The sequence below is a fragment of the Ceratotherium simum genome, chromosome 4 (genome assembly GCF_057802395.1).
Source record: "Ceratotherium simum simum isolate JZ-2026a chromosome 4, ASM5780239v1, whole genome shotgun sequence".
Lineage (NCBI taxonomy): Eukaryota > Metazoa > Chordata > Mammalia > Perissodactyla > Rhinocerotidae > Ceratotherium > Ceratotherium simum.
In genome coordinates this window covers 70,930,097-71,002,185 of record NC_141903.1, presented here as the reverse complement: position 1 = coordinate 71,002,185, position 72,089 = coordinate 70,930,097, and the positions used below count along the sequence as shown (strand labels likewise).

Genomic DNA, 72,089 nt, shown 5'->3' with positions numbered 1-72,089 from the left:
CCAGACAGGATAGGACCTGGAAGAGAGAGAGGAAGGAGAGTAAAAGAAATGGTTTGCCCCCTACTCTGAGGTGTGAAATGGGAAGAGAGTGTGAAATTCCCTGTAGGAACATGGAGGATGGGTCCTACCTGAGTCGGAAGGAAGGGAGGAGAGAGAAATGCAAGTTTAAACTTGAACTAGACCAGGGCATCATAATTATTGAAAGTTACTAATTCAACAGAGTATGATGGAAGGAAATGATTGGGGAAAGTATTACAATGTGTTGTGTTTGTACCTCCTTGAGTTCAAGCAGTTTAAAGAACAATATGCATTCCTAATTGGAATTTATAAAACAAAAGTCTTTAAAACATATCTAAAAACATTTTTCAATTAATTCCTACCATACGAAAGACATGTTTGACCAGATCTCTAAACCCAAAGTATATTTGGGTTTAGAAGAGAAAGCTGCTTCTATTTAATAATATTCTTGTAGAACACTTTTCAGATTATGTAATATGAATTCACGTATTAACAATATATCCAGCACCAACTATGCACCAGCAGCTGTTCTAGGTGCTGGAGACAGAGAAAGACAAAGTCTCCTTGCCTTTCTGGAGTTTATATTTTATTGAGATAGGTAGATTATATTTTATTGATATAGGCAGACTATAAACAACAAACAAATACATTTATAACATCCGTATAAAATCAGCTTTTTACAAATGTTGGTGAAGAAAAATAAATCATAACGAGGTGCTAGGGGGTATAAGTGGAGACAGGGTAAGGGTCTATTTTTAGATGGAGTGATCAGAGAATCTTCTCTGAAGAATTAACATCGTAGTAGTAATGTAAATAATGTGGACGAGTTTGACAGGACTATAAAAAGAATGCTGACTATCACAGCCACTGATCTGTGTAAAATACTCTATGAGTGGGTCTAGCTGTGTTGGTTTGTAAGTCTGATTAGTTTTAAAGTGAAACTGATCTTGAAAGAATACAAAAATCCCTCTATATTTAGAAAAAATCAATGTCTTTTATGATTCATCTGGTGCATGGACCAATACAGGTAAAATATAATACGCTATGTCAGACTAGTCAATGCTTCTTGTTCTTATTTGGTCCTGTCTTGGAAATCTGGGAGGGCAAATAGGTGGGGGAATAAAGTCGAGGTGTAAGAGTAAGATTAGTTAGAGAAAATCTTGAAAATTCATTCAACTAATATTTCTTGAACACCTACTATGCATAAGAGCATGATTTAACATTTTTAACAAAACATTTGCAATTCCTCCTGGCACTTTTTTTGTGTGTGTGTGAGGAAGATTAGCCCTGAGCTAACATCTGTTGCCAATCCTCCTCTTTTTGCTAAGGAAGATTGGCCCGGGGCTAACACCTGTGCCCATCTTCTTCTACTTTTTTATATGTGGGATGCCTGCCACAGCATGGCTTGATAAGCGGTGCGTAGGTCTGCACCAGGGATCCGAACCTGAGAACCCCAGGCTGCTGGAGCAGAGCACGCAAACTTAACCACTACACCACCAGGCTGGCACCCTGGCACTTTTTTTTTTAAGCACTTGGCATAGTATCTTGCACAATGTAGACCCCCCCAATTAGAATTGAATGAATGAATGGGGCACAGAGAACAGTGGGTCTTTTTATATCTTGTAGGGAGCAAAATCAATAAATCTGGCCCCGTTTCCTAAAGAGTATTGTCATTTACATAATTTTTAAGTTTTTATTTAATTTCTTGATAATATATTACATACATAATATGCTTTAGCCTGTATATTACCTAATCTCTATTTTATTTAATGATTTAGATTTTATTTTAAAATCAAACAGACAGAGGGGCCCAGCAGGTGGTGCCAGGAGCCTGAGGCCCTCTCCTGGGGAAAGGGGCAGGGTGGGAGGTCGAATCTGGACAAAATAAATAAACAAATAAAATAATGTTATTAATGCTGAAAGTGTATGGGGTTAAATAATAGAATTAACATCCCTAGAATAGGCTAAAGATGTGACAACAGACTTTGATTATAAGTTATTGTGTTTAGGGGACATTATGGACTCATGACATATTTGAATCCACGTAAGTTGAAAGGAGAGATCTACAAAGTTGGAAAGACTCTTGTGAAAACCAATTTTATGCATATTTGTCCCTCATTTATGAGATAAGAGATGATCTTTGTTGTCATTTTAAAAATATTAATTAAAGTTAAGTTCAGGAAAAATAGTTGAATTAACCAACATCCCAACAAATTTTGAGAGAAACAAAAAAATTGAAAAATGTACCATATCTTCTGTGAAAGGGGAAGCAGAGATCTTGTCTGGTGGTGTTTGAACCTACTCTGAGAATCATAATAATCCAATCTTAACCATACAGCCTTGCCTGCATTTCAATTCTGATTTGGTAATTTTTCATTCTATTTGTGTTCGTTCTATTGTGTTTCGTTCTATTTGACATCTGATACAAACACTGCAGTCTTTACTTTCATTCTAAAAATAAGGTTCCTGGATTCTACTGTTAGGACTCCTCCTATCTTCTGCTACTTCACATCCTTTCCTTGTTCATCTTCCCCTCTCCCCCAGTGCCGCCATGATAATCCATTGGTCCTACTCCATCATAAAATGGTTTTTAGAAATTTCAGGGTGCTTCTCCTGCACTTGGAACCTTCTGTTCCAATCTCCGCTGTCAACATTTTCAAGTAAACTAAGAATGGTCAAATTTTAACTTCAGGATAGGAGGACTCAGAACTACAGTCCTTGAAGCCAAGATTTCTTTGCCCTTCATGTTCCCTTTTCATGGGTGAAGAGTTAGCGTTATTGAGTGAAGGTTCAACATAAAAGACAATACTACATCCTGTTGCTTAAAACTCCGCATCTTTATTCCCTTATCTTGCACTTCACCCTTCCTGTCCTGGCTACTTCTATATCTAATTCAACTAATGCCCAGAAACGAGGTCTAAGCAACTTCTACTACAAGAATAGAGTGGCCAAGGATCAGTGAGGGAGAACGGCATGTTCTTTGGAAACCACTCTACTCCAGGCACAGCAGCACGACAATTAATGATTAGTGAGCTGTCCTTTTATTCATGAAGATAATACCACTGGCCCAAGACTGGACATTCCCCTTGAATTATTTTTTGGAAGTGAGGAATGACTATACAGAATCTTCCACAGCCCACTGCTCATTCCCTTTTTATCAGCAAGTTGCAGGCAGGCTGCCAGGGATAAGTGATGTTTGTGACCATATACCAGCACATCAAGAATCTTTTTTTCACTGTGAAGGTGGTATTGAGGATGAGCAAATAAGCAAAGAAAGCTGAGACGAAGTGGTTAAAGGAAGCAGCTAAACAAGATTAAGTTAGATTTGCTGCCAGGAGGAGGCAAAATAGGAGACTATTGAAAGGAATACTAACAATTAAGGCTTAAGAATCACATGCAAGAATTGAAAATAAATGGCCCTAACCCAGGTATTAAGATTTGCGTTGTTCTAATGGGTCCCAAGACTCTGAATTTTACAAATTCAAATAAAGGTGGGTTCTCAGAAAACATTTTAAGTAACGGGGGTTAAAGGACGAGGAAAAAAATAAGGAAGGTATCAATGCTCAATTTTGCTGTTTTATTTTGTCCACAGGCACCGATATTTACTATTGATTATGAAGCATTAAGATAGTAAATTTTAAAATTTGGAATATGTATTTCTATGTAAGTATTAATTTGCTTTGGTTTGTAAATTCAGGCAAAGAAAAAAATATTCTAAAATTGTTTAATTTTTCTGTCTTTTCTTTGATATACCAGTTTTTGGTTATAATTATATACTTTAAATATTCAAAATATGGTATCTTTAAGCATGTCAGTGTTTGGGTGGGAAATTGAATTATTTAATAATATGATCGTTTCTATACAACATCCTTACCTGTACTACTTCCTGATCCATAATCTTCACAGAGCTGCCAGAGTGACTGTTTGGCAAAGACCTTCATGATGCTGCCAAACAAAATATCTTGTTCCTTGGTGGAGAATAATTCATAAGCTTTTTGCTGATTTTTGCTATGTATGTATGGAGAAGTAAATACCAGTGAATCTTGTAAGGAAGGAAAAAAATCTTTCTCCACTACCCGTTTTAGATTCTCCATCTGAGGTCCTATAAATTAGACTGGCAAAAGACAGATTAACAAGAGAAAAACAAACAAATTTTATTAATTTGTGCATCACACATACACATAAGAGCACCCAGTGATGGGTAACTCAAATGGCTGGTTAGAACTTGAGCTTATATACTATCTTAGGCCAAACAAAGGAAAAAGTGTTTGAGCTTTTGGGCAGGGAAGGCAAGTTATGGGCAGGTGACCAGGAAAAGTATGGTAACGAGAGTTGTTTAATAAGGTTTGTCATGCAGATTTAAGTCAGTGTCTTCTCCAGTGATAAGAGTTGTTATGAGTCCTCCTAGTACAGGAGAGGGAGACACTTTTACAAAGGGAAATTTCCATTATAAAACGGAGCTTTTCCTGCATCTGCTGGTTCCCAGTAGCCTTTAGCTCAAAATAATCCATATGCCAAATAGGCAGATTTGGGGGTGGTGTATTCTGGTACCCTTCAATCTCACAGGCTAAGTAATGGGGCTTCCAAGCTTTCTCGAACTTTGGGAGATTGTCAGTTCACGAGGTAGCAGAATGAATACTAGGTGAGCAAATCCTTCTGGCATAGAAGATATCTAAGGATCCCTCTCCTCCAAAATCTTGTGATTTTGTGTTCATCACCATCAACAGGGGATATAAACAAAGAAACTCTCACTCTTAGAGTATAACTTCTGAGAGTAATTCACCATTAGAGTGAGGCCAAATCCCTGAGACAGAACGACATGATGTATTTAAGTGAAGGGTATTGCTAGCTCTTCTTTTTGGTTTGCCAAGATGTAAATAAGCATACATTTTAAAAGTTATTTTCAGTTTTAGCAAAAAGACTTTTTTTGGACAATAAAATAGAGTCAAGTGACACCCAAACCAGCCATCCTGTTTGTCTCCAAATCTCCAAATTGCCTGGTGCTTGAAGAGCTGACAAACTTTAGGTTGGAGGCAAAGGATTGAGAGAGGAAGTCATTGTCCCCAGAGGAGATAGATATGATGTATATGAAATATATAGATATCCTGGGTAACCCTGGGTAACATTGTCTACTTTTCCATACTCCAAAGGATTGATCAAAATGAAAAAATGCCTAGACCCTATTTCCAAAACTATCTCTTGAAAAGTCAGTTCTTTGTAAGCAAGAAAATACAAATTGTATTACCACTTCATTGGAGCAGTGGCCTTCAGATTTCTTGCTGGTTTTCTTCTTTTTTATTTCATCCTTGGAGATAGCCACTATATTTTCTTTCTTCCTTGCTTTGATTTATTTTTCTTTCTCTCATTTTTTGAACTTGTTTTTTCATTCTCCATATCTTGACAGCACCTTATCATATGTTTTCCCTCACTTCATCCAAGATGGATTAAAGATTTCACAGTGTCTTTATGATCAAGTGTTATTGCATCAAATATTCCTTATTTTTATACATAGAATTTTCTCTTGGTGGATTTGATCAGACAAGGTGGTCTTTAAAACTTTATATTATATTTCACCATCAAGTCTTGAATTTTTCAGTTAATCTTGACAGACAGAAATCCCATTCCTATCTTAAAACTCAATGTGAAAGTATTATATTACTAATAATTTTGCACCTGAACATACTGTATTAGTATTGAATCACACAACTGAAGTATGAAATCCTATTAAAGGTTATTTTCCCTTCATTACACAAAAGGCAGCATTGACAGCATATTTTGTCAACATTGAATACTGTGGACAAAGAGTGCTAAATTACATGTTTAATCCATGACACCACCTTGAATAACGTGGTGTTCAGAATTTATCTAGATATTATGGGGAAATAGTAGAATGCTATGAACAAAGTATGTTGGTGAGTAACTAGTGGCTGAAGTTTCAGGTGACAGCTGTAGCTAGAAAAGCTTTTCTCCTGCTGTCCACAATATAGTGATTGAAACCCCCTCTTTCAACTACAGACCTCCCACCCTCATTTTAGCCGTCTGTGAAATTTCCCTTGCATCATTGAAATACACTCTAAATGGGGTTTTCTTTGAAGACCACCCAGAAGTTACAGCTGGTGTAAAACGCAACTGATTGGTCCAGTTTGCATTCATATATAGTCCACAGAGGAACTAGGCCTATGTGGCTTTGAATGGTTTGCTTAAAATTGCTTTATTTCCTGTGATTCAAAGTGACAAATAAGACCTGAGATCCCTCAGCTTTCTTTCTCCAAATTCTACCCAAAGTTAGGATGACCATATAATTGATCATGCAAGCTGGAACACTTTCCAGAATTAAAAAGGATACTACTAATAATTATATGCCAAGTAAACTGAGTCTGTCAGGGCAAGGAACAAGGGAAAATGGAGACACCCATGAAAGATCTACAACTCTAGAATCTCTTGCTCATGATGAATCGGTGTGAATCTATGGGCCATCACGAAGTCATTGACATTCCACTACTAACATACACTGATTAATGTTGCTCTGGTTTACGGATGCTGATAAATTGTTATTACTATGTGATTGCAACCTATGTTAAACCTTATCTCCCATGTCATAATTGAGTTAAACAAATATGTAATATAAAGATTTTTTTCATACATCTTAATTTTCTGCTGTTTTTTTTTTTTTGTAGCAGAGCATTTTTGCCTATATTTAAATTCTACAAGATTAAGAAAAAATTGTTTCTCACTTTTTTTCCTTTCTGCTAGTATATGAAGTATGGCTAGGAAATACCATGAATTAACCAAAGGATTTTTTTAATCCCTTTCCTCTCTGTGTCCTTTGTATTCTTTTACTTCATATCTTCAAACACCTCATCTGTTTTTCTTTTACAAACCAGGGAGAATTAAATTATTAGATGAGTCAGTTTAAAATGTCAACAGAAAATCCTTTTCCTTTCTCTTCACTGATCCTGAGCCTTTTCAAACCTCATCATCCAAAATATATTTGCATACTTAATTTCTATTGTCTGGAATGAAATACCTGGACTTGAACTTGATGCTAACATAATGTAACTTTAACACAGAAGTAAAGCCTAAAATTGTTAGCATTACAGGAAGCTGCTATTTTGTGACAATATGCTGCTTTGTGAAAACCCCAAATGTTGTGCTATTGAGATACATTAATCAATTAAATATTTATTGAGTAACCCACACGTCAGCTGAACTGGTGATGCAGGGTGTTGTGGCCTGACCAGGGTGAGTAGGGCATCACGTGGTAGGGTGGCTGGTCACAGACTGTCAGAGCACAGGTGGGATGAAGATAGGGAGGGACCGGAGCTGCAAAGGGAGATTGGTTATATGCAGGAGGGACTGATCTAATAACATAAATGATAATAAGAGATGGGTTTCTCAGTGTTAGAGAAAGAAGTTACAATAAGAAAAGTAAGAAATCTGGGATGAAGCCTACAGTTTGAATTGGAAGTATCAGTATAAAGTTATGATTTTAAATATGTATACATGGATTTAAAAATAGAGATGAAAATGTGTTTATGTGCATATATATTTATATTTATATTCAGACATGTATTCCCTAACTTTGCCCACTGAAAGGTATCAGGAACAAGCATCAGAGCCCCATGACAGATCTTGGTTTCTAAATACCATGGTCCATCAAAAGGAATAAGGACTCTTTGGAGAAATGACTGATTCCTGCTCACTACAGCTGGAAAGGATCCCTCTAACCTCTGAATCCTCATGGTGCTTTACGCTACTTCAGTGGAAATAATGATGGCCTGCTTTATGCCACAGGTATTCACATGCCCATTTTCCCCTAAGACATGAACCACGTCTTTTAGATCTTGCTGCGTGCTTTAGAACTCAGTGTTTCTTGGACATAATAAATTCTCAATAAATGATAGTAGAAGGAAGGAAGGAAGGAAAGAAGGAAGGAAGGAAGGAAGGAAGGAAGGAAGGAAGGAAGGAAGGAAGGAAGAAAAGAAAGTGAGTTTTTCAGATTTTTATTTTTTAAAAATATACATTTAGTAAAATGTGCTCAACAAAGTTCTTCTCACACATAGGACATCACATTAGAAATAAAATATTATTGCTCAAAATATGACATAACCATGGCATAGGACAAGAGTTTCCAAGTAAATCAGGCTGTGCTGCTAGATCTTGAAGACTTGCCTGGTTGATGTCCAGCCAGGTGCCATTGTTGGCATCATTGACCAGTAGACAGAGAGAGAACCCAGAGGGCACCTCATACATTATTCTACGCAAGAATTTCACTACCTGCTTCCCCACCTGCCCCACTACTTAGTACCTCCCTTCTTATTCCCCATTTCAAACCATGGGAATAAAAATTAGCACTTCTCAAAATCTTTGAGAACTCCTGATGTAGATTAGGTCTTAGATACACCCATCCCATGGGTAATGATTTTGATGAAAAAAAGTTAAGATGAGTAGCACCAGGACTAATCATAAATAGCACAATTCTCCCTTCTACTTGCTACTTTATGCTTTTACTGCTTAATCATGATTTTATTCAATACAATGTCCACCAAGCATTAAAACAAAACTATGGAATGTCAGGTATAATTTTTCTTTATGGATCATTAAGAATGAGTACAGATGTTATATGCATGTCCAGTCCTTTTAAAGAAATGTTTGTATTTTCTAATGAAGACTAATAAGATAATCTATTTTGCCCGAGTTGCTATAAAAGTGTATGTTGAAAATATTGGACAAGAAGTTTAATCCATCATTTATGGGTTAAGAACAAACAAAAGAAATTTTGGTAGACCTTGTGATATTAGAGTTATATTTCTGGCTTCATGCCATATTTATAAAATAGTATTTATTGAAGAGACATTGGATATTGCAAACTCCTTATTTTACAAATGGAGAAACTGAGACAGGGCAAGTTCGATCATCACAAAAATCATTTAGCACAAAGTTTAAATGAGCCCGTTCTTTCCACACATCATATATTTGGTTTCATGTTGGTTTTGCATGTGGTATTTTCATTTTTAGCACATGTGAATCTTCTTGTTTTAATGGTAGCTACACCTCACAGAAAAATAGCAAAAGGAAAACATCCTAACACAACAAAAATTTATTGATCTTAGGTCCATGGCAACATAAATAATCAGGACTGACTTGTCCCAATACATATAAGTTCCTTTATACATAAAAGGTCTTTAATAAATATGTATTAATTTGACTTTCCCGTTTAATTTGAAGCTATCACTACATCTTCATGGTTAATATTATATTCGTTCATGCTGGAAAAATAAAAATTATTTGAAGCTTTCAACTTTTAAATGTTTTATGAAACAATCAATGTACTCTTTGTGGTAAAATACAAAAAGCAATGACAACTTGACCTACCAGTAAACAATTTTAAATTTTATTTTAATTATGACTCACAAGTCTTTAATTATGAGTATAAGGAAGACCTACAAAAATAATTGCCACCACTTTCCTTTTGATATTAATGTATTGTATTGTCTTGTGTAATTTGAAATCAATGTTAATAACTTATACTTCAGAAATGTAAAACATCTTGGAAAAGACAGTCATCAACTATTAGCTAGCAAAAATGCTGCTTTGTTAGGCATTTTGAGATGTAATTGATACTGTCCTCTCTGCCTACACACCCTTATCTCTGTTTCCCCATGGAATGTTTAGTAAAATTGTGGAGACAGCCAATTTATGCAGAACTTCCTATATATCTACTCAACTACCAGAATTACTCGGCTTAATTAAGACCACAAACACAACATCTAAATCATAAACTTGTTCTGTGGACTTCTCTTCAACTGCCTAAAGTAGAACAATTTATCCTTTTATTTAATTAATAGAAAAAAATGATACAGATATTTGGATTAATTATTTATGTCATGGACATCTGCAGCTTATCTCTTGCATCAGATTCCTCTTACCACATTCTAAAAAGTGAATTTGAAGTTTTTTGCCTTGAAATTGTCTGTTTTTGTGTACTTCCTATTATATACTTAATTCTAAGCCCAGTACCTAGCACAGAATAAGCACAAAATAGAAGTGGTAAAAGAGTATTGAAAGTTTATCAGAGCATTCACAATCCTCTTGATATTAAAATATTTGTATCGATATTAGAGTATATACAAAGTAAACTCTCAGTGCTGGATTGATGGGTGAATGATGGATGGTTGGATGGATAACACATATCATTCATCTTTGAAAACATATGAGCCATGTAACTTCTATCTGTGAGTAATTAGATGCTATAGTTATAATGTAAATTTAACAATAATTTCTGCACCATCAGCAAATATTTTTAAGCTCCAGCCTTCTTATTTGCAATATTTTGCAATAGCAAAATTCCAGTGGAAAAAATAATGTATAGCATTTGCTTTTGACTCCTAAATATTGGCTTATGATTTTTAACATATATTTACATATTAAAATGGGAGCATTCCCCATGGCTCTTGGAAAAAGTTCTAATAAGGAAGATAGATGGTGAATGTTAATTCCCACTCTATTAGTAATATACCAGATGACCCTGGATGAATTGATTAATTTTTTTCTTGCTGTTGGCTGGGACCATTTTGGACCACTGGTATGACACTATGAGAAATAGACAAACTTGTTTTATTGATTTGTCGTAACTACATGTGTGTTAAGTTAGAGAGTTAAAAAAAATAATTCTGGCAAATGCTAGACCTCAGTTTTTCCTACTGTAGTCTTAATCTAAGCCCCTGTCTTTCATTTCCATCATGTTTATTTAAAGTCTTTTAAAATTACATTAATATTCCTGTTGCCTTAGTCAATAGAGTTTAAGTGAATATCATATAATCTTTCTTTTGATTTTGTATGTTCCAGGCTATCAGTGTTATCTCTGTCAACATCAATGATTTTAGAGAGAATGATAGATACAGAAGATATGGAAGACAAGTACTGGACATGTACTGATCAAGACAAACATTCTACATCAATTTTTAAAATTTAACTCCCTAATAGCAGCTTTGTTGATTTGATTCTTTCTCAGAAAAGATGGTTACGTTTTTAACCTCCCATTCATTAAGAATTTCCAGCTAGGTAAAGCCAGTGTTTTATTATATAAAACCTTAAGCATGATGAAACCTGTACTATTTTAGTTCTATTTTACTGAAATAATTGTGTAATAAGTTAAAAAAACAAGTATAATTAATTAGGCAATGTCTATAAAGATTCCTAAATTTAAATAGAATTTAACCATAGATATTTCTCAGGCTATACAGTAAAAAACTATTCTATGAAAAAAATGTTAATAATGAACTAGCCAATTTCTTCAGAGAGTATATCTAATAGAAAATATGTGGCAAAGTATATGTGGCATCTAGACCATTTGTAGCTAGAATTTTTAGTATTCAAGGCATTGCATAATTTTTACCCATGTAACGATATAACTGGTAAGTTTATATCATATATTGTAGAATGATAAAGGGAAAGTGTTGGTTAACGTATGGAATCAAAATTCAAATACATCTTCCAATATCACTTGGTCAAATACGTCTTCCAACATCACTCTCTGGATCTTGCTCTCTTCTCCCTTTAAATGTGCAGGGCTCAGCGATCTCAAATAGTTTTGAAGTCAACAATTTCTGCACACTAAGGAAGCAGTTGAGCCTTTGATGACAGGTATTCACTCTCACTACAGAGAGAGACTAAAAGAGAAGAAGGGTCACAGTTATTAGAGGCAACATATTTTTAAAATTCCAAAAACATGTTTAAAAAATTGAAATAAAACAGCCTGATTCCATTTTTAGTCTCATAGTTATCATTCTAAGATCCTACTGAAAAATTATTGAACCTAAAGCATTTTTAATGCATTTTTATTGTTAATTCATGTTGAACCACCCAGGAGAAAATCCTCAAAATGATCTCCTCTCCTACTTGCCCAGGAAATACCTGGGCTGAAGAAAAATCAACTTCATCAATAAACATATGTATGCATGTGCCAACATAAAGGTGGCAAACTATTAGATTCTCTCAGATCTGTACAAAAACAACAAAGTGAGCAGCACACTGAACCTCCGCACAGTCTGAGTTTCCCACACTGGGGTTCTTTTACTGACAAGCAGCTATGATTTGTGTTACCAAAAAATGTCAGCTCCCAATTTGGATGAAGCTGAGATGAATTATACATAGGTCATTAGAAACCGTGTGGTCTACAGTGAACGAGGGAGCACAACAAAATTCAACCACTGACGTGCTGAGTGCTTCAAATAAGTCAATCATTATCCATCTGCCTCGATTTAAGCATGCAAAAAATGGGGGAGTGCAGAGAACTAATTATTAATGTATGCCTGTAAATTATTTTGAACTTCTCTTAGTAAAAACATCAAACAGAGAAAATATTCTTGTTTGTCTATAATGACCACTATTTGGTTTTCTTTTGGGACAAAATATGTTTCTCTTCGTATATTTTTCCTGGCTCCCTGAGTCACTGTTGCTCAGCTGTTCTTGCCTGATTTATTTTCTAAGTGATCATTTCTAATGATTTTCTGGTCATCCCTTATAGAATATTTTGTATCATTCCCTATCTAGAGAACTACAAAAAGAAGCCAGGGAGTGGGGGTAGGAGGTGTCTGCATCATTATAACATTCACGTCAAGCAGTGGGGAAGTTCCAGTTAATGAGGGCACAGTTACTTGGCTTTTCAGGAATATTGATAGGAAAGAATTGGGCTAGTTCCCTGATCCTAACTGGGAGCTATATCGCTACCATTGAAATTAAATTCTGACAAGTTTCTCAATACGTGAAGTCTTGTACTCTTACAGAGAAATCTAGGCACAGGCTAGGACCGGGACTAGGAATAGAAAACAATGACACAGAACAATGTAAAACCATGAGACAGACAGTGACAGATAGTTCGTCTAAGAATCTAAATAGCCAAGTATTACAGAGTTCTTAAGTTGTAAGTGGAGGAATCACTGAGCTAGAATGGCAGCTAGATGAAATCCAAAATCCTGAAAGTAGTAAAGCCAAAGGGAATTAAAGTCGCCTGGTCAAAAGGAAAGGTACTGTGAATAACGCCAGGAATTCTAGACTCTCATGGACCCAGCTATCTCACAAACATATTCTACTGCTAACAGAGAAATGCAGCTAGAGAATAAATGTGATCTGTTCTATAAAAATGCATCATCTTCCCTGGGAAAGCAACTCAAAAGACATACCTCAGGAGGCCAGCCTGGTGGCGTAGTGGTTAAGTTCATGCACTCCGCTTCAGCGGCCCGGGGTTTGCAGGTTTGGATCCTGGGCGTGGACCTACGCACCGCTTATCAAGCCATGCTGTGGTCATGTCCCATATAAAGTACAGGAAGATGGGCACAGATGTTAGCCCAGGGCCAATCTTCCTCAGCAAAAAGAGGAGGATTGGCCGCAGATGTTAGCTCAGGACTAATCTTCCTCACCAAAGAAAAGAAAAAAGACTTACTTCATCTTTATATTGTTTAAATCTATGATAACCAAAAGCTCCATCTTGCACGTATCATCAAGCAAAATAAACAAGTTTTTGTATGATACAAGTTTTATATAAAGAAATATCGCTAAGATTGGCAGTAATATGAGCCCACTACTCATGAAAGGTGAGTTTATACCTGCATTCCAAACTCATCTCCTTCAGAGAACTTTGAGGGAACACTGTACCGGAGGAGAGAAACCATTAGAATTGACATTACTGAAGAGATTCCAGAAGCAAAGACTTTTAAAAACTAAACCATAAGCAGGAAAACTTAGTCTGAGCCACAGAAGAAAAATAAGACAAATAAAATTTTCATAAACCCAAGTCTTCTTGTCTTGGACATCTTGCAAATGGAAAACATTATATTATATGAAATCTTAAGTTGTTTATTTAAGGTTGATATTTTACATCTTGAATTTACACCACCGTCATTTCATAGACATCAAAGTAAGTCTGTTTAAACGTTTTGTTACCTCATCCTCATACGGACATGAAAGCTGAATAGGAAAAACCAATCTGGCCACTAGAGGTAACAATTTATTTCTGTCCATGTTTCATCATGAAATGTCAGGATTGTGGAGAGAGCGGAGGTGGGGGAAGAGTAGATCTAAAAATAATAGTGAATAATACTTATCTGTTGAGGATCTCGTCACGAACGGGAAGCAGCTGACCATTAAAGCTCCCACCCATAACTGAAAATATTGAATTTGCCCAATTTTGAGTACTCTCATCCATAGCAAAAACCCACGGAATGCCAGCTGTCATTGTTTTGGCACAGGTAGTATTGTTTCTTCTCCTGCCAGGCCCACACATCTCCGTTGCCTCCCCCAGTTATTTTTACAAGCCAACCAGCCCTCCTGACAGCTCTCCCCGCTGTTTCTGAGGTGAAGCCCTTTTGAGATTTCCTACCTACCTTGTTTATACTTCAGTGAGAATAAGCTAAAATTTACTGGGCATAAGAAGAATTATGCTTTTACTATCATTATTAGTCTAAAGGAAATATAAACGAGATTCTAAGAGAGGGCCTCCACATACAACCGTGTGGCGTAGACTGTACACTACACAACACCATACAACGCTATGGGACAACATTCACATGGACTATGATGTGAATGGTGCCTCCAGAAGTTGTAAAATGTAGTGGCTCTGTTCTGTGTCCACAGGAGTATAGAAAGTTTAACAATCATATGACACTGATTTTCTCTTCTCAAACATCTTCGTAGTATCCTTCTTAAAAAGATGTGTAAATCACTTTTCTATTTTCAAGTTGGACAGAGAATTTCTGTAGAATATAATTTTCATATTCTTTCATGATACATTATTAAATGAACTAAAAATGGAGAAAATATTAAATATCTAATTTTCCTTGCCAAAGAGAACATTTCAAAAAGAAGGAAAGGTGTTTACTTCGTTTTGTTTCTCGGCTGGTGTATTCACCAGAGCTCAACAAGAGTATTCTCTATTTTTAATGTGCACATGTACAAACTGCATTTTCTGAAAAGAATATTTTAATTCTGTAAATAGTCTGCACTATGTTATTATGCTGAGTGGCAATTTTAATTCATCATGTTAAATCATTTCAGAGTTAAATGGTTTTATTCACATCTATTAATCTTAAAAAGACAAGAAAATGATGGAATTTTTTATTGGATTTAGTTTGCCTTTTTCCCAATCAAATTGAATGTGGGTCAGTTGTTTATAGGTGTTGTTATAAATCTAAAAATGTCTATCTTAATGATGATCCCCTGTTATATTTAAGAAAGTAAAAAACCTTGGGAATGATGTATCTCCTTTTCCTATTTCCTTAAGCAGTACTGAGAAGAAGGAAGTCATAAATACATAAAAAAATCTCACTGATATCCCCCAATCTGAAGGATGTGGTTTGGTGAGGAGGAAAGTATGACAAGGCAGAGGACACACAATGTCCTTCTAGATTTGAAACCTCTTCCCCCACAATAGAGTGATCATAACACATTAGAAGACAAATGAACTCCCTACATCACCAATTTGGTTTTTTCTCACTTAAAAGGAAGCAGGAGAGACCCATGTAGTGACTTCCAAAAATAATTGTACCCACCGCAAATGCTTAGCAAAATTGAATAAGAAAAGAGGAAAAACGGGCCGGCCCTGTGGCATACCGGTTAACTGCACACACTCCACTGCAGCGGCCCTGGGTTCGGATCCCAGGCGTGCACCAAAGCACCGCTTGTCAGGCCATGCTGTGGTGACGTCCCATATAAAGTGGAGGGAGATGGGCAGGATGTTAGCCCAGGGCCAGTCTTCCTCAGCAAAAAGAGGAGGATTGGTATGGATGTTAGCTCAGGGCTGATCTTCTTCACAAAAAAAAAAAAAAAAGAAAGAAAAGGGGAAAAACAAAAACACATTAAAAGGTTAATCAACCTGGTGAAAGAAAATTCAAAAACCCATGTGAAGATCATTTGCTTTGTTGCAATTAAATAGCACCAAAATTACCTGGAAGAATTCCCAAATTTTTACTTCTATTTTCACCTCCATAGACCAAAGAAGGAAGGCAGAGAGACAACTGGAAAGAGAGAGGTGAGTGAGAGCTGCACAAACAGAGGGCTGGCAGAACAGAATCAGGAACCCAAGCACATCTTCCAAGAGGTAAGGATAAGCATCTGATGCCAATGATCTCCATGAGGTACATTGAAGGGTTCCTCTAATATATCCTATGGCCCAGGACACTCCCCTGATCCAAGACCTTCTGCTGGGTTTGTCCAGCCCCAACACTCAGCCCCATGGGGCTAGGTCCTGAGAAAACTCAAGCCTAGCTATTTTCTCCATGTGTCCATTTGGTCTGCAAGAAGGCTCTAGAATGTTTGTCTCCCACCAAATTACAGAGTACAACTTAACCAATTGCTGGCTCCTCAATCCTTGCCTCCCCAGCATAGGAAACACACCAGCCTGATTCCTGCCTTCAGAGTTTTCCAGACAAGAGGTAAGCACAGGTCTCCTCATTTTGCAAACAACTTTAATTTTCTGGATGGTTCTTTTGAGTCCCCCCTCACTTCGCCTGAGGAAAAGGGAATGAACTGCCCTCCCTTATCCTCTCTTTTCTTTCCTGTGACTGAGACGATGCCATAGTATTCTCTACTCCTAAAAATTCTCTTCAAAGAATTCACTTGATATGTTTCTAGCCCCCTCTAATGTAGACTAGAATTGAGTGATGGTCACAGATCTGTACGGTCACTTGTTGAGTGCGTGCTGCAAAGACGTATCTAGCACATCTGTTCAGATCACGAAGTACTTATCATCCATTGGCCTCAGCTTTGAGGTTTAGCCAATGTTCTGAACTATCAGGATAAATTCCATTTACTTTATGTTATGTGATATCTGAAATATTTTGTTTATAACATTTGTTTGTGCACCTATTTTGGGTTGGTCTAACTCACATTTAACTAGAATGCCTTGCTTTTTTTCAAAGACTGGTAAAAGTAAAGCATCTGCCTATCATCTTTATTCTCACAGAGGAGCCATGATGTGAGTCTTGTTGGTTTAGTGGTTCACTGAAAGATCAAACCAGAAGTTCTCTTTTTTTATTAGTTAAAACAATCAATTGTTGCTAGCTTAAATTTTAATGTCACAGAAATTGAATTTTATTCCATGATTCCAGATTTTCTTTTAAAATACCAAGAGGTAAGATGTGGTTAGGTCTATTAAATGTACCTTCTAAATGCTGTGCTCTCCTGTCAAAACAAAACAAAACAGTCAGCCCTTATGTCTGGAACAGAGTATGGATGCTCATTCACAGATTTGAGATAGCTTTATAGGCACATCATTGTAGGGAGAATTTGGGCTCTAAGCTGTGTGACTTTTAGCAAGGTACTCAATTTCTCTAGACCTTACTTTTTTAAATATTCAGCAGATATGGCAGATGCCCCTCAAAACCCAGGTTTTTCTCTTCTTTCTAGGTACATAGCTAGTCTACATTTCCAAGCCTCTCTTGCAATTAAATGTGGCCATGTGGCTGAGTTGTAGTCAGTGGAATATGAGCAGAAGTGATGTGTGCCTTGGATACCTCGCCCATAAAAACCTCCCAGAGATGCTCCTCTATATCCTCTCTTCTTCTGGCTGGCTAGAAAGGAGAGGACTCTCAGGGACACTTTGACTGACCTGCTTATTGGACACAAAACTCTGTGCCATCTCAGAATGTCTCATTGCCTCATTCTTCCCAAAGATACCAGCCACTGCCTGGACCACTCTGCAGCTGCCTTTACTGGTACCGTTGATGAGTTCTCTGAGCTAGCTAGAGCCCCAGATGGATCCCCATGCCTGTATGGCCCCCATGGCCCACTCATGCCCCATACTCCTCTGTGATCCTCTCCACTTTTGCATGCAATGCCACACTGTATCTGTAGTGGCTGGCTTCCTGAGTGGTCACTGCAGTGCAGACCACACAACCCAGAAGTGCTAAGGAGTTAGAGCCCTATAGTATGAAATTTGACCAGTGAGAAATATGGAATAGGAAGACCAACCTTGGTTGGAGAAATGGCTCCACATTTAGAAGAGCCCTCTTTGCCAGGCTCCTTTTCTTCTAGCATGTCTTGAAGAAAATGTCCAAAGGGGGATTTTCTACTTCTCTCCACCCCTTTCCCTCTCTGAACACAGCTGCCTTATGCCTTTTCTACTTACCCATTGGATTTAATGTTCTTCTTTACTTTTTTTTTATGTTTTTAGATTCCCATCTTCTTAGGTCGGCTACTTCTATTCCAGAGTGGAGATACTCCAACCCGTGTATATTTTAAGGAGAGAGTTTCTATCATGGAGGCAAGTATATCACAATGTATTATATATTATTTTTCATGAGTTAAGCTCTTTCTCTTTGTTTGAAGAGTCAGACTTGTTAGTAGTAAAATGATGAAGGTTATATTTATCTTAGTACTCAGACTATTTGACATAGGAAGAATGTGATGACAAATCTAGGTCAATAGCTTTAAAAACATGACCTTTAAATGAACAAAAACTTCCCCTGTTGTGAGATCAGAATAAATTTAATAAAGAATAAATAAAAAGAACAAAGACAAGATAATTGTGCTGCAAATCCAATTCTGCAAAAGAAGTGACTGAACTTTCCAAAAGGACTCCAAGCAGGTTTGAGTCCTCACAGGTGTTGTACCCTCTGCTTCCTTCCTAGGCCCTCTTTATGCCATGCTTCTGTTTTTCTTTGGAGCCCAGATTTAGCAACCATCTCCACTTACTAACTGTATAATTTTTGGCAAATAATTTAAATTGTTTAAGTTTCAACCTTTCACCATAAAATGTGAGTAGTATTTACTTACATGGGTTGTTGGGAGGATCAAATATGACAATGCGCTTAGAATATTCTAACATATGATCTGTCACATGGTAAGTACTCAATATTATAGTATGTTGGGTCCCTGCCTTTCCTTGATCTTCATCTCTTCATCTAATTGAAACTATGAGTCAATGCTGAGCATAATCAAGAAGGTAAATCATATCTGATTGCAAGTAAGAAAGTTAATTCTTGCCATTTGTGTGTGAGGATCCTGAGCTAGGAGAGATGCCTACTACATGAGTAAATGGACCTTTTACAAATGTCTGCTTTGATAAGTCTGGTGCTTCTGTTAGGAAATCAAATCTTGCATTAATGGGTTTGCCTTCTTTCCAGGTCACACAGGAAAGCATAGAATCTGGCCTGGAAGTTTCTCTATTCCTTAAAATCATTGCAAATTTCTGCATTTATCTTTCTAAGACAAAGCAGAATGCATTAAGAGAAGTCAGGCAAGTAGAAAATAAACTGTACTGCAAGATGCTTTCTCTTTATTGACAACTGAATGGAGATTGAAATAAAACAGGGAGGTGGACAATATAGTCAAATGATATGAGTGTGATTAATGTTCTAAGCAATTTCTAACCAAGTCAAAGAATGTATTTTACTATTTATTAACAGACCCAAGGGTCCTTTGGCCAGTTAGTTTTGACAGGCTTCAGCCAGAATCCTTAAAAGTATACAGAAAGCCACTTCCGAGGCTAGAAACAAAGGAGTTAGGTAAATAATAAGGTAAAGGAGTTAATCATTTGTGCCCTTGTATATTTTATATCAATTTCTATCCCCGATTAAGCTCATTTCTCATAGATATGTCACTCTCTGTCACAGATATGTCGTCTCTCTATCTCTGTCTCCATCTACCAAATGGGATCATAGAGTCATATTACTGAAAGGAGCCCCCAAAGACTCTGTAGTGTGTGATCCTGTCTCCCAACAGGCCAAAAGTCCTAACTCAATCAGTATCTAACCTGCTCATATAGCTAATGCCCTTCATTGATCACCTACTCTAGTAACTAATAATCCAAAAGTAGTAAATAAACAAACAAACAAAAAACAGATTGGGTTGTTTTAATCCATATATTATGTCCACTTCAATTCAATTAATATCAACAAACATTTACTGCTTACTTTCCTTACCATGTGTAGACAAGAGTATTAGGTGTTACATTTACTTTACTCAGGTCATGCATGGTGCTAGTGAGGCCACATTTGTAAAATCAAGCTCCCAAATAGTCCAGTTGATATAGATCTATTATGTGGTCACAGAGTGCTTTCCCAATCCTGGAACTACAAAATTAAAGACATCCATTTCTTGGCAAAAAGGAAGACCAAGCAAGAGATTATGGCTCCATTAGACAAAAGAATTGAGGCACAAAGCCTACAGAGAGTGAGCTAGTACCCCCTCAGGGAAAGACAGAAGCCATCTACCCACTATCATTCCATCCCTCTCCCTCCACATACCTGAAAGAGAAATTCCAATCATTAAATTAGGTGCCTATAATTCTGAGCTTTTTAAAGCTTTAGTCAGATGAAAAGTTCTTCGAATTACTACCACATTCTGACAGTGGTCCATGCGGCAGGACCTAGAAGCTTCATTTCTAACCCTTAAAAGGCAGTCACTATTCAACTGTCTTGTGCTTTGACAGTCTTACTTATTCTTATGCTGACACCGTATATACAGAGATCTTATTACACCCTCCTTGTGGCTTACCTAATGAATACCACATATAAATACTTTTTTAAAAATAAGAGTGTTCCTTGTTGCTGTAAATAATTTTTATATTAGATGAATCTTGGCTGCCCAAGAATAATAAAAGGAAAGGAAAGACAGAGATGCCAGACAGTTGATAAACTCTGGTTGCCAAAGTTTTAAAAATATGATTCTTTCTATGAAGTCAGATACCTAATATGACTATATTTTTATCGCCAATGTGTTTAAGTTGTTTTCTTTATGTGAATGTTATATTTTTGATACAGTCGATATAGTCTGAATTGTTGAATTAGATAACTGTTTGACTTAATGAAATTGAGGGTGTGAAAGGGGAATCTTTAGTAACTGCAACTTTTTCTATTCTCTCTTAGTAATTACCGTAGTTTCCTAAATGTTTTTAAGTGCTCAAATTTAAAAAGCAATTGGGACTCTGGGGAATACAGAGTAAAATTGATTTTAATGTATCAAATTACTCAAAATTTTTCTACAATTTTTACTCAGAAAGAACTCATCAGGCTGAAAACTTCTGAGCTTTAGAATATTAGAAATAGAATTGAAGATTTCACTGTGGCTGCCAAGTCCTAAGCACGTATTGATATCTGTCAAATGAAAAAGCAGTCAGTCCTCATTATTTATGGATTCTGTACTTGCGAATTCACCTACTCCCTAAAATTTATTTGTAACCCCAAAATCAATACTTGCTGCACTCTCCAGTTCATTCACAGACATGCGCAGAGCAGCGAAAAAGTTGAGTCATCCAATGGCCACATTCCCAGCTGAGGCTGAACAAGGCCACACTTCCTTCTTGTTTCAGCTCTCATACTATAAACAAGTGGCCTTTTCGTGGTCTATTTAGTGCCACGTTTTTCACATTTTTGTGCCTTTTGTTGGTCATTTCACCATTCAAAATAGCCCCCAAGCAAAGTAATAAAGTTTTGTCTAGTGTTCCGAAGCACAGGAAGCCTTGATGTGTCTTATAGAGAAAATACACGTGTTAGACGAGCTTCTTTCAGGCGTGAGTTATAGTGCTGGTAGCCAAGGGCTCAAAGTTCATGAATCAACAATACATATTGAATAAGGTGTCTTTCAACAGAAACACACATAAAAGAAGTTTATGTGCTGATCAACCACAACATTGATCAGTGTTGTGACAGAGGCTCACGGGGACCTAACCTTGTTTCCCTTTAGTTCAGTATTCATTAATTCAGTGTTTGCAGCAACTTTAGAGAACACCACCACTGCAAGTAACGAGACTCTTCCGTAAATACTTGTGGTCAGAATCAGTCTACAGATGATCAGACGATAGGTATACTCTCGAGTTGCACTTCAATATGATCCCACAGCTGCTGCTAGTTGATCTTTCACTCCTCCCACTCAACCAAGAGCTCTACTCACTTTACCTTCCACTCCTACCTCATTTTTGTAAACACTTGTTAACTTGGGGTCTCCTAGTCAACACAGTAGGATCAAATCCCTATAGAAATCTGAAGCTCTCCTTGGGATTTTTACAAATACTTAAGGATTGTATGTTTTCTTGCTCACCTCTGGTTCATTCTACTGGTTCTGATGATTTCATTCACTCTATGGACTGCCTCACCATCCCATTTCCATGAAAAATTATAAATACACAAAAATCTCACATAAGCCATGGACATGTTGAGTGATATCACCTAAAGTTTGGGGGCTGTGGAAAGAGGACAGAATCACAGTTCAGGAAAACAAGCAACTTTACAGTGAACATTCTTCATATTCTTAAGATATCCTTCAACCACATCATCACTGGAGAACTTTCAGTGCTTAGTCCTCCTCCGTCATGTCTTGACCTCACACCACCATGCTCCATACCCATTCCCCTCCAGGAGAAAAAAAATCTATTTTATTTTTTCCTGAAGGGAAGTTTACTATTCCATTATTTTGCCCTAGAGCAATATGATTACTCATACCTTAAGAGTTTCATCATCCATGCCAAGTGGCCTATCAAGGTCTTTTTCTGAACCAAAATTGTTTCCTCCCTAATAGGAATTCTATTGCCAGCTGTTGGTGACGAATATAAGACTTAGAGATGTTTAGTATCTTTTCAGCATCACAGAGCTAGTATATGGCAGAGCCAGGATTGTAGCCCACAGTCCGTTGTCTTAACCCCAAAATTATAATGTCTTAATGTCTCCTCTTCACAAATACCATCCCTTCCTCCCCTTGATATCTCACCTCACATATAAATAAATGCTCACTAACTCCATCTTCCTCACCTTAATTCTAAAAGTCAGGAGGCCTGGCTTCACACAAATAAGACTGCATCTACTGGCTTAAGCAAAAAATGGAAAGGAAAACTAAATGTACTTTTTGATAGATATAAAAGGAGGCAAGCAAAAGAATATATAGAAGCACTGCTATATGTAGTAGAGAGATAGACTTGACTTCAGGGTCAAACTTGTGCAGTGAGATCAGACTTTATAAAAACCATCTACTCCAAACACATAGCAATGATGGGTGAAATACTGAGATAAACCAAAAAAGACATACTCAGATTCCTATAAAAGATAATATCCAGACTATCTGAAGAGTAGTTGGGAGCTGAAGTATCAAGTCTGCTGCCACCCTGGTCAGAAGGGAGCAATGGCCACTGGGAATTTGACTCCCATGTAGGAAGAGGAGCTGAAAGTGTTTTATTCAAGATGGGCACAGTAGTGTCACTGCTCGAAATCAGGGCCTGCTGTGAGTTGCCTCACACGTGAAAGGAAGCTGAGAAAAAGGGTGACAGACCTGCTGATGGGGACTTGAGCTTTATCGGTAACCATGAGACTGAGGAAAAATGCAACCTTGGTACTAGAAGCTAAGCTACACTGCTTCCATGCTCCGTATATCAGAGGAGCTTGATTATAAATCCTGGTTTTTGACTGAGGCCCCAGAGAACTAAGCGGAGTCAACCTTAAAACAGCTCAATAGTACAGGGGGATGGAGAAAACAAAATCAAAAGCACTCAAAATAAGCCTGCAAATTCTAAAACAAGTACTAAAAAAAATAATAATAAGATAAAAAAATGAGAAAAGTAGATTATGCTTGAAGTGGAATTTATCTTATAAAGCAGAAAAAGGAATTTGAAATAAGGTAGGGAGGATTTCAAAGAGAAATGAAGGTGCAACATCCATTTAGAAATAACAAGACATCATGAAACCAAAATAGGTAGAAAGAATACAAGATCAAGTTCATATTAAAAAGAACCAATCAGGGTTCCTCTTATGATCTGGGTGTGTAAGCTCCCACCACACTTGACTCTCCTGCAGGTAACAACTATAAACTCCGGACAAAATACCAAAAACAACAATCTGAAGGCACTGGAAAGTGAACCAAATCAAGGGTTGAGGTTCCCATTTTTTACAGCTTTTAGCCTGAAGACAAGTAGAAGTTGATGCTGCACAAGGTGGCTAAAACTCCAATAGAAAAAACACAATCTTTCTCTCCTGAAGAACCAGAGGACAGAGTCCAGAGCAACCACAAACCCTGGAAAGTGAGGAGGAGGTGAATTCTGGAAAAAAGAAACCAGAGAAGGAAAGCCCCAGATTCTGCGTATATTTCTCTGCACAAATCTCTGGCTAGTCCCTGAACCATGCATGCATTGGACAGACTCCACTACAGATAAAAGAACCCAACTAAGATTTGAGTTGTTTCCCAAGAGTCAGAGTTTGCAATTTGTGCCCAACCAAGTCAATGTCTGCTAAAATACAAAAGTCAACACTCTTTGGAGGAATATAACAGAGTTTCCACCACGTAACATTTCACAATATCTAGGATAAAATCCAAAATTACTCAACCAGGAAAATATGATCCATTTTCAAGAGAAAAATATAATAAACAGAGACCAATCCCTGATGATCATAAATTGAAAGTAGCAGACCAGGATTTTAAAGCAGCTATTATAACTATGCTCAAGTACATAAAGGAAAATACGAGCACAATAAACAAATTTCAGCAGGGAAATATATTAAAAGGAAAATTCTAGAACTGATAAATATATCTGAAATAAAAAGAATATTTGGATGGGTTTAACAGCAGAATGAAGGTGACAGCAGCAAGCCAACAAACTTGAAGTTAGGTCAACAGAAATAATCCAATCTAAAGAATAGAAGATAAAAAACTGAAAAAAAAAGATTAGAGCATCAGGGACCTGCCGGACAATATTAAAAGGCCCAACATGTATATACATAAATGAAAGCACAGCAGCAGAAAAAAGAATGAAACAGAAAAAATACTTGAATAAAAAGTGGTGAAAATTTCTGAAGTTGGATAAAAATATAAACTTACAGATTCAGAAATCACAAGGATCCCCAAGCAGAACTACTGTGAAGAAAACTACAAATGGGTACATGACAGTCGAACTACAGGAAACCAAAGATGACAAGTAAATCTTGAAAGCAACCAGAGGAAAATGACACATTGTATATAGGGCAACAACAATCCGAACCACTATTAACTTCTTATTAAAGCTTCTGGAGGCCAGAAGATAGTGGAACAACATCTTTAAAATGCTGGGGGTAGGGGAAACTGTAAACTCAGTATTGTATGTCCAATGAAAATATTCCTGAGTATGAAGGCAAAATAAGGACATTTTAAAATAAAAGAAAACAAAACAAAAAATATATTTATTGCCAGCAGGCCTGTACTATAAGAAATACTCAAGGAAGTTCTTCAGGCAGAAGGGAAATGATATCAGATGGAAACTTGAATCTTCAGGTAAAAACAAAGAACATAAGAAATGGTAAATATCCAGGTAAATATCCAGTAATATTTCCTTCTAATTTTAAAACACATAGGACTATTTAAAGCAAAAGTTATAGCATTGTCTTGTGAGTTTAAAAAGTATGATGGAATATGCATGACAACTATAACATAAAGAATAGGGGTAACTAGACCTGTATTATTGAAAGTCACCTTTATTTCATGTGAAGCAGCATAATATTAACTCTAAGGAGGATATGAAAAATTAAGAATGTATATTGTAGAGAACCAATTAAAAGAAGTAATGCAAAGTCGCAAATTTAAAAAATAGATAAATTAAGATAGAATTCTAAAAATATTCAAATGATCCCATATAAGGCATAAAAGGACAGAGAAACAAAAAAACAGAAGAAACAAACAAAAAACAAACAATAAAATGGTAGACCTAAATCTAACCATAACAATAATTTCATTAATTATTAATGTACTAAACACTGCAATTAAAAGGCAAAGATTTCAGAATGCATTAAAAAAAGATGCAATCTAAAGAGACGAATGTTATATTAAAAAATAAAGATAAAAAGTAAGATGTAAAAATGTAAAATGAAAATAAATGAATGGAAAAAGACACACCAGGCAAACAGTAGGCCTTAGAGGGCTGAAGTGTCTATATCATCAGATAAAAGAGAAATCAAGAAAAAACTATTAGAAGAGCTAAAGAGGAAGGGAAATTTCATGATGATAAAGGGCGTAATTCATCAGGAAGACACAGTAGTCCTTCAAAGTATATAAAGCAAAAATTGACAGAACAGAAAGGAGAAAAAGAAAATTCTACCATCTTAGTTGGAGATTTTAATATCCCCCTTAGCAATTTATATACCAGTTAGACAAAACTAAAATAAAATAACTCAATTTAGAATTTTTTACATAGTTAAAACCAACATTTAGCAGTGAAAGTAACAAAAAGATATTTTCAGACATTCAAAGACTGTGAGTTTACCATCCGCAAACCTGCACTAAAAGAACTATTAAAAGATGTACATAACCAAAAGAAATATAAAACAAAGATGTTGCTAAAATGTCAGTTATTTTAATAATATTTTTAAACATAATAACAAATTTGTAGGTTTAAGATGATAAAAATAAAATTGTAAATAAGGTTACAGAAGGATGTTCAATGCATACCTAAAGCATACTAATACCCTTGTCAAGTTTAGGAAAAGAATAGAAATACTGAATAATAGAGGCCCTGTTTAGAATAAGTTATAATTAAAAACGTTTCTTGGTGCTGGCCCAGTGGCATAGTGGTTAAGTTCCCACACTCCATTTTGGAGGCCCGGGGTTCTCGGTTTCGGATCCTGGGCGTGGACCTACGCACCACTTACCAAGCCATGTTGTGGCAGGTGTCCCACATGACTATTTCATAAATGAACAGTTTATCAACATTAAAACAGACATAATCCTTGGCTCTAAAGTGTCTCCTGAAGTCTCTTTTTTAAAAAAATATGTTTTAGTTGGATCGTGTCAGGAGGTCATGCCACAAGCCACTTGCTTTGGTGGAAGCTTTTTTTAATTTTGAAGACAAAATGAGCTACATGACAAAAATATGTAAAATCTGACAGTTTATATGCCAGATGAAAGAAAAATTAGGTACTTTGGTGCTTTCAGAACAGAAGTAGTATGATTTCACTCATATGTGGAAGATAAACAAACACACACATAGATAAGGAGATCAGATTGGTGGTTACCAGAGAGGATGGGGGTGGGGGTGGGGCAAAATAGATAAAGGGGCACATATGTATGGTGACAGATGGAAACTAGACTTCTGGCGGTGAACACCGTGCAATCTATACAGAAGCCAAAATATAATGAAATTACACAATAGTATAAACCAATGCTACCTCAGTAAAATAATAATAATAAAAAGAAACAGAAGTAGTTAAACCATAATGCAGTTCACGAAGAAGGTTGTTGAGTTCCTTTCTATTACTTTGGTCTGTCACCAATGTGTGTGACATTCGTTGAAGTTAAAGAGATAAACTTCACGAATTCTCAATATCCTTTTAAGCCGTTGGAAAAGTAATGTCCATTGGAAGACTCTTCACTGAAAAGCTGAGAACTAGTACAAAACAGCTAAAAAGAGTAAGTTCTTGTCTTCCATAAACCTACTAAGGCAGACAATACTGATGAGGCCAAAAGATTAATGTCAATGAAATACAAGAAAATATAAATTAGTTATTTAGAGATATGAGAAATTAAATGTTTTCTTGTCTATGACCTTCTTCAAAGTAGGATCTATGTCCTTTTCAGCTCTGTTTCTCCAGAGACTAACACAGGGCCAGGCATAAAACAGGTACTTGCTGCTTGATTGTTGAATGGAATTGAATTAAGAAGGCATTAGTGCATTTAACTGGGTCTAAAACGAAAAGAGAACCCTAGAAAAGCCAACATGTGTGGAGAACTATAACATCCGTGAATGGTTGTGTTTACCACCCAGCACTCACTCATGTTTCTCCTGGTAACAGTGCCCTGATGCTAGTTCTCCCTCTCTCTCAGCATGTGGGTTCCAGGTGAGCCTCCAAAGATAGCTTAGGGGTGATGCATGACACAGACCTAAGCCAATCAGCATGGCATATTACCCTAGGCCGTATTGATTGATTCAACGATGGGCACCTGACCCACTTAGAGACAAAGAGACACTTCTAGGAATCCAGGGACAAAGGTTCTCACTCTTGAGCATGGGATTTGAAGACTAAATACAAAAGATTAACAGCTGCTGCTGACCAGGAGGGGAGAGCCCTCCTGGGGTCAAAGTCAACCAAGGCAGTGTAGAGGTGAGAGATGGAAAGAGAAATCCTAGCTCCAGTTGGCACTGGTTGATCAATGTTATTTTGAAACACAGCTTTCAGCAAAGAGGGAGCCATAGGATTTTTTCTCCATATCACACAATCTTTAATTTTCTCTGCTCTTGGCAGATCTTACTGATACACCTCTTCATCTTTTCTTCACTTATCCGTAAATGATTCCTGGTCCTCACCACTGTCCTCCTTTTTATCTGTGAGTCTGCTCATTCTACCCTTTCTCAATGTACTTGTGTTCCGGAATTGTCGTATATTGTGTGTAGGTCTGTTTCCCTTCTGAAATATGAGCTCTCCTAGGAAATGGGTTATGTCTTATTCATTTCATATCCCTAGAGCCTGCACAATTTAATTTCTGGAACATAGTAGGTACTCTAATTGTAGAGATAGTGTGTGTGGTGCTGTGGAGAGAGCTGTAAAGCAAGCACAACTAGGTTTAAACTAGCTACTTGTCTACCGTATAGAACATCTTGGCACCTCAGTTTCCCCACATGTAAAATAGGAATAAAAGTATAACTCCCATGATTGAAGTAAAAATTAAATAATGTTTGAAACATGTCTATATGATGCTTAGCTTCAAGTTCTCAATAATTATTAGTTTTTTCAACTTTATTCCCAATAAACATTGTATAAATTGATAATTTAAGCAAGAGGTAATGAGAATGTGATAGAGGACTGTAGTTATATAGGAAAAAAGAAGACCAAATTTAGGAGATAATGTAAAGTAAAAACAACCAATTTTGGCAAAGGACTAAATAGAGTGAAGAACACAGATAATTAAATGTAACCTAGAAGGTTTGAGGAATCAGAGAGACAGCTGATGATTTCACCATGACCCAGAAAAAAAGCACAGACCATGTTATCAGCTGGTTAAGAAATTCTCCTCTGAAGTTCTAACAAGGTAACTGGCAGTAGCAATGGTAAACTATAATTTAACTTCTGCAAACATGTTGATTAGTCAGACTCTAATTCTCTGTTAGGGCCTCCATCTGCCATTCCAGTAATTAATTGCCCAAATTAGTTGTAAGCATTGAGCTCATTGATAAACAATTTAATGGTAACTCCAAAACAATTTAATGATAAGACACAGCATACAGCAACAACAAAAAAGAAACAGCTGAATATCCAAAGTGAGGTAGAGATACCTTATAGAAATTACCTTAGTATTCAGTTGTAGCATTCTCTCACTAATAACTTAAGGTCCCAGGCCTTCCTATGGAATTTCCACTGAATGCTTCTCATGAAATCTGCTGGCTGGAAGCATCAGGAATAAGTCTAAATATCAAAATGAAGTGAAGATTGAAACATCTATTCAACATACAGATACTGTGCAGATCAATGAGTGAAATATCTTAGCCCACTAATCTTTTTCATTACTGGAAAAGAGTTAAGCATAATAATGACAATGCATTTCCACTGACAGAGTGGACAGTGCCAATAAGTCCAGCGAGATTATATGTAGATTATCTGTAGTATTAACCACATTTCTATTCAAGCAATATAAATTCATGTCCATCAATTTAGACAAAGAATGTAGCATCTTGGCTACGGTACCCTTGGTGAATGGTTGTTTCTGGATAGCTGACTTTTTCCTTGAAAGTTGATTTCATAATTTTACGCACCCAAACTCTTTTAATTATCTTGGGTGGAATTCTTTCCAAAATAAATCACATACTTGCCTGACTCTTTAAACAAAGACTATTAATGACTCAAGTTTATCATTATCGTTTATAAATAACCATTATTAAAGCCTTAAATACTTGAATACCCTTTAAGTTAATATTTTCATTGCTAGGAATTTATCTTTATAGCATAATCATAAAAGTGCGCAAAGATTTTACTACAAGGATATTCATATAAGATTGCTTTCATAAATGATTATTTATACAACGTATACTCAAAAGCCATTAAAACAGTATAGATAAATGATGAATGAAATATGCAGCAATTACAATATTTTTACAAAATGAAAAATGACATGAACATGTCACTTTTAAAAAAGGAAAATATAAACGTTACTATGAAAATATTAATTGTGATATTGTGCAAAGATACAGTAGTGACCTTAAGAGCTACTGATGACCATAGAGCTGTCTGCTCAAACACACAAAATATCAGGCTGTATCTTCTGCCTGACTTTTGAAGTGTTTCTGCCTTTCTCCATCACTGTGAGGCTGTCTGCTCTATCTTCTCAATATTGACAAAACACCTGTCCTTAGCAGCCCTCCTCCATTTTCACTCTCTTAGAGTCATGAGATCGAATAGGATGGCAGTGATCATGGAAACCAATCACCTTCTGAATGCTCAAGTCACCTCATTGACAACTCTGCGAGATGCCATCCAGCTGACACTTGTCCCCATCCACTCATAACAACTTACTTCTTCCTCCTGCTGCCTATTGCTCCTTTCAGTTTTGTGAATTTCTTCTTAGTCCCCCTCACAATGTTTACCTTTTGGGTTTAGTGATAGCCCTTGAGGCCACTCAAATCTAAACTCCTTTGCAGTCACAGTTCTTTAAATATTTGAAAATAACTATCATGGTACCAGAAGTCTTCTCTTTTCCTTCATTTTTCATTCATTCAGTGAATCATTATTTACTCCCTACTTTGTGCTGGGCACTGCTCTAGACACTGGGAATATAGTAATGAACAAGACCAGTAAGGTCCCTGTCCTCATCAAATTCTCCTTCTAGTGGGGAAGAAAATAAAAAAATAAGTAAACAAGATAATCACAGATCACAGTAGGTCTTACTGATCACAGAAAGAACCTAAGTAGGCTTTTGTTCCAGAAAGGTACTGGGAGAGACTGAGTCCATAGGAATACAGTATATTAGTGGAGACATGAAAGTTGAAGCTCCACTCGTGGGAAAAGCCAAGGAAAAAGCACTTAGGCAGAAGGAACAGAACATGAATTCACTCTGAGACAAGAAAACTCAAAGTGATCAAGGAACTTAAAGGGGCAAGGTGGCTGGAGAGTGTGAGAGCCGAGAGGAGCAAGGGCCAGGGATGGGGTGGGGGAGATCTCGCAGCACTAGGTCATGTAGGAACTTGGTAAAAGGCTTACATTTCTTTCCAAATGCAACGGCAAGTGACAGGCATAAGAGTGATAAAATCTGATTTGTGTTTAAAAAGACCAATCTGGCGGCCTCAACATTATGCATCCCTGTAACCATTTCTCACAGGAATAATTCGCATTGCTTCTCTTGGTCCCACCCCTCTAAACATGCCCTAGTTTTTCTACATTCTTCTTCAGGGATCCCAGAGCTGAAGGCAGTGCTTTGGATGTGATGTGATCGTTTAGAATAAGGTGAAATAATCATCCCTCTTGCCTGGAATGTTCTTCTATTAATGTAACTGAAGATTAAGATTTCCTGCAAGATTGGAAATCACGTAAAGAAGCTTGTTAGAAACAAAATAAACTCTGTCTGAGAGCTCAAAGCAGTGGTTCTCAACCTTGCCTGCCCATTTGAATCACCAGGGGAGCTGTGAAAAAAATTCCTGGTGTCCAGACAACATCCCAGACCAATTAAGTCAGAACCTCTGGAGGTAGCTTATAAACATCCCCAGGTGGTTTCATCACACACCCAAGGCGAAAACCATGACAGAATGGTTAGCCCTGTGCTTCCCAAACTTTAATGTGCAGAAGAATCATCTGAGGATCTTGTTAAAATGCATATTTTGATTCCATAGGTCTGGGGTAGGGCCCAAGAATCTGAATTTCTTAATAGCATCCAGGTGATACCTTTGCTGCTGGTTTAAGAACCACAGTTTGAGTAGCGAGGGGCTAGTCCAAAAGATCTTATAGCAGGCACCAGAATCACCTGGAGGGTTTGTTAAAACACAGGTTGCCAGACTCCACCCTTAGAGATTCAGACTCAGTAGGTCTGGAGTGAGGCCTGCGAATTTGCATTTGTAACAAGTTCTCGGGGTGATAATGATGTTGCTGGCCCAGGGACCACACTTTGAAATCCACTGGGCCATCCAACGAAGAAGAAACACATGAACTGTAGGCTCTGATGTCTGAAGCACAGACTTTATAATTTTAACTTTCATTCCCCAGAAAAGTTTTCCTCTCTCATTCTCCCCTGAATTCCGCCTAGGCACACCGTAATGTGTATTCTCCACAGGAAAATGCTAGCTAAAAGGCATTTTATTCTGGGAAGGAGAAATATGACAATGACAGGCCAGCAAATGTGCTTTGGGGAGAACCTGGAATCTGAAACACTGAAGCTAGCTGTGATATGTTTTATCACTAAGAGAAGATTATGCTGAATTTTGAATTATCTCTTTCTCATAGATTTCAGCTACTGCATGCAACCAGTTTCTCTACTTGGTATAACCTTTAATGTTCTACATTCTTTTGTTTCTGCTGTATATCTGACTATCCACTTTCTTGATTGCCGCGTTTCAATGCATCTTTGCGTCTCTTTCTTGTGAACATGCCGCATAACGCAAACTAATAAAAATATGTGCTACTGAAGTGTGGAGAGTTGTGTACATACATAGAAAATAAAGTGAATTGCTCTTCCAGAACCAAGTGTTTCTGGGGAAGCATTTTTCTGAATAATGCCTTTCCTTCAGGCTCATCTACACACCAAAAGGTTGACAGGTACGTTACACTTCATTTGTTATATACATTTCTGATGTGAAATTATTCATTTCCTTTTTCTCTGTATCATTCTAGGAATGATTATTTAAACAGGTTTATTAATAAAATGTGTTTAAAATAATAAACCAGAAAGTCTATTTTCCTTATATAAACACCTATTTATTCAATAAATAAAGTTTTTGTTGATGTCCAGGAACCACAAAATAATACAATTAACTGTCTATAATGTAAGTATAAAAAAACTACCAAGCTCAGCATTCTTCTGTGAATCAGTTAAGAATTCATACAGTTATGATATAATCAAAAGTCTTTTTAAAACACCTTAAAACAATTATGGCACAATTCACCTCAAAATAGGATGGATTTTTACAGCTCTAAATTATAGTATGAAGATCAAACTGCCTACCTGTCAAACCAGACATGGGAGGGTGGGTGATTGGAAAGCTCCAAGTGTTGTTATTGCTCCAAGCTCCTGTTATACTCAGAATGAAGGACAATAATAAAAGGTACATAACAGAGTTCTTTCTCCTAGTCAATTTAAAACATCAAATTACTTTATTTTTTAACCCTCTTGATTAAAAACATCCTCTGAAAGATAACAAAATAAAAGGAAGAGAGAGTTCCCTTCAAGCTGCATTTTGTTGAGTTATTTTTAAGAAAATAGAAGAGAAAGATTGACTTGCAGATTTACTAATAATAAATCTTTTCTGGCAAAAACTCAAACAGAAACTAGAAATTTCACATTGGAAAATGGGATTTGATTGACATCTTCCTTGACATCAGTCTTGACAGTTTAAGAAAATCGGTGAGTTAACATAGAGTGCCTTGTAAAGAAATATAGAAAAACCAAAGAATATATCAAGACTCAGATTCCTTGTGATAAATGTCACAAAGGCAAATTTTGGACAGTGAATTCAACGATATGCAAAATTTTGAATTATCTCTGTCATAGATTTTAGCTACAGCATGCGACTAGCTTCATAATTTCTTTATTGGCTCACTTACTGGATTACCAGTGTTGATCAGCTCCAGAATCCACGGCTGGGACTGCATTCCTGAAACCACCAAGTTATGAGTATTGCAGGTGCACACAGCCTGATATATTTTTTTAAATGAGTTAGCTCTTGCAGGCAACCCTTGGGGACAATTAGAATTTTGGCAGCTGGGAAGGCAAAATGACCAAAAGCACCTGTAGTCAAAATAGCTCTACCTGGGAATTATTATTCAAGCCAGTACTACGTATGTGTAATTTCTTCTGTAACAAGAGATGGGAGAAACTAAAATTAGATTATTGGTTAGACAACATTGCTAAACTAAACAAAACAAAACAAAAACAAACAAACATGCCATTTGGCAAAAAACAAGCCCAGGAAGTAATCATAAATGTAAGATATCCTGATAGGGATAAAATGCTATTTAGAGTTCTACAAAAGTCCTTTAGAGGCCAGCACCATTCAATATTTTCATTAAAGGCTTGGAGTGGAGGTTTCAATACTAAGCAAATTTATAAATGATTAGGAGAATTACAATGTTTTTGAAAATTAGAATTAAAATAGAATATGAGCCTGAGAAGTTAGAAAAGTGGGTTAAAAACAATAAAAATAGTTAATTCAATAAAGGAATAATGTGAAGAAGTTCTCATAGAAAAGAGTGAGTACTATAAAACACTGATGAAAACAGAACACTAAAGAGCATGAGAAAAAAGAAAGATATTGGTAATGTGTCACTAACACAAAAATTCTATAACACATTTTATTCTTCATTAAATAGAGTATTTAACACAATTGAGTGAATTTCATTTGTGTAGCTTTGATTTGGTATCAAGTGAAGTTCATCCTGGGAATATTATGTAATAAAAGAGACACAAATTATATCACTCAGAAGAGAATAAAAGAATTAATAAAAGGTTAAGAAAGAAATGCCTTCGATGCAAAAGTTACAGGAATTTGTTAGTCCAGAAAAAAGATGAAAATGATAGAACTCTTGTATTGCATAAACGGAAAGTAGTGCTAGGTGTAATGGTGAAGAGACTTTACAGTCATAGACATGGATTTGAATCATATCACTTCAGCTTCCGTCTACAAAAAGAAGAGCATGACTTGTAAGATATCTCACCTTCTAAATTTCCTCATTGTACAATGCAGAAAATAATGGTATCTAAGATCATAGTATTGTTGTGAGAATTAAGTAAAATAATAGTGCAGTTCACATTGGTTTCTGAGCTCATTTCATTCATTAATTAAAATAATTTAGTTACAATTACCCTTTTTTAAAGCCGGAAACAGGTAATACTAAAATAGATCCCAACTACGGATTATTTTAAAACTGAGTCATCTTTTCCCCAAAATAAAGGGAATGGTCTAAACCAGATTCCCAAACCTGCAAACAAAGCTTGTTTGTAATATTTTATTACATTTCACAAGTTCCTTTTGTCTTTGGACAAAACTATGGTTTGCTCTCACTCTTTTTATCTTTTGTACCTTAAATTTAACTTCTAAACTCAACATGTTCTTTCCTACCTAAAACCTCTATATCCTCACTCTTTTCTCCTTCCACATAATATAATTTGCAGTCTACTTTTTTCCAATCTCTTCCTCAAAAGGCCTACATTTCTTATCACTTCTCTGACCACTTTGATCAAACTTTGTCCTGAATTTCTTATGAAATGAGAGGTTCTCTGTGAGAGGTGTTGGTAGGACATTTGGGAAAAATCTAGACCAATAACCTGTAACACTATAATCAAATGCACCATTTCACCTATTTTACTGTATATAGTTATCAAAAAGGTTTTCGTGTGTCTTTAAGCTAACTTACTAAAGGAAAGAATGGTTTTTCTAATTCACTGGATATCTACGTGCCTAAAGGGCAGAGAACGTATGATACATGTGGGTAGGTGTGACTATGAAATCAATCATGGTGAGCACCCAGCAGCCTTTCGTGATTCATGAATCCTATCACCGAGATGTAGAATATCTGAAGTGTCAGATGAAGGAAAACTTGGTTCCAATTTCATTAAAATAGATCATTTAGTAATATCAACGCTGTTAAAAACAAAAATATTTATATAAGAAAAAAGAAAATAATTCAGAGACTTCATCAGCATGCCAAAATGAAATAAAATTGATTATTCAAATCACATATTTTTACATGTAATGAGAGAATTCAGGGCTGGATACAGCAAACATCTTGATGTCAAGCAAGGAAATGTTGAAGGGATTTTCGCTAGGAAGTCTAACAGAAATCTTAAACCTAATAAGTCCAAAACTAAACTTTTGTTTTTCTTTGCAGACAATTTTTAATTTTACCTGAGCCCTCTGCTCCCAACATTTTGTGTTCAAAGAAATGGCTAACCACAAAGCACTACTCTGCCTTCAAATATTCCAAGATAACTCACCTCCAGCCTTCCTCAATGACTCAGATAAGAGCCCTCTCCATCCTTCCTCAGAACTCCCATAAGACGACCTGATGACGGCCTTGCCTACCTGCCTCTCCTTCAAGGCCCCTTTCCTTTTCTTTGAGAAGGTCCTCGTTAATGAACTTTCTCCCTGTTGCAACAGACTGAATAAAATCATCTTAATTGTCTACTCCATCATATCTTTCACACACCAAAAACCTGTTCCAACTCTTGGCTCAGTTGATGGCAATCCATCTTGACGGTGGCTCAGGCCAAAAGTCTTAGAGGCATTCTTGACTCCTCTCTTTCTCTCAATCATCTCCCTCTGATCTATCAAGAAATCCTTTTGATTCTAATTTCAAAATATATCCAAAATCTAACCACTTCCAACCAATTCCACTGTTAGCACCATTGGTCTGAGCCACTATCATCTCTTGCCTGCATTATTGCAATCACCACCCCACTGGACCCCAGCTTCCACTCTTGTCTCACTACAGGATATTCTAAACAAAACAACACAAGTGAACTCCTCACATTCAGATCATTCCTTTCTTCTGTTCAAAATTCTCCAAAGGTTCTCAAATTCCAGTAGAATTTTTACAATGGCCTCAAAGTTCTCCACAATCTGAGCCCCAGTAATGTCTCTGAACTCATAACCTACCATTCCATTCTGACAAAACTGGCCCCTTTTCTCTTTCTTGAATATGCCAGGCACACTGTAGCCTCAGAACATTTGCACTGGCTGTTGCCCCTGTCTCAAACTTCCTTCCTTCAGACAGCTACATAGGTCACTCAATCAACTCCCTCAAGGGTTTGCTCAAATGTTCCTTTCTCAGTGAGTCTCACCCTAACTATCCTTTAAAAAATTGCACCTACACACCAGCATTCCACATCCCACTATCATGCTCTATTTTTCCCAGAGCACTTCACTCCTTTTAATATACTCTAGAATATCCTCATGTTTATGTTTATTGTCCCTCTAGGAGGGAGAAGGATTTTTATGTTTTATTTATTGATGCATTTCTTAGTTCCTAACTCTTTTCTCTTTCATCGATATATCCCTATTGTCTGGAAGAGTGTTGGCACATAGTAGGTAGTTCAGTATATATTTGTTGAAAGATTTATTGGCTGAATAACTGACTGATTGAATGAATAAGTGGATATAACAATACTAGCTATCTGTTTAAAATAATAATGAGTGAGGAGATGAAGCTGTGCACTGATGACTCAGATTATTTTCCATATGATTCTACTGGACTTTTTCCATATCATTATCCCTAGTTCTTCAGGCTCTGAAGGTAGTAGGAAACCACTAGCATTACCATGTATCTGGCACCATGGACACCACTTACATATTACCATAATCACACAGCCCTAAATAAGGAAATAATAAGGAAATGGCACAAGCTAAGCTATGAAGCAGGCAAGAGTATGTTCATAAGATGATTCTGCTTATGAATTCATTAGAAACTTAGAGGCCTCCCACTGAAGGAGTGTGTATCAAAACCTGTACTCCTAAAATCAAGCCATAGGCTACTGGGCATTTAATCAAGCCAAGAATTTTCATTCAAGTCTTGACAAGTGCTGTATAGAGTGACAGAATGTGAGTTGAGGAAAAAAGAGACTCTTCAGCTCTCTGCACTACTGAGGAGAGATTCTTTATTGAGAAGGACTACAGGTTTAATTTAAAATTTCTAAAAATAATTCTTAAGGTTTTTTCCCCAACCAGTTCATTTTCAATTCCCCTATTATATTGCTTTCCCTCATTTTATTTTTAAGTGGCTCAAAACCTTTCTGATGAATCTCTACATTCTAACATCAAGACTGTCCAGTAAATAATACAGAGCAATGAAGTCTAATGGAAACAACTAGACTTTAGAATCAGAAAGACTCCGTTCTAATCCTGTACCAACCACTTATTATGTCTTTGGGCAGGTTTTTAAATCTTTCAACCTAAATTTCCTCATGCATAAAATGAGAACAATAATCTGTGCTTCAGAGAGAGGTTGTGAGGATGCAGAAAAACCCCCAAGAGCCAGAAACCATGTGTCGCTCATACTAGTAATTAAATAAATGCGACTTCTGTTTCTCATCTCCGTGAGGTTTAGGAACAACCAAAAAGTTTCCCTCATTCAAATGTCAACTGAGAATTAAAGAACTCTGCCTTAGATTGCTAAAAATTCTCCCAGGTAAGGTACTTTCCGCCACAGTATTTTCTGTTCCTTGAGTACTCCAAAATTTTTCATACCTTGAGACCTTGACCTCTGCCTGGAACCCCCTCCCCCATTTCATTACAGGCTTTAGCGTGATATCTCAGAACATCCTTTCCATTAACAGTGGCTCCTTCTCACCCTTGTTACTCTCTATCATAGCCCCTATTCCTTCAACTCTATAGCATTATTAAAGCTATTTTGTTTATTGACTTGTTTACCTGTTATTCTCCCACCACCAGAATGTACATCCATAAGAGGCTTTTCTGAATTGTTTACAGCAGTATCCCCAGGATTTAGAAGATTGCCAGGCTCATTAGTGGGTGCTCAAAAATCATTTGCTTAATGAAAGAATTAAATAAAGGATTTATATTTGAGCATGAATCCTATCAGATCCTTTCTTTAACAAGAAGCAAGTATCCTGAATGCTGATCACCTGCCACAGGGGGCTGGGGACGTGCACCCCCATCTCCCTCGCGCCACCCCCAGGGGGCAAGGGAAAGGGAAACTTCATCGATTTCACATAGATCCCCGCACCAGTCATGCATTCCTTACATTCTTCTTTGATGGACAGTCCCAGCTGGGACAGCTGAAGAGCACATTAACAACTCAGCATCAAGAGCCCAGACCTCTGAGAATCCTTTCCTCCTCCCGAGATTTACTCTGGAAACAAGCCCCACTCCTGAATTCAGCCACAACGATTTCACTCAAACTTCTGACGAACAAGCACTGTTTTCATCCCTCGGTTCATTCTCAGGCTTGAGTCTAGCCTTGCTCTGGCACAAAGACTGCCAAAGCCTCTTTATGCCGCTTGGACAATCTGAGATGATGGGATGATGTAATATGAAGAAGAGAAGAAAAAGGAGAATACTTATTATTTTTGTACTTGTGATTATTTGAACACCGATTTCTTTTGTTCTACCATTGTTTCCGTTTATTAAGTTGAGTTAAAATGTATCTCCTTGGAATTTTCTCTAACATTGGTAAAGTGTAAACATATATAATCTGTATATTAGAACACACCTAGTTTTTTTTATTATTTAAACTCTTAATTGGTAGTATTGGCTATTAGAATCAAGGGTATCCAATTTCCCATATGTCTTAGAGTTCATGGAATTTCAAGGATTTTGGTATATTCTATTCTGTTATGTTTTTATAATGTTCTTGCCACTGTGTGAGGTGAGTGTAAGGATAGACATTTTGCCTCTAGAAGAAACTATGAATTACCACGGCGGGTCTAAATTGGTTCACAGAAGAGTAACTCCATATTTATTTAGCTCTCTGAAAATGTTTTTTTCCAACAACTTTTTTTTTGTTGTTTGGAAGATTGGCCCTGCACTAACATCTATTGCCAATCTTCCTCTTTTTTTCTTTTTTCTCCCCAAAGCCCCAATACAGAGTTGTGTATCATAGTTGTAGAGTTGTAGCTCTTCTATATGGGACGCCGCCTCAGCATGGCTTAATGAGCAGTGAGTATGTCCCAGGGCAGGATCCGAACCCAGGAACCTGGGCTTCCAAAGCGGGACGTGTGAACTTAATGGCTACACCACCGGGGCCAGCCCCTCCAACTTCTTGAAGTTTATTTTTTACAGATCAAATGCAATGTAAAAGAGTGATTATTTTGGGGATATATATTTTGCCTCAAGACTTATATTACAAGATCTAGAAAAGACTGTGTATGTGTATGTGTGTGTCTACAATGTCCACAATTGAAATAATCAACAAATACAACAGGGAAAAGGCCAGTCCCTGCTCTTTCCCATTCTCCTATTTCACACTGCACTGAATGGCAACAAGTTTCATGACAAGAGCTTTTCTAACAGCAAGTAGACACAAAAATATAACTTTCCTCCTGGCACTTCAAGGAGATTGTTGTCTATTTTTTTTCATCGTATACTTTTTCATGAGTATTGACTTTATTAATTTAATATTCATTTATCTATTTTATTGTGTACATATGTAGGAATACTTTAGAATTGCAGGATTTCTCTAGAAAATCAGGCTTGCATTGCTGATAGAATGTAATAGTTTTTATCTTCTGAAGGATATTCTTTTTTTTTTTTAATTTTCTTTGTTCATTAGCTACATGGCCAGAGGTTTCATTTTTAAAATTTACAGTTTACCAGAATTCTTTTTCTTAAACATCACATGAGCTGATGATTCAAGACAGCTGTCTTCTATCTTTGTATAAATGGAAAAAAACAAAGCAAATTCTCACCCTTTTAAAAGTAGGTCTGATCGAGATCCTTCATGTTTTTACTCATTTTAAACACTGATCCTATAAAACAGAAAAGATCTTGATGATCTTCAATAACATTTAACTAAATAAAATATTTTTATTAATCACATGTAGAAAGTAGCATTTTCTCCTAGTATTATTTTATAAATATACTTTACCAACCTTATTATTAGTACTACTAACATTTAAAATAGTGTAATTAATAGCAATAATAATAATTCTCAAATATTATAAGTAAATAAAGGAATTACTAAATTGGGCATCAATCTAAAACTGGAGAAGAATTCCAACAAAACATGCAAGAAAAGCAAAACAATACTAGAAAACAGATCCGTATGCTGCTTGATAATTGAGATGACTCCCCCAATTTGCAAAAGGAAAAACTTAAAAACATCAAAAGAAAGTAAACTGTAACATTGATAACTGGAGAGTTGGATGTGTACAGTAGCTGAACATTTTAAAAGCTGAAGTTCTATCATGTTTAAGTGGAAATTCAGAAGATGGTGCAAATACACATCGCATCATCAGAAGGTTTCTTTACAGTCAATAGAGAAACACTAAGTCAATTTTACTGAAAAGTGATTTCTTGTCCCTTTTCTATTTCCATCTTTGGTTTATTTTGGTTAGTGTGAGAAAAAAAAATATTAAAATGAGATAGAAAAAAAACTGTGGAGCATAGAGCAAGATAAAGAATTTTGAGGAAAAAAAATGAGCCATGTTCTTTTACTAATGGAACACCGAGGTTCTAATTAGAAATATAAACATTTTTTAGCATATACAAATGGGACAGTGTGGGGGTGCGATTGATAGAAATGAATGCAACAGAATTATACAAGCTCAAAATATTTTTCCACTACTATTGTTTAAAGAACCTTTTCTCCCCCAAAGAAAGTGTACTGAAGAATTCTTTTTAATGGAAATGTTTAAAAGTGTGCATTGCTATGAAAGCTTAGTAATTCTGAAATTCTCTTGTTGAAATTGAAGAAGAGATTTGCAGTTTAAAAATTACTACTTCATTATGAAATTTCATCCTTTTTTTGTCTTGGTTTCCAAAAAGATTCCACAGAAAACAGCCAAAGTTGCTCAGAAGGAGAACCAAGGCTTAAGGTTCCAAAGTGGGTAGTGAGTCGAAAATCCTGGAAAGTGCTGGGGGGGCTAAGGAAAAATAAAATGTATTGATTTGATGAATGCATTTACAAAATGATTGACAAGTTAGCATCCAGGTTCCACTGACCAATATTTATAGGAAGGGTAGCGGGGAGAACGGGATTCTGGCAGCTTGTGCCTCTATTTATGTGCTGTCCAAAGCCAGCTTAGCAGGGGTGTGGGGAAGGACTGGGGCTGCATTAAAAAACGTCGTCTGGGCTGGCTCTCTGGGCTCGCTTTGAACTCTTGTTCATCATCGTTTTACGTAGCAGCTTGTCTTTGTGTTGGTGAAAGGGAGAAGAAAAATATGGGAGACTCGCCTTTAGGTGTTAAATCAAAGCTCTGCTCTGCTGATAGCTGGAGTGGCTTTTCAAAGGCAAAGCAAGTGGGGACGTTAAAATTCCTAGTTTCTGTGCACCAGGAGCTGAGGTGTTTTTTTTGTTTGTTTATTCTCAGTAGCAAAAAGAGCATTTTTCAACGTATTTTCCATTTACCTGAAAACATCCCCAGTATTTTTTTTTTTATTTGATTGGCACTTGGAGAAGATAAAGCAACACTTGAAACACTTGAAAAGGGAACCTACAGAGGGTGCAAGAAGGCGTTCCTTGTCATAGAATTTCAGAACCGGATGGAACCTGGCCGTTGCCCCTAACATACCCTTTCTTGACAATGACCCCAATGTCAAAGACATTAAATCAGTTGCCTAAGACTTCTACTCAGAGAGTTAGGGCTAGACCTCCTCGCTGGATTCCCACTCCGCCCTCTTTACACTGCCCTATGCTGCCTCTAGCGTTAGACCGAGAAACTATAAGGAGGAGCGGGGGCAGGAGAAGGCAAAGAAAAGCTGGAGAGGGTCGGAGACAGTCCTAAGGAGGCAAAAAGTGAAATACCTAAGTCAAGATGCGTGAGCGTTTGCCTGCAAAAGAGAAGCAGCCTGCTCGTCCCAGGCACTGAATGCAGAGCACTGCTGAATACCTGTGATGCTTATTTTCAACCTTGAAAGATCAGCCCAGAGAAGAAAGCTAATCGCTTTCCTCTGGCCCTCCACGCCTTCTACTCGTATCCAAGTGACTGTTGTTCCTCCAACATTTCGTAGGCTTGTTCTTTATAACACACTTTCTCACCTGTGTCCTACTGTCTCTCTCAATCTTCTCTCCCCCTCGTAATTCCCAAATCGTTATCCTGGGCTTTCTTAAGCTGTAAACTCAAGCCACATTGGCATCTTAGGTGGACAGAAAAGATCGCTGGATTCCTTATTTCGGCGAAAGTCCAGAGCACCAGTCCCGCCACCCCACACACACACAATTAAGACATACTAGGAAGACCCTCAAAGACCATTTATGGAGAGGAAGGGGTGCATTTTGTGGCCGCTGGTGGATAGCTAGAGAAAATGATGGAAAGGGGGCGGGGACCGCATCTGTGCCTGTGCCGAGGCGCCGAGTGGGAACAGCCTGCACGCGTCCGCTGCCGCTCTGCCCCGGCGACGGCTGGCACAGTCACCAACCCGGAATCGGTTGGTCCCGCGGTTGGGCAAAGGCAACGCGGCCGGCCTGAGGGCGGCACGGAGGGTGGCGCTGGCAAAGTAAACGGCGTCTTTGTGTAGGACTTGGGGGGCGGGGGCGGTGAGAGAGGCGACAGCCGAGCCGGGACCTGGAGGCTGGGGTTCTGGGACGCGGCTCTCCGCCACTCCTCAGCCGCGCTGGAAAGATCCGGGTACTGCCGGCAGGGGGCGGTGTGGTGCTGGAGGGGTGGGGTGGAGGCCCCTAGGTTTGGTCTTGTTGGAGACCGGAGGGGAGAGAGAGCAGCTTCGAGAAAGCGGGAGGGAATTGAGGGATTTGCCTCCCCGCCCCCTCCCCTAGGTGGCGGAGAGATCGCGCTGGCTGGAAGGGCGCAGCCCCTCGCCCGGCGCTGGCTCTGCAGTCGGGCAGCCGGGAGAGCGGCCCCCGAGGCGGAGCCCCGCTCCTGCCCCCGGGTCCCGCTGCCCCCACCTGGAGGACAGAGGCGGGCGCCGTGCTGCCCTCCCTCCCGGCCCCGGCCGCGTGGCTTGCGGCTTATTTTCCCAGCTGGCAAGCTTCGAGCTGCAGACAAGGGAATGCCTGTGGTGAGTTGTTTATTTTGTTGAAGTTTGCGGTGGGCCAGGGGGACGTGGGGGGCGAGCGGCAGGCAGCGGCCGGGACTGTTTTGTTTAGGTCTCCTTCCACCTGTGTGGTATAAATCTGCCAGCCTCGGGGCGGCGGGGGGCCAGGGTGAGAAAACCCCAGCGCTCCAAAAGGCCCCTTTTTGCCACTTGCGGACCTAGAACCACATTTGATTCTCCGCTCCTGGAATCGGCTAGATCCTAGTTCACACTACCCCTACGCCCCTGATCAGTGCTTCCCGCACCCGCTGCGGACAGGGCTGCTGCTCCAAAGGGCAGTCAGCGCCCACGACCCCGGGACAGCTGGCCACTGAGGTTCCTCCCGGGTACCCTTCCCCGTTCCTGGAGGACAGGGGAGCTGAGGTTTTGATGAGGGGCGCTCATGAAATTAGTGGGAAATTGTTTTGGCTGCTTCTGGCATGAAGTCCGTTCAGGGGTGTCGGGTCTGACCCGTACTACAAACCGGGATCGGGATGGCTAGAGTTTCCCAGACTTCAGGTTGGGGGAGGTAAGCGGTTGGCTCCCCGGGGGAGCCCAGAGGAACCCCCTGGCCTGATGGCAGTCACGGCCGCGGCTGCGTTTGCCTGGAAGAAAAGCCTAAATACATTAGCGAGCTGGTAAAGCTTTTAAGGCCTTTTCGGGAGTGAGTGGCTGGCTAATGAGAGGTTAATTTTGTTTCGAAGGGAAGGCTGCACTGGTTTCCTGAGATAAATGGACAGGAAGCGCATTACCTCCGCGCGCTGGCAAGCGGCTCCCAAATGCTTTTTGCACCTGCCGCTTTGAGCGGTGCGAGCCGCGGCGGAGCCTGCAGGCATCGCGGGGGCCCGCTGTCTGCGCTCGGGGGATGAGCCCCACGCACGCCCTGGGCCCTCTCCTTCCGGGGGCGCCGCGCTCACGCCAGGCTCTGGGGCTCTTCTCTTACACCCAGGTCCTGCGTGTTTCGGAGCTCGGGGGCCCCCTGATCCCGCCAAGCCCCCTCCAGGAGCGGAAGGGTTAAGAATGATGTAAGTACAATCCAGGAGCTGCTTGCTGCTGGACTGTCGGACTCTGGGCTATTTCAGCCCCTGCTTTGCTTACACGGCGGACTGGGGAGCAGCGGGGAAGCCCTTACTCTAGAGTAGGTTGCACAGATCACAACCCTGGGTCTGATTCCTGGCTCCTCTCCCCCAGGTGATCTGTTAAGCAGAGACCCTCATGTTAGATTTCTGGAAATGGAGATATATCAACAGGGGAGCAGTTAAGGCATCACGTATAGGTTCAGGAAAAGAAACCGCATCTTATTTAGAATCCATTTATGTTGCTGGCATGTGTTTTAATTCTACGCACTTGCACGTTCATACCATGGGATGCTTTGCTGGGTCCCCTAATTGTACTGTTCTGATCTCATCTTTCTTTCCTGAAAACAAAGACGAGGGGAGAAAGAGTAAAAGTGGCAAGAAATAGGGGGGATTTGTGAGTTGCGCAACCCGTCACTTCACGATTTCTTTTTCTGATTAAAATGTAAAACTTTTATAAGTCATAGATTTTATGTTTGTGTTCTAGCTCCCTCCCCAGATTTTTCTTTGTAGAGTCTTAAAATCCTCCTTAACTTGCAGCATACAAGCTGGAGGAGTGGGTGCGCTATAAGCGACCATTCACCACGCTCTTGCTTTCCAAGCCGATTTGGGATCTTGCTAACAGTCTGAATTTACCCGGGGAGCGTGTCAACTGACCTAATGTCTTGAAAATAGGAACCTCCTTGAGGTTTAATTGTCAAAATTAACATTTTCCTCTAGCCGGCTGAACACTTATGCAGCAATAAAAAGTGAATTGTTAGGCTTATAAATCTTGAGCTTGTCAAATTTTACAGCAGAGGAGCAATAAAGCACCTTAGAAGAAATGAAGTTTTCCCTCTAAAGAACTGTTCCATTTCACTATAGCAGCATTTGCAGTGACTCGAGGGCGCCCTCTATTGGTAAGAAAATCTGGAGCACCCATGTACTTAAGGAACAGGATATGGAGGGTAGAAGAGGAAAGGGGAAAAAAATCATAGCAAGTCACAAGCGAAAAGACCCAAACAGCTGAATTTGATCCTTAACTCTTGGCTTATGTGTTTTGAAGTATGGTAAATAAAGTGGGATGCTTCTTTCATGGGGGTCGAATTAAATCTTGGGTTAAGGAAAAAGAAACATCTTACTGTTGGTCTTGGTTAGCAAAATACTTTGAAAAACAGTGTTCCCATTGCATTACTTTTTAAAAGACGTTTACCAGTATTTAATTAACTTTCTTTCATGGATTACATGTCGTAATAGCAAGAGGGTAAACTCTTGGTCTAATAGTATTTACTCCACAGTATTATCTAAAAATCGTTTCAGATAACTTCCCCCAAAAAGTCATTTCTCCAGGCAACTCTGAAGCTATTATTAAGCATATTATGGATGTACACAAGGCTTGGATTATATCTTGGGCAGTGAAGGTGTGTTTGCCACTTGAGTCATCATAGTATGTAATAAGTAATGAAAAGTTACAGTAAAAATAGACAGGCATCCTTCATTAGGGACCTAGTGGTTTGTACAATTCATAATGTGTCTAATAAGTAAGCTGGAGTGATCGAAGATTTGCCCTCAATTATCCTGGTCCATTGATTAGCACATTGTAACATGTGGAATATTAACGTGTCCGTGGTTGATACGAAATTCCTAATTAGAAATTCTGCGTAACGTAGCCAGTAGAGTTGCAAACTGCGATTTGGATATAAGTGAATTTAAAATGGCAGCCCTGAGCCGGCAAAGGCGAGGGCGGTACGACGTGGCTCGCAGCCTTTGAGGCCATTCTTGAGATTAGATACCACTTCACACCTACTGATAACAAATTGGAAGCTATCATCAACCTCACAACGCGCCTTCCTGTCTTCACTTGGCAACCTCTTTTCTAGCAGATAATTGGGGTTTTGTCCTCATTTTTGGATCCATCCAATCGCAAAAGTAGAAACTGACCTGCCATTGAATTAATCTACTAATAGACTATGAAAATTTGTGGAAAAGCCACTGAGCAACAACAAATCATGGCATAATTACCCTACATTGCATTAAAAGCTTACTATCCTCATTAATCTAATTACACTGTAACCGAACACGTTGAAGTTCGCCCATTCTCAGACCCCTCCGCGCTGCTCTCAGGCAGGGAAATGTCAAAGGAACAAGAACACCGGAACCTGGCACAGTTGCCAGCCAATTCCGCAGGGAGCTGGCGGGTACCTTCCCAGCCCACCCGATCTGTCCGGACCGCGGGTTACGTTCGGATTCCCAACGCGGCTGGGACCTAGCTTTACCAAACGTCTGCCACGGGCTCGGAACGCGGTTCCGCAGATGTGATTGGCTGCGAAGGGACCTGCCGCACGGCGCTCGGTAAACGCGCCCGCTTCCTCCAAGGAGCCGGAGCCCGAGCCGGAGCTGGAACAACTGAGCGGGGGTCATTTAAAGGAAAAAAAAAAAAACCTCGGAGGGAAGTAGAACTCGATCTCGTTAACTCAAAGAGAGGTCAAAGGCCGGTTCCTTTGTAACGCCGGCAAGAGAGTTGCCTTTGCCTGTGTCTGTTGGGCGTGAGGAAACAGTAAATCGCGGAAGGGGATGGAGGGCAGAGAAGAGGAGGGAGTGGGAGGAGGCTGGGCCGGGGAGCGGCGGACAGGACTCGCCGCCGGCGGACGCGGAACTCGAATTACACTGAGCAGGCGGGACGCGGAAGGAGGCGGGGGGGGGGGGGCGGGCGCTTTGGACCCTACGATTGGCGGGCTGGGCCCAGCGGACCCGCGCTCGCAGCCAATGGGGCTGGAGGGAGGGGCGCAGCCGGGGTGGGGACGACGCGGATTGGCGGGTGTAAGGCGGGCGGGGCGGCAGTGCGGGGCTGAGATTGATTGACCGCGGGGGCCTCCGCGCAGAGAAATCCGGGCCGCCGGCGGCTGCTCACTTAGGGCTGGGCGCGCCTCTCGTGGGTCCACGCCCGCGCTCCACGGCCGCTGAGCCCACGCTGGCCGGGGCCGGGGCGCCCGCGCGCTGGGGGCCGGGCTCGGCACTCGCTCACCGTCTTTGTGTCTTCTCTCCCGCCCCCTCTCCCCCCGCCCGCCGCCTCCGGCCGTCGCGATGCCGCCGCGCCCCGTTGCCGCCGCCGCCGACTCGCTCCGCCCGCGGCGCGCTGCTCGCTGCGGCGGCGGCGGCGGGCCGTCCCCGACGCGGGCCTGAAGGAGGAAGAAGAGGAAGCGAGGCGCGTCCCCCGGCCCATGCCGCAGCCACGGCCCCGGAGCCGCCACGGCGCCCGCGCCGCCGCCCTCGCCGGAGCCCACGAGACCTGCATGGACGGGCATGGGCTTGAGAGCAGCACCTTCCTGCGCCGCCGCCGCCGCCGCTGCCGCCGGGGCTGAGCAGCGCCGCCGCCCCCGGCTCTGCCCGCCGCCCGTGGCGCTGCTGCTGCTGCTGCTCAGCCTCGGGCTGCTCCACGCAGGTACGAGGCGCGCGCGCGGGGGAGCCAGCCCCGGGGCCCCGTGCTTTGTTCCCAAACACCCCGGTTCCCCAGGGCGCTCGCCGGGGCTGAAGGGCGGCCGGCGCGGCGGGAAGGGCCTCCCGAGCGCCTGACACGCACCTTCGTCGTGCGCGCGGCGCGGCGGCAGGAACACACCCGCCGACGGTGCGGCGCGCCCAGGGCGCAGAGGAGAGGCCTTCCCGCCCCGCCCGGGGCTCGGAGCGTTGATAAATCTCCCCTCCCACGACCGCTTATCAAAGATTTCGCGGGCGGGGTCTGCGCGCCCGAGACCAGTGTTCCGGATGCTTTATTGCTTTCTGCATTGGTGTTTACTGCAAGTCAGGCCGGGATCAGGTTTCCGCCGCCGCCGCCGCCGCCTCCTCGGAGGGCAGACAAGGAGCCTTGTGCTCCTTCTCTGGAGTTGGGGGTGGCGGCGAGGCGAAGAAATCGCACCAGATGGAAAGATTTTCGCCAGAGTTTGAAAACCTGGGGGTTAATCTCGAAGTCACTTAAACTTCTTTAAGCAGGAATTTCTTTCTGTTTTGCGAAAGCTGCTTTTGATTCAGCTTTCCACCTCTTTGGAAAATCTCGTGCTTTGTGGCTAGCCGCGTGTTTTCGCGTTCCAGGAGGGGTTGACAGATCTCGTGCTGCTTTCTGGAGGTCGGCGCTTCCGCTATGAAAGCAGCAGTGAGGAAACTATGCTTAGGGAAGTAAGCCTGCAGATGAACCTTCTAGCATATGACACTTATTTTTCTTTTTAAAATCGTGTCATTAACACACTTATTGTGTCAGTTGTATCTCAATAAAGCTGGGGGAAAAAATCTAGGACGCTGTTTACAAATAAGTGCCACTTTAGGAGTTTGTCTAGACAAAGAATTTTTTTAATGCCAAGTTGGAAGATAAATTATCTTTTAGTTTGAGAACCACTAGCGCACTAAGAAGTTTTCCTTCGAGATCCTTCTGTCCTGTGTTTGTGTGACAACAGTCACAACGCACGCTCTGATCTGGAGAATCGTGAACTTTAATGCCACCCAACTGTGCAGAGTAATTTTTATATATTTATTAAGTCATACCAGCCAGACTAAGAATCCGGGAGGTCTTTTAAGTAATGGAAAAAAAATGTGGCATTTGAGGAGACGACTTAATTTACTTTGCGTAACTTTGCATTGTGTTGTAACAGCTGCATTTTAACACTGTCACTTGGGGGAGACAGACTGAAGTGTAATAGCAAGTTTTACAGTGATTAAGGCTTTAAATTGGTGACTTTAGAACCTTAGAAAATAATGTCAATCTGCTTACAGTTACAGGGAAATTTTTTCATGATGTGTCAAAAGATGTATTCAACAGTGTTTTGTGTGAAAAATGTGTGTCGATAATGTCAAAGTGTAGGTTTCTTAAAAGGGAAATTGAATTACTGGGCAGGACTGCGTGCCTCTTGACTGCTTGGGTATTGTTCCCCTTCGTTGCTATAGGGTCCTATGACAGCATTGGAATGTGGTCCTTGGAGATTTCTTTGCTGGCCCATGAAAAGACCTAACAAGTTGGCTTAAAGATTTAGGAAACTAAGATGCCTTAGTTCAAGAACTTGAAACGTGAAACTCCTCCCAGTATCTTAATGTGCCCTCACTAAAGTCACCATTAGATTCTACCCAGAGTCGCTGTGGTGAGTGATCTCAGGCAGTGGTGAGTGTCCATGTAGACATCTTGTTGAAGTGGAGCAATTCATCTGGTTCTGGAAAAGCGAGCTCCTTTCGAGAGGTTGCTTTGGAGAGTAGTGCTATTGAAATGCAGGGGTGGTTTCTCCTCAGAGCAGGGAGCCTAGCCCCGTGTTCTTTGCAGATGGCCTGCCATATGTTTTATGCCTGGATCCATACAGTTTGCCTCAGCACCCCATCTGGCTCTGCATTTCACTTAATTCAGCTTCAGCGTATCCCGTTTCTTTCATTATAAACTGGTGATTGTGCTGCAAATTCACACGTGCAGTCCTGGCGTTGAGGAAACTGTCTTGAATGGTGAGGTCTTTATGTTTGAATCATGAAGGAAAGCTCTAGACCCACAAATCCTTTAACACTTTCATTAACTGGAATGGAAATGTTATCACACAGTTTATAGCTGATCTGACTCAAAAAATAGATCTGTAACTGCAGATTTTGAATTCTGCCTTTGGGAAGTGAAGACTACTTTTATTCACTTTTTTTTTTTTTTCCCCTTTAAGCAAACCTCTGCAATTCCTGAATGGAGATCCAATATGGGAGTTACTTGCTTACTCATACATTTCATGGCCTTCTTGGCTACATCTTCGGGATTGTTTCTGCTCTGCATTGTCTTGGCATTTTGACAGGAGGCTTACTTTACCACCTTAACAGGCAAAGTGTGCATTGTCATTATAAATTCATGAAGCCTGGATATTTCTGGGTGTATGTTGCATATTAGTCATTATACAGGAGCCTGCGATGGGGCTGAAACTGCGGATCCCAATGCACTTTCTCTCTAGTTAGCCCTCCTCCTCCCATCATCTCTATTCGGAAATGCTGTTAGAAACCTCATCCCAAACAAAAGAACTGAGGAGTTCTGTTTTCTGTGAGATTTCTCAAAGGACTCAGCACCTACCTGCTATGAAAAAGGGAGGGCGGCAGTGGGGGAAGGAATGAAAACGGAGCTGGGAATCTCTCTAAATTCTGTTTCTCTTGCCTTCTGAGTTCTGCATTTCCATGCTGTTCTTACATTTGATATTTTATGACTATTTGAAATAATTATAAGTAAAGATACGCTCGGACAGATTTTATAGACCATAAAAAGAACAAATAGGCAGTGCAAGTTTAGTGGAAGGTTCTTGTGCTGTCATTTATTTGTAGTCTAAGAGCTGTTCATTACTGAGTGATCTTGGCTGTTGTTATTTCCTTGCTTTCTCCTTGCTGTGAATCTGATTTAAAAAGAAAAAAAAAGTCTTTTTTTAAGCTATCAAGTCCTGTTGTCAGAGTAAGGAATATGAGGGAGATGTGACATGTGGTGGAAGGAAAATGGGATTTGAGGAAAACCACCACGTCTGGGCTTCACATTAGCTATTTATGATGCAACCAGGACAAGGCCTTTGTATCCCTTGGTCTTGATTTTTCCATCTGTAAAATGGCTTTAATGCCTTTGGGAGTTCTTGGTTAGTTTTTTTGGTTTGTTTTGATTTTTGGTTTCTTGAGTAAAAATAGTTGAAAATGACTTGATCTACTTTGGAGAAGGGAATTCTATAACTGTCGAGCTGCTTTTGTCAACTTTGGAATGAGCAAGCCTAAAATAGACCTAATACATGGAGATATTTGATTTTTTTGTGTGTGTGATTTAGCGATAGCTATAAATCCATAGCTCCAAAATATTAAAATATTTTAATCTTCTCTTTTACTCCAGTTAAAGTGAATAGACTACATTTTTCCCTTTTTAGTCTTTGAAATTTAAAAATGGTGGGGGAGGTATCTTGAGAGGTTGTCATTCATCTCCTATCCTTTTCTCCCCAGCTGAAGCCAAAACAGAGATTACACACCATTTAATTCAGATTTAAAAGCAGTTTACTACTGAAAAGATTGCAATATCTTTCTAAGATGATATTAGGGTTAGTTTTAAGTTTTTATAAGGTGAAGTCCTAAATCTTGATATTATCCTGAAGTTTGTTATGCCCACATCTTGAAATAAGATATTTCATATTTGTGTATTTAATACATATGTGTATTTAATAGTACTCTACCAACTCTGATTCCCCCCCACCCCCCCAAAGAGAAACTGTATATTTTATGCCTGGAAAAGATCACAAAGTTCATTTTAGAACAAGCTCCTCATTTCTCAGATGAGGAACTGAAAACTTGAAGAGATGGAGACTTCCTCCCTAGTTTAGAGACCTATAAAGAATGTTTAAGTAACACAAATATGTGTTAACAGTTCATTTCTATGAAATTTGAGGTGAATGATAAAAGTATTTTTCTTCTCAATAATTCTAGTGTTCCTACTTTATGAAACAGAATATTAAACTGATTGACACACACGACTGACCTAGTATTGGCACTTCTTGTGTTTTTTGTGCTTTGAGAGGTTTTATAAATTTTTATATGAAAAGCTAATGGCAAAACATCATTTGAAAATTGACTTTTTAAATAGTAGGGTAGTAATACTTGGTTTTTCATTACTTCGTTTTAGCTTTGTTTAAATCATTAAGTTTATATGACTTGATGATTTAAGGGAAAAGGTTTATATATACTCTAAGAAATCTGTGTCCTATATGACTTGATGATTTAAGGGAATAGGTTTATATATACTGTAAGAAATCTGTGTCCTATAGTTCTCTGGTTCTGTTTGTGAAAACATAGTTGGTGGACTCATCTGTCTCTGCAGTATGATTTCAGTGCTGTGTACTTTTTAATTTAGTGTACTTTTTACTGGGGAACTGCTTGGGAGCTGGGATCCTGGGGGGATGGGTGTTTAAGGGAGAAGTGAATACATAGCTTGGTCACATGAATCACGTTATTTTATTTTTTTCCTGAGGAAGATTGGCCCTGAACTAACATCTGTCGCCAATCTTCCTCTTTTTGCTTGTGGAAGATTCACCCTGAGCTAACATCCATGGCCAGTCTTCCTCTATTTTGTATGTGGGATGCCTCCACAGTGTGGCTTGATGAGTGGTGTATGTCCAGGCCTGGGATCCGAACCCGCGAACCTGGGCTGCCGAAGCAGAGCGTGCTGAACTTAACTGCTACACCTCCAGGCTGGCCCCAAATCACTTTATTTTTTAAGAGAACATTTACAGTCTGTAGAAACCAGGAGATGAAGTATCAGTTTATATACAATTTGTTGATAACATCCCTTAGGAAATGCAGAAGAACTTAGTAGCTGCCTTTTTTCCTGATATTCTTACCTTGTGGCCATACTAGAATCAGGTAAAGGTGTTTTAACTAATCGTGCTCTAATTTAGGGGTTTCCCCCAACCAGAGGCGTGGAGGCTTTAATCCTGGTTTTGTGCACAGACATTGTCTCCCAAAGCAAATGACTTATGCAGTTTTCAAAATCAAAACAAAATTCACATATTTGGCGTGGCCTTAGAGCAAAGGAATCTTTCTCAAAATCTATAAACAATAGCAAAGTTGATAAAATATTTCATTTACCATTCCCTTGTAATTTTAACCTAAGAACGCTAGACTAGACTCATGTTCACTCACAATGACCCATGTCTTAAAGTTTTAAGTTAACTGGCTGCATGCAGTTTTTCTCCCAGTGGCTTAATTTGTTGAGCGACACAGGAGCACAAGACAACCAGATTTCCAAAGGCCTTCTTAAAATAGGTGTATATGAAATAGAACACAGTTCCCAGAGGAGAATGTCATTTTCTCACGTAGCTCAGGAAGTTGTGAAGCGTGTAAAAAATGTCTGGTCTTATCTCCTTTCCCATAGGTGACTGCCAACAGCCAGCCCAGTGTCGAATCCAGAAATGTACCACGGACTTTGTGTCCCTGACTTCACACCTGAACTCTGCCGTTGACGGCTTTGACTCTGAGTTTTGCAAGGCCCTGCGTGCCTATGCTGGCTGCACCCAGCGGACTTCAAAAGCCTGCCGTGGCAACCTGGTATACCATTCTGCTGTGCTGGGTATCAGCGACCTCATGAGCCAGAGGAACTGTTCCAAGGACGGACCTACATCCTCTACCAACCCTGAAGTGACCCATGATCCTTGTAACTATCACAGCCACGCAGGAGCCAGAGAACACAGGGGAGGGGACCAGAACTCTCCCAATTACCTTTTTTGTGGCTTGTTCGGAGATCCTCACCTTAGAACTTTCAAGGATCACTTCCAGACGTGCAAAGTAGAAGGGGCCTGGCCACTCATAGATAATAATCATCTTTCAGTTCAAGTGACGAATGTGCCCGTGGTCCCTGGATCCAGTGCTACTGCTACAAATAAGGCAAGTATGCTTTTTTTCTTCTTCTTTCTTATAACTTTCAGGTGTTTGATTCTTCAGACAACTTTTGAAATGTGATACGAAAGACCTAGTTTAAAAGGTACTTTTTTTTTTGGTCTTCTTGGCAAGCAGTTAACAGGGTTGATGAAGGATTAAATGAAAATTATTTAGTAAGGAATTTCTTTCTGGAATTCTAGAGCTTATATAAAATGGGGGTCTAAATTTAAATAGAAAATGATATGAAAAATAAAAAGTAAATACTGAAATTGTGTTCTCTAGGGAAAAGGCAGGCTTTGTTTAATGGAAAAATGTATGCTTTTTTTCAGTGATGTATTTTTTGGGTGCATATGTATGTGACTCTTCTCGAAGAAAGCCACATTCAGATTTATCAGATGACTGAAGTGGGTGTTCTGAATAAAGAAAGCTGTGACGCCCGAGGCAATAACCCATCAGGAAGCATATTTTATTGGAAATTTGGAAGCTATAGTAAAATGTAATGGCTATAAGCCAGCTTCCCAATGGCAAACCCACAATGGTGTTTTAGTTACTAACCAGGGTGACCAAGGAAGTTAGGAATTGGATATTGCAGAGCGGTGAGGTATAACTCACATGTGATCTGAAGATAACAGTTTAAGTCAGAAGCTGAGGGAAAAGCTGACATAATTAAGTTAAGCTTACCCTACCTAGCTGCCAGTGTCTGTGGTTCTTGTTTGTTTGGGTTGGTTTTGAAGAAACTAATACTGAATGGAGATCCTCTAAGCCAACTGTAAGGCACCCATGTCTTAGTGCAAGTAGGTGGAAAGGAGCTATGAAGTGGGTTTCCAGTTGCCAGTCAGCGCAAATTCAGGCATTAGTAAGTAAAAGGTCAAAAAGGGTTTTCCACGAAAATAGTGTCCCAAACGACAAAATCACGCATACAGGTGATCTCATCTTGCTTAATTTCCTTTGTTTATTTTATCTGTTCATAAACTGGTTTAGACTAAAATATAATTGACACGGATCAAGCTTTTGTAATATTTATGACTGTTCTTTTGATTGCAGGACACCCTCCTTTGCCTCCAAACATGTGTGGCACATTTTTTAAGTGAATTTAAATTATTTTACTTGGCATTTTGTGGAGGGAATTTTACAGCACCTCCGGAGATATCTGGAGACACCCAAGGGTGTCACAAATCTAAGATTAGAAGTCCTTGCTGTGAACAAAGAAGACTATTACATTGGTCCAGACATCTTAGGGGAACTCAAAAATGTTTACACTTCAGCTCTCTATGAAAGCCCCAGCTTGCCTTTCCAAATCCTACATCTCAAACTTTTCTTCCTCTGGTTTTTATAAGTATGCAAATAATTTTTCCTGTCTGTATATTAAAATATGTATTTGCTGTGAGTTATGATATAGAGTTATACAATTAGGAAGTTATAAGACAAACTATGGCCCAAAATCCATCATTGCTGCAGAGTCATAGGGCATAAAACCTGGGGATAGCCTGTGGGAAAACATAACACTAAAAATTCAAGAAGGCAGTTCCATAGGGAATGGAGAAAATCATCATCGATTATGCAGATAATTGAGGGCTTGGAAGAGTGGCCTACAGATAATACTGTTGAGATGAAGTGCTGTGTACACGGGAAAATACTGGTTCTTTTCACAAGCCCAAAGTTCTGTTTTTCATGCCTTCCATCCAATCACATGTCACTTCTGTTTGTTATTCAACCTTTCAAAATTCTATCCTTTTTACTGCTGATGGTGAAAATATTTGGGGATAACCAGTTACCTTATGAGTATTAATATATAAATGGAACAGTTGACACTGAAGTACTTTAGGTCGTTCCATTTCAATTGTGGTTTAATCTATCGTAGTTTTTAGCAAATAAATAAATAAAAAGAACAACTTTTTCTCCCTCAATTTGGTAAGGATCAAAGGTTTTACCCATTTCACAAAGGAGGCGGGGAAAGTTGTCCTCTGACATAAATTCAAGCCGACGATGAGAATGCTTGGTCTTTAATTGCACTATTGGAAAGTATTTCCCCACATCTGGTGACCATGTTGTTCAGCAACAAATTACTCTCTGGCTTCCCAACTTCTAGTAGCTGTTTTTTTCCTTCTTTTTGCAACTCTCTCCAAAGCCCCCAGAAACATCTGGAAGGTTACTTTTGAGGCCCTGAATCAATGCTGATATGACCTGTGCTGGTGACACCAAGCAAAGGCCTAACCTTGTGCAGTGCAGTTTCCTTCTACCCAGGGCCAAAATAAAACCTTTAAAAAACTCTAATCAGTGAAAAAATGATGGTAATAAAAATAAAAACAATGTGAGGCACAAAGTACATATGAAATAAGTTCCAAAAAAGATCTGATTTATTTTTCTTGATGTCTGCTGCAAAACTTTAAAAAAAAAAAAAAAATCTTTTAGAGTTTTTGTGTGAGAGTCTTGGCTTTACTGAGACCTTTATACAGACATAGACCAGCTATTGGACAACTCTGCACTATCCATTGCAGATACTGTATCATCCTTGTGGTCAAGCATTTTTAATGACCCACGTGCTCAGTGTCACTAGATTTAAAGACTGACCAATGATACGGTAGAGGCTGGCCAGCTGTGATACCGAAATTGTATTCAAGCATCCATTCCTATCTCTGCCTTCAGCACTGAACTAAAGCCCTGGACCTGGGGGTTTTGCTCAGTGAGGTCTCGAAGACAACTCCTCAGTCCTGAGTGCCTGGCTTCTTGATCAAGCCATCTTCCTGAGCTCTACCTGCCCCTAAGTACCAGCCTTTCCCTCGTCACAAAAAGACAAAGCTTGGGAAAAAATTCTGAACAACAGAATGAAAGAACATGAAGGCATCTGTGCTCAAGGGGCCATTTGTTAGCTGAGCCTTTTCCATTTTCCACACAGCCAGCTGTGAGTTTAGGGCACCTAGGCCTGCAGTGCTCAGTGATGTGCCTTCATCCCCCTTGTCTGCTTCCTCTCCCCCTGGGAGGCGCAGGCTGGTTTTCCAGTTGGTCATGGTGTGCGCAGGATTGCTTTCTCAGGGCTGCTGGGTTTCTGTTATGCCCTCTGCCAGCCTGTTAGGCTCCCGCTCTCCGGAGGAGTCTATGCAGTTGGCTACCTTGCCAGGTAGGTGTGTTCCTTAAGAGGAGGCCAGGGCTGGTTTTTCATCTCTCCATCCTGGGAGCTGCAGCGGTTCTGGCATACCTGCAACCTCACTGAGATCGCATCAGCTCTGGGCCATCTTCCCCACCTTTGGCTGTGAGAGGCAGCTTCGGGCCTGCAGGCAGTGGGCAAGAGAGATGAGAGGGACAGGCTTAGAACTGGCAGAGTTGGCTACCCGGGGAAGAAGAGCAGTTTTGTTTGGGGAGGAGGAGGTAGCCCCACACTGTTCGGGCTCCAGAGAGCACATGTCAGTACCTCTCCTGGGCCTCACACAGATAAATAAACCAGGTCATCTGTGGGAATGCTCGACTTCTGTACCTTCTCTTGCACATTCTCTTTGCCAGCCCCTCGTCTCAGCTCCTGTTTACTTCATTCTGTGTATCCATGCATCTCTGGTTAAGCGGACTCAATAAGGGTTTGTATATGCTGTAATTACAGCAGGTGATTTTGGAATATATTATTTTATGAAAGGATTCTGCACATTACAAATGTATTCCTGGTAGCATATATTAAAATCGCCAGTCTCTCAAGTGCATTTTAAAAGATTCCATTTCCAGAAAATTTCAGGAATATATTTATTGCACGTAAACAGTAGCAGTATTTTTTAATTATTTTTTACAAGTAATTTGGATATCTTTGCTTTATTTTTCCTTTTGTTTTAATGTAATCTTGTCCTTTCCCATCACTCGAGCTTTCTTACCCTCTCCTTCAACCTCAGTAAAACAAAATTGGAGGGAGGAGGGGAGACGGGATGACAGCAAGTCCTTTTATAGATCTTCTGCTTCAGATGGCTCCATGCTTCATCCTTGAGTGAGAGAAGGCGGTTTAGCTTACGTTTGCTTTTGGGAAAGAGGGGTGTTCTTTGTGCTTGACAAGCCAGATGGCTGTTGGCCAGGTGAGTGGGCATTCTGAGGTGCCTCGGATGTTCTTGCTGCTGCCATGGGCCACCAGCACCCGGTAACCCCATGGGCAGTAGCGCTCAGCACCTGTCCAAAGCATGAAGAGGCCCTGTCCATCAGGTATCTATATATTTTTAACAGTCCATAATTATCCTAATTCTCATACTCTAGCTACTTTCTGGGAAATTCCTGAAAACGTCTACTGGTTGAAGTAACTAGAGATGTAGAAAGACTTAGTTCATTCGGTTGGTTCTTGCTTACTGTCTTCCTCAAACTCTATCACCCAGGGTTTTCCCTCCTGATAAAACACTATTCTCTGTAGGCTCCTAGGGCATGCGTTGGGTCCTCTTCCTTTCTGATGCCACTTAGCGTGCAACTGTTATTCCACAGCAGCATGTGGGCATGTAAACCAGTGTTCTGGATCATTCTCTGGTTACAAAATAAGAGCCAGGCGTGCCTGCACTGCAAAGGCTTTCAGCTGCCATTTTAAGCGTATCTCTGGATCAAGGTTTGGAAATCTGTCCTCTCTTGACCCTAGGCCTAGTGCATTTGTTTTGTAGCCAAGTTTTTGTAACCCATTATGTTTTTAGTGTCTTTACAAAGAAATGGGAGCTATGCAATGGTGATCATTTTTATTTTTATGGACTAAGGAAGAAGCTCATCGTCCCATCAGGATTGGGTTTTGAATATATGGACGCTGTTCGTGCATGCAGTGTTGTTATAGAAGGTACACACAGCATTTTCTTTGAGAATATAGACTTTTTCCTTCCAGAGATTCTTGCAAGATTATAACTAATCCTTAAAATCTGAAATTGCTCTTTATTTTGTTATGATTATCTGTTTTGCAGATAATTCTTGCCATCTCTTTAAGAGTCGCTCGTTGTAATGGTCCTCCTTGTTTTGCAAAAATGCTAAAAAGTTATAAGACCGGTTGAGGCATATTGGGGAACAGATAGGAAAGAAATTTGCAGTTATAGCTCCCTGCTAAGTATGATCATTTCTCTGATAAAATGTGTGATTAACTTGGTGCTACATTTGAACCACCAAGCATTAAAGGGCCTACTGTGGGGGGAGATGCAGAGGTGAAGGCAGTCTCTGCCTCAGTCTAAGCATGTAACTAAAATTGGCAGCAATCGGTGGAGAATTGTAGAGTTGTGTGTAAAACCAGCCATTTTTAGGGTTTCTTTTTAGAACATTGGTGGCCTGCGTTCATAAGCTGCTTCCAAGTGCTGCTACTTAGCAAGTTGTCCCAGGTGTCAAGAAGGGCCAGGAGAGTGGGCCAGGAGATGGGCTGCTGTACCCAGGACACACCCTCCCCCTGGTCCTTGTCACAGGTCACTCACTGCTTTTACTCCTGGGATTTGGCTCAGTCTCTCTCTACCTCCTGTAGTCAAGGTGGCCCCCACCTACACCCTCATTTCGTCACTCCCATACGACCTAGCAGGGTGTAGAACCCCAGCTGCTACGTTTGAAAGGTTTTTGGTCTTTGATTTAATACCAAAAAGCTTTCTAGAATTTGACTGGCAGAGTCTCATCTCATCTTTACAACTCATGAAAGCATGTCTTAGATATCCTTATCCCCCCGAATGTATTCATTATAGAAATAATATTGAAACATTAAAGAACAGTTTTTAGAAGAGCAGAAAAAACCTATAATTCCAGGTGGTGGTGGTCTCATTTGTCCTTTTCTGTTTCCTGCATAGCTCTTGTTTGTACTGGATTATAAGGTCTTAGGCCCAGGAACTGCTCAACTCTGCTTCATATAGTTTCAGCAGATTGCTTGGAGGTGAAAGGATTTCCAAATGTATGTGGGGAAAGAAAGCAGAAAAAGGAGGAGAAACTGTTAGCTGTATGCTGTGTCTATAAGTGTGAAAGGTCATTTTGTAAAGCGAATGGGCCTACCTGGGTTGTTCTTTGTGCTGTACTTTCCGAACACAGTACACCGTATATGGTCCATACACATTCAGATAGTCTGGATAATGAGTCTTTTACCATCTTTCTATTCTCTGGAATGAAGAGGCAGAAGGTGCTGTTAGAAACCATCTAAAACAGTATAAAGTTTGTATCTGCGTATCTTCTAAGTCCTATATTTTGAATCTCCCTAACTGTGCCACTCCCTCTGTCCCAGCTGTGGTTTGGAAGGGGGGGGACCTTCACGTCCCCCATTTGTAAGTGAAATTAACCCAGTGCCTGCCCAAGCTAGGCAGGATTCCATGTGAGTGCTGTGGGCCTCTGCTGCTTTAAAACAAATCCACACTCCTCCATAGTTTCAACCAGAGGCACGAGGCCAAGGCTGATACACAGCTGAGAGTTAGAACTTGTTTTCCTGTCCCATTTCCAAATGTCTCTCTCTCCCCTGTTAAATTTTCTTTGAGTCAACATTTTGAGAGGAAGGGGTGAGAAGGAAACGTTGGGTGGTTGGTACTTTTTTTGTTGGCTTCAATTAATGCTAACCAAACAATTTCTGACTGTGCAGAATGTGGCGTGTAAAAAGAGTTACCTACAGTGTTGAACAATGAGAAATGCTACCTTACCCGTTTCGTCTTTGTTTGTTTCGACTGCAGTAGAACTGGCTCTTCCGCTGTTTTGAATTTTGTGTTGTCCTGGGTGGGGTAACTTAAGGACTTTTCAAACTGCTCATCTGGTCACTAAGTGATAACTAACAGGAATAGCAACACTCATCTAAGATACAGATTTTAACTGGACGGCCTCGCAGTGAAAACCCGGTGCTGCTGGGTCCAGAAAAAACTTCAGGTCTGTGGAGAGAAGATTGTTGATGTCCCATTTAGCTGGGTGTTTTAACAATTGGAGCCAAAAGAACTTTGGCTAATTCTGGTGGGGTTCTTTCAGTGTTGGAACATCACATGTATACTGTGGATAGAATTGATATGACAGCATTTAAACACCAACTTCTCATCTGCTCTGCGTGTGCTCCTGAAACGGGGGTCAGAGTTTAATCTTTCCATTTAAAGGTGTGTGTGTGAGTACACGCATATGTACACACATGCACTTATGTGGTGATGATGTCTTCCCCTCTCTGCCTCAGGAAAATGAAGACAGAAAGATATTGTTTTGTGGCATTCCAGTTAACTGGCTTCTTGAAATACATGGTCACCACCTCTAACCACCTCGTAACTGAGTGGGCATTTTTTTTTCTTCAGTAGTCCTGGGGACTTGAAATTGAACCTAGAAGTGACAGAGTGTGTTTTCTGAAGCCCTTTAAGCCCTTTCACTTTTTAAATCACCTCCCAAAACTGAAAAATGATCAGAGGCTGTGATTGCCTAATCCCCATGGGTTTGGGAGAACAGCTGTGCTGAATGGCCCGCGGTCCCGCCAGGGCCTCAGGATCTGTGGCCCTGCCCCCTCCGGCCGTTAGGTAGAGAGAGATCACTGAAGGCAAGACCTGCCAGTGCAGATTCCTGCCCCTAGAGTTCCTGCCTCTGGCCCTGGCTCTTACCTTTCACAGTATTTTTAGCCTCTGGTCTGAAGCACAGTGGCATCCTAGACCAGTAATGCTGTCCACACAGGCCTGACTTGACATCTAGAAGCATAGTTCCTGCCTTTGCTGGCCTCCTCATGATGCAAAGTCTGAACCCTACAAACAAACAGACAAGAAGTTCCCTGTGGAGTAGAGGCCTTTCCTCCTTACGCTCAGCATAGCATTGCTCTGGTCTGTACAAGGAAGCTGGCCAACTTCCCTGTCTCTGAGCCTATTTATACTTCCAGCCTTCCTAGTTTTAAGTGTACAGAAATTACTCTTTGGCGGTCGACATTTCTGTGCCCGTCCCTTTCATGTGTCATCCCTGGGCCTGCTTCCCTTTCACTCTTGCATGCTCTTTCCAGCCGCTGAGCTTCATGCTGCTTCCCGGACCACCCTAGCAGCCTCAGCTGCGGGTGTCCTTCCCCTCTGATTTGGTTTCTTCTTTCTCCGTCTGCTGCCAAGCACCCCTGCAGCGGCCAAGGCAGCCCCTGTTCCTGCATGTATTACCTAGGGCAACACTGAAGGCTGATCCATCCCATTTCTCTGGAATCCTGTAAGTGCTCCTAGAACAGAGCTCTGTGGGAAAAACTCGAGGGTAGAGAAACCTATTTTGATACCTCTCTTGAAGGTAGTAGATTCTTAGTTTCATCCGAGCCCTAAAAGGAGTCTAGGGTAAGATTTTTAATTTGCCGCCCTCCTCTTAAACACTTGTACTGTGTTACTGTTAGTATCTTGTCTGTCCTAGTCCAATAAAGCTATTTAACAAAGTATGTTTTTGTAGGGCTTAAGTTCAGCCTCCCTGTAGGTAGGTAGGTATTTGATATATAGACTGAGTAGTGATTGTAAAATTACAATCCAGTTCATTGAGTTCACACCTTCCTAGCAGATTTTTGTGTGTGTGTGAGGAGGATTAGCCCTGAGCCAACATCTGTTGCCAATCCTCCTTTTTTTGCTGAGGAAGATTGGCCCTGGGCTAACATCTATGCCCATCTTCCTCTGCTTTATATGGGACGCCACCACAGCATGGCTTGATAAGCGGTGTGTGTGTGCCTACCGGGATCTGAACCTGCAAACCCTGGGCAGCTGAAGTGGGGCGCGCACACTTAACCACTATGCCACAGGGCTGCCCCCTAGCAGATTTTTTTCTCTTAATTTTTCAGGAAAATTATCAATGGCATCAATTATTTCCCAGCCCAACATTTTTTCTTAAATATGGTACATGTAAGTACTGGATTTTTTATGAAATCATTCAGACAGAAATTTATTCTAGATAATACGCTTTTTTTTCCCCTGCTCCACAAAAGGGGGAGAGACACGGAGTTCTCCCCAGTCTTACGTAGGGAAAGACAGTCGCCTCTCGCCGTGATGGGTAGCTCTGCTCCAGCGTGATCCATACTTCCGGGTAACGAGAGCCACACTTCCGGGTTATGCTGGCCGGTAGGGGGGTTGGGACCAGGAGGACTATCCAAGGGAGGTGCTTGCAAAGGCCTCTACTTCCTGTTGATGCTTCACAGCTTCCTAGACTCTGACTTCTCAACATTGAGAAAAGCTGACCCTCCGAGTGAAGATGAGGTGTTGGAGAGCTGGAGGCAGAGCGTGCGTGTGTTTCTCGTCTGTGGAGCGTGTGCTCTGTTGGCGTGCTGTCTTGTGTGCTCACTCTAGAGGACGGGTTGTGGAGGCTGTATGCCCCTTACCTGTGCCAGAGGAAGAGGGCCCGCCAGCCCAGTGTTCTCTTCCTCTCCCTCAAAGTGGCCTAGTTTTTCAACCTATAACTGCATCCAGATGATCTGATGAAGTAGACATATCAACTAATTATATGAAGTAATTTTTTTTTAGCTTTCTTTAACACAAGTAGGATTTTAACCAGGTACATAATCAAAACTGCCTTTCCCTGTGTTCCAAGCTAATTTCTGTGACTCTTTCAGTTTGGTTTGCTGCTGGTCCAGTCTTAAGAGTTGTGAGGTGGTTGATCTCAAAGTCCAGTTCTGGTAGTTGCGAGTTCCAGTAAGGTCCTGCACTTGCAGTGCCAAATGGCCTGATTAAACGCCAATAAATGTTTCTTCCAAAATACAATAAGAACAGATAGTTAAGTGCACAGCCTTTGGGGAATTCTGCTGTTTGAAAACCTCTGCACAGCACTTTGCAAGGTTGTTGAGGCCTGGGACGCTGTGTCTGTGCTGGCCAGGCAGTGCCTGGGTTTTCCTCTTTGTTGGCAACCTCATTTCATTTAATGTGTTTTCTTTTTTTTCCTGGTGGAAAGGAGAGGCAGGTGTGTCTAAATTTTGATATTTCACAGCAAACCTGAAGTCCTTATTGCCTTTCCCATGTGGAAAGGTTGATTTGTAGCGGCTGTCTTTCTCTTGCTGATAGACCTTGTGGGTGGTAAAGCTCGCAGAGAGTGAGGCATTAAAAATGAATGAGGACTACTGAAGTAGTTTGTCTGAGGTGGGGGTTGAGAGGGACTGGGTGGGGGAGGTTTAACAAAAGGCATTGATTGATGTTTTAAATGCACAGAAATTCCATCCATCAATAATAAATGGTATGGCATAGAACAGATGTGCCAAATTGAGTTATTATAGCATATGGATCAGTTCGTGGAGAGGGGATTAAGCAGCATAGCTGGCGTTTTTAAATTATCTGTTAAAGAGCTTTAAAATACAATTTTGAATATCCTGTTTTTACCCTCTGATAGCTGCTAGTTGGAAATATAAAACGTTTGGAATTTCCAAAAATTCCATTTAAATTTTGAATGTTTTTAAAGTAAGAATTATTAAGAATGAATAAATTTTGTTTTTCTGAAAACGGAGGCAGAATCTGAAAATGAATTTCTGGCGCTCATGGCTGAGTGCTCGCTTTTTAAGAGCTTGTGTTGTAACTAGTGTGAGGAATGATATTGCATTGTAAAACTTAAGTCACGTGCAGGGCCGGCCCCGTGGCTTAGCGGTTAAGTGCGCGTGCTCCGCTGCTGGTGGCCCGGGGTTCGGATCCCAGGCGCACACCAACGCACCACTTGTGAAGCCATGCTGTGGCGGCGTCCCATATAAAGTAGAGGAAGATGGGCACAGATGTTACCCCAGGGCCAGTTTTCCTCAGCAAAAAGAAGAGGGTTGGCAGATGTTAGCTCAGGGCCGATCTTCCTCACAAAAAAAAAAAAAACTTAAGTCATGTGAAACTGTTACTTGATGTTTTCTGCATTTACATTGATTATATCTCTCGATGCCGCTTCAGTACATACTTAAACTACAGAAGACCACTCAGCAAACTCCTCTCAGGAATTGAGATGGATTCATCATCCTTAGCATTTTGATTCAAGGGCTAATTCTATCCATATGCTCCATGAGAATTATTTCACCCAAAAGAGACAGTGAGAGAAATACCAGCTTCATTGTCTCAGAGAGAAAATCACTCCTAGGAAGTTGGACAGACAGACAAAATCTGTTAGGTAAACTGGAATAATCTGTAAGTGTAGATACTAGTACAGAGGTCAGGCTTTGAGTTTTCTTTGATCTAGGTTTGTGGGAGTTACTAATTGTCACAGGCGTAGCAGAGGACAGTAATGTGTGAGGCGGCTGACTCCTCAGTTGGAATTGGTGAGCTTTGTGAAAACAACAGAGATTGAGTAAGACGTGGAACGGTTTCATCTTAATAGTGACCCTCGCTTACCTTTTTGGAAACTTGTTTGGAATTGGAGCTCTCGGCTTTGTTGTCCGAACAAAACTAATTCCTCTTTGTTTTTCCTAAGGTGAACAAAAAAGCACTTAGTTCTTGCAAATAATGCCAAGTTGGTTTAAATTTGAGGTTTGTTAGACTAGAAAGACAAATTACTTAGCTGTTGTAGAAGAGTTTGTTTAATCTTTGAGTGAATGTTCTGGTTGAAAATGAGGATAGTGATTATATGAAAAGTCTATTACTAACTCTTATTTTAGCCATCTGTATAAACTTTCCACTCCTTCAGGTGCAGAATTTACTTGAATTAATCTTTTTACTTCCAAGAGATCCTAGCTTGCCTTAAAAAAGCACTTGTCAAACTGTCTTTAGAGCCACCAAATAAATCTACTTTATAGTCCTATTAGATATCTCGCTCAAAATCCCATGCACTCTGGAAGGTCCTATGGTTGGATGCACAACAAATTTCCTGAAATCATCTCTGGTACACCTCCTTTGGGTTGTTAAGAAGGTGTTGAAATGTGAGAAGGCTGGTAGTGAAATTAAATTGTGGCTCAGGATAATTAGGAAGGGAGAAAACCAAGCATTTTCATAGGACATTGTCTGGCTTTTAGTTGCAGCTGCAAACAACGGATATGAATTTAGCCGGTTGCTACAGTGCAGCTGGTTCAGATCTGGCTTTATAACTGGCTGAAGTAAAATGAAATGGCTGGAAAATTCCAGTCAAGTAACACCAGTGGGAACATGTGGAATTAAATAGTGTGAGCAAATGCTGGCCGAGTTGGGGAAAAAAAACTTCAGACATAAACTTGAGGGTGGTGGTGAGGACTTGTAGAGAGAGGGGCGGGGAGGGGGCAGGGCATTTTCTGGCGTTTTTAACAAGGGTCTATTGTCTTGATTAGTTCCCTTGCAGGAGGTGGAAGGTTTCCTCCGTCCAGAGTAATTTGTAGAGTGTTCAGCCTGTCTACCTTCCTCCTTGACTAAAGTCACCTGATACTTTTTTTCTTCTTCAAGAAGAAAGGAAAGTAAGCTGTTACCTAAGTTACTGACAATAACACGAATCTCAAAATGTAGTCTTTTTTTTTTCCTTTGGGACACTTTTCCCACCTGTGTGACCCAGAAGGCCCTGTCTCTTCATGGTCATCTTCCTTCCACCGCTTGTACCAGAGATGCTGAGTATGTTGGAGGCGAAGGTGCACGAAGGTTCAGTTTTTTTGTAATTGTTCTAGTTAAGGAAAGAAAGTGGGTTCATTAAAGAGAAGCTTTTGTATTATCAGTAGTTTTTTCTCTGTGAATTGTCTGCTTAATTTGGAGAATTGAGAGTTGGCTGGGGAAAAAATTTCTGAAAAGTTAAAGGGCCATGGTGCTGTTTGGGGAAAACATTTGCTGTAACTAGGTTTAGGGTATTTATTCTCTGCCAGCGCTTGGGAGCTATATTTGCCAAGTGATTTCCCTGTCACAGGGATTAGCCAGTCATGTGAAACATTTGATTAAGAGACTTAGAGAAATCTTTCCTGAGGCGCATGATGGGTAGCTGTTGCTGGAGTGGCCCCCTCCTCAACTCTCTGCTTCGTCCCTTGGTGTTTATAAGTTTGTAGTGATGACTCATGGGATATGGTTTTATAATCCCATGAAGAATCTTTTTAGAAGTCAAAGTTCTGTTAGGTATATTGTTAATTAAGCCCCTTCAAGTTTCTGCGTAACTTAGAAATGAATCTTTTTTTCCTCAGGGCTGTACCACAGCTCATCTGTTTTTGGACAGAGACAAGATATAAATTATCAATAAAAATTGCCTGTACCCCAACAGCAACACTGTTCTGCCTTAGAAAAGTAAAGGAAAGAATTTTCCTGATAGACATTCTCTGGATTTGTGTTCAAATTTCATTCTTAATACGGAGGACTTTTTTTATTCTCCCTAACAATGACAGCATTCGTTGGTGAGACAGGAGCAAATGGGCTGAGTTAGAAGATTCTCTCTCTAGCCGTTCAACTCCAGAATGGAGGGAACTCTTGCTGCAGAGGGATGCAGCGTCCACTCTCCTTCCCGTCGTGTTAAACTTTGTATGTGTTCCTTCCCACAGATCACGATCATCTTCAAAGCCCACCGGGAGTGTACAGATCAGAAAGTATACCAAGCTGTGACAGATGACCTGCCAGCTGCCTTTGTGGATGGCAGCACCAGCGGTGGGGACGGTGACACCAAGAGCCTGCGTATCGTGGAGAGGGAGAGTGGCCGCTACGTGGAGATGCACGCCCGCTACATAGGCACCACGGTGTTTGTGCGGCAGCTGGGTCGCTACCTGACCCTCGCCATCCGCATGCCCGAAGACCTGGCCATGTCCTACGAGGAAAGCCAGGACCTGCAGCTGTGTGTGAACGGCTGCCCCCTGAGCGAGCGCATCGATGATGGGCAGGGCCAGGTGTCTGCCATCCTGGGGCACACCCTGCCTCGCACCTCCCTGGTGCAGGCCTGGCCTGGCTACACACTGGAGACTGCCAACGCTCAATGCCACGAGAAGATGCCAGTGAAGGACATCTATTTCCAGTCCTGTGTCTTTGACCTGCTCACCACTGGTGATGCCAACTTCACTGCCGCAGCCCACAGTGCCTTGGAGGATGTGGAGGCGCTGCACCCAAGGAAGGAACGCTGGCACATTTTCCCGAGCAGCAGCCGTGGGACTCCCCGTGGAGGCAGCCACGTGTCTCTCAGTCTAGGACTCACATGCTTGATCCTTATTGTGTTTTTTTAGGGGTTGTCTTTTGTTTTGTTTTTTATTTTTTTGTCTATAACAAAATTTTAAAATATATATTGTCATAATATATTGAGTAAAAGAGTATATATGTATATACCATGTATATGACAGGATGTTTGTCCTGGGACACCCACCAGATTGTACATATTGTGTTTGACTGTTCTCACGTATGTTGGATGTAGTATTCTTTGATTGTATCGATTTTGTTTTGCAGTTTTGTGAAATGTTTTATAATGTCCCTGCCTGGGACCTATTAGAAAGCACTTTATTTTTTATATATTAAATATTTATGTGTGTACCTGGTTAGTATGTATAGTACATATACACAGTCATACGCAGCATTCCCTTTGAAGATGACAGTGATGTTGTTTGTAGCTGTTCCCTCCTGCCCTTTCCCGTTGCTACTGATGTGCCGCAGTGGCAGCTCTCACTGGTGCCTCCTGGTGGAGCTGCCTCGTTCCTTTGAACTGGGGAGGTCCTTACCCCTTCTTCTGCCCTCACTCAGTTTGGAGGGAGAGTTAATCCCCCTTACAGGTGCTTTGGGCTCTGTCAAACACTGATCTCCAGGAAGCCGTCTCCCTCTTTAACAGCTGCCACTTCTTCAGAGAGTGGGGAGAATATTCCTGCAATTCTTATTAACTAGGATTGTTAGATCTGAGCACTTGCGGTATTTTAGGTTGAACCATATGAAACTGCTGTTTTTGTAGGTCAGAAGGGGCCAGTGATGGCAAGTTCGTAGATAAATACTAGGCATTTTGCTAGTCACCAGTAAGTAGCTTTCAGCCTTTTTCTCGTCCCATGTCCCTGTTTAAACTGTAGTTCTTACCTCTTTTAACTCTATTCTGCATCGAACAAACAAAACACAACAGCATAAATTTAGTGATCACGGCTTGCTCTTCTCTCTATAATTTGTGCCATGTTCTTAGCCTTCTCTTCCTTGGCTGTTTGGGCCCAAAAACACTCTGCTCCATGTCCCGACCCCAGTAAGCTTTCCTGAACCTCACCTATGAACCCAGATGTGGGGGTTGTTAGATTCTTTCTTTAACGTCAAGGCCCATATCCCGTCACAAAGTTTTCTGGTCTTTGCCCTCCACACCAGGGTGTTCCTCAGTCTTTCACATGTCTGTATGCATGATGGAACGGAATAGGGTACTAATGACAGAAAAGCTTCCTTGGCCTGACTGGGTGCTGGTTCATCTTCGCTAAGCAGTGTTGTTGCTCTCTCTCTTTGATCAGATACTCTCCCTCTTATCATCTGTAAGTGAATATTATTTAGTCAGTTGCTCATCTAACTTGGTGAAATCTCTATAAAATAAAATATCTCCTTGCCTTTTCCATCCCTTTGTTAGCACCCTGTTGCAAAAGGAAACCACCACCCACAAAAGGCGACAACAGAGCAAGTGAATAACTGAGAAAGTGAACTCCAGGATAGGTAGGTTTATATTGTTATATCTGAAATGTAAATGTTTGGTTCCAAGAGAAAGTGATACAATTTGTACTTTACCTTAATCAAGTCTACATAAATGCCAACAAAAGTTAATGAACTTTTAGATACCATAGTAATTAGACTACCATAGTAGTCAAAATTGTGCTTAGTTTTAGTTGGCCAGTCATTTCTTCCTTTTGTCCTGCACTGCCAGAGGCCCACACTAGCAGGAAAAGAGGATGTCATTTTGTGAAGTTCTGTCTCTTAGTGAACTGATCTATCATCCAGTCGCAGGATGGAGCTGTGGGTTCATCTAGTGGTGGCGAACCCCTCTACCTTCTGGTATGTGAGAGAATAATCTTGGCCGGTCTGGGAAAATCATGATGGCATCCTGCTTCTTACTCGATAGAGACACAGCACCAGAGAGTTGAAATCTAAACCTGTTATCCTTTTACCAAAACTGGATTGGAGCCTACCTGCCATCAGCTCTGAACTGCAGCTGCTTTTGTTCTGTGGAACCATGTGCCGGGTTCAGAAGCGATAATTAGTTAGCAATTTTGTTATGTAATTGAGTAGAACGAAGGAGGAAAAATATTTAGGGTACTTCTAACCACTATTTTTGTGCAAATAGTATAAAAGTGAAGTAAAAACAATAGTAGAAATTTCTACAGTATCTGGGTATAGAGTGTATATAATTAATATAGTTTTGTCCTTTTCAGGGAAAGCAAAACAACCACCTCTGTTAATAGTTGGAAAGAGAAAATGGGGTGGTTTTGCCATAACATTTAGCTGGGAAGGATGCTTAAAAGCATCCTACGTCACTAGTATTAGTACCGGTGTATTTAGCTATTCTCCCTTTATGATCAGTGTCCCTGTACAACATTTACAGTCCCCACAGATAACTGTTTCAGAAATACAGGTATTTCTCTAGAGAAGGGCCAGGTTTATTTTCTCCTGTTTCTTTTCTAGGATTTCTAGGGAAAATGCTACTTGCACATGTTTGTTCTTGAAATCCTCCTTAACCAGAAGAGTTTTGGGTCGTACCAACACATGGATAGGCTATAGCTGTTCACAGGCCTACTAGGGGGAGCTTACAACTTGGAGGAAAACACTGGTTTTCACAGATGCTCCACATGGCTGTTTTTAAAAGACTCAAAACATTTTTTTGTCCTTTTTGTTATGCTTGGAACCCCTCCCCCCGCAAGTGTGTGGAGTCTTTGCAAAGAAACCTTTAGATGTGGTTCATAGGTATATGAATAAGTATCTGTGTAAAACAGTGAGTGTGCAGTGTGTAAATACTTTAAATTATTATGCTAGAAAAATAAAGTGACCTACCATGCTGTGGAATGTTTGTTCTGTGATTATAGTGACACCTGCTGGATGAGCTGGGAAACAGGCGCAGAAGGAAGGGAATGAGGGTGCGTTTGTGCAAAGTCCTTTATGGTTACAGGGAGTCGTACTACCTGCCCACAGACACACTTATTTTCTGAACTATATCACTCCTGTAGTTTTTCTTTAAATTTTAGGCAACTGCAGATAAGTATCTGTGAGGCTGGTCCACTGGTGTTATCCCTAAGGTCTGTCTGTGGTAATAGTTTTGGTCCCTTGCAGACCTGGGGCCTGCACTTTGGTTCTTTGGGGGCAGCGTGGACTGCAGCAACTTTCTTGGTGGGGAGGGTCTTGGGGCGGGATTTTCTGGCTTTGGAAACTTGTACATCCCCACCTCTTGGGTGTCCTAAAAAGAGACATTACAAGATCACAATTTGGTCTTCGTTCAGGAAACATGCTAAAGGGTAGAAAAGCTTGAAAAAGAACCGAAACTGAAGGCACGGGAAAGGCCTGTTACCACTACTAGGTCGATGTGCCTGGGCAAGTTCTGATGGGGGGAAAACCTACAGATTATTTCCGCAGCAAACGGTGACTTTAACAAACCCCAAGAATTCTGATTTTTTTTGTAGCCACAGTGTTTGTCTGCATTCTGTTGCCTGGAATCAGCTGGAATAACACAGTGTTGGATTGCTGCAGTCCGTTCTGAGCAGATACTTTGCTACAGTTTTTTCCCCTGTTCCTATAAACAAATGTCTATTTGTATGTGAACCAAGGAACATCTCCCTCCCTCACAGAGAATGTAACCAAGACATTCAAGAAAGAGGAAGCAGTTCACGGTTCTTTATTGTTTCACTGCCTAGGTCACCATGTTTCTTCTTCCATCCATTTTCTGCATGTCTTCCAAATGGACAAGTCATATTTGCACCATTATTACAGTCATGTGCCGCATAATCACCTTTCAGTCAATGACAGACCGCATATATAACAGTGGTCACATAAGATTAGTACCACAGAGCTTAGATGTGTAGTAGACTGTACCATTTAAGTTTGTGTAAGTACACCCTAAGATGTTCGCACAACGACGAAATCATGTGAGGACGCATTTCTCAGAACCTGTCCCCCTTGTTAAGTGACACA

At 40.2% G+C, this 72,089-nt stretch overlaps 1 protein-coding gene across 1 annotated transcript; it reads left to right on the top strand.

The window, feature by feature from the left end:
- The first annotated feature begins 43,535 nt into the window (after positions 1 to 43,535).
- Positions 43,536 to 70,970, top strand: RGMB (repulsive guidance molecule BMP co-receptor b). The gene is made up of 5 exons (XM_004420528.3): positions 43,536 to 43,783; positions 44,748 to 44,823; positions 48,039 to 48,295; positions 53,741 to 54,249; positions 67,526 to 70,970. Exons 2-5 carry the CDS (start codon positions 44,819 to 44,821, stop codon positions 68,192 to 68,194), a joined length of 1,440 nt encoding a protein of 479 aa, XP_004420585.3. The 5' UTR covers positions 43,536 to 43,783; positions 44,748 to 44,818; the 3' UTR covers positions 68,195 to 70,970.
- Positions 70,971 to 72,089: the final 1,119 nt, after the last annotated feature.

What these genes read in the sequence shown, in the direction of transcription:
- RGMB (XM_004420528.3), top strand. An exon ending in CCTCGGGCTGCTCCACGCAG is followed by an intron (nt 48,296 to 53,740) that starts GTACGAGGCGCG and finishes CCTTTCCCATAG; the next exon opens with GTGACTGCCAACAGCCAGCC. An exon ending in GTGCTACTGCTACAAATAAG is followed by an intron (nt 54,250 to 67,525) that starts GCAAGTATGCTT and finishes TCCTTCCCACAG; the next exon opens with ATCACGATCATCTTCAAAGC.